This window comes from Zalophus californianus, chromosome 2 (genome assembly GCF_009762305.2).
Source record: "Zalophus californianus isolate mZalCal1 chromosome 2, mZalCal1.pri.v2, whole genome shotgun sequence".
NCBI classification, from domain to species: domain Eukaryota; kingdom Metazoa; phylum Chordata; class Mammalia; order Carnivora; family Otariidae; genus Zalophus; species Zalophus californianus.
In genome coordinates, this window is record NC_045596.1 from 79019079 (window position 1) to 79091167 (window position 72089).

Genomic DNA, 72089 nt, shown 5'->3' on the forward strand with positions numbered 1-72089 from the left:
CTGATGAAAGATAAGGGGAGAAGAGTGTAACAGGAGTAGGCTTCCTGAAATCATTCAGATAATTCTACAGGTCTGATACCTGTTGGGTAGGCAAAGTCTCAGCCTTCACTGCAGTCTGAAAAAGTCTCAGCAAGCCCCTGTGGGAGTTCAAGCACAAAGTCTGTTGGAAGAGAAGTCCCGCACAGGGCAGAATTGGTTGGGCTTAACATCACCATGCTCACCCTTTGGCTGAGAGCTGCCTGGGAAGATCATGGCCTCAGGCAAATGCTGTGTTGATCCAGAAGGCAGGTGGAGGGTGTCAGGAAATGAACTCTTTACAGCTGATCATCCAGTTCTGTGAAGGGAGATCCAGGCAGTGCTCTTTCACATTGTCTTTGACACACATTCGGCAGCCACAGTCTTATTCCACTGATTTTTAACCCCTTTCCCTTTATTTGATCCTAAGATAGTCTTCTGACTCTTTCTGACTCTACTCTTTTCTCCTAATTTCCATTATGGCTGATTTGAGTCTGAAACTACCACCCTTGTCTTGTAGCAACATCACTTGTTCCTATCTGTTCTGTATGGATTCCTGTTCAGCATGGAGAACTAAATCTTGACCCTATGTTCCTAATCCAGACACTGTGCTCTGCTTTTCTGCATAGTGGAACCTACCAAGTTCAAGTGTGATTTTGGCCCAGAACTCAGGATTGATGGTAATATCATTTGTCTTCTATTTAATGCTTTTAATTTAAAATAATGAATATGTCTTGAGTATCAATTCCATTCTAAAGTTGATTACTTAGGAACTTAACATATGAGTCACCTCAATTTTTGAAGGATTCTTAGTGAATAAATATAATGCATTTATATGAGCATGTAAACATGTGTAACTTGAATTCAGTCTTCTTTCTTTCCTTCCTTCTTTCCTTCCTTCCTTCCTTCCTTTTATTGGTTGAAAAGCTGCACATTTGAACAGAGATGCTTATACATGTCTACAAAAAGTACATATAAGGAGGAAGGGAAACCAAAGTACAGTAAGATAACTTCATACCCTTGAGGGCAGCAAAAATAAAAAAGGCAATTGTTACTGTGTTGTTGAAAGTGTAGAGAATAGGCAACTGTCATACACTGCCTGTGAGAGTGTAAAATGGGGCAACAACTTTGGAAATAACCTAGCAGTTCCTCAAAGTAGTATACTTAGAGTTATTACATGATTCAACAATCCCACTCCTAGGCATATAAAATGAAAACATATGCCCATCCATAGACGTTTTTTTGTATATGGATATTCATAGCAGTATTATTAAAAGTATCAAAAATGTGCAAACAATCCAAATGCCCAACAACCAATGAAGAACAAACAAAAGGTGTTATATTCTAAAAATGAAGTGCTTATTGATACTCTAACATTAATAAATCTTGAGATCATTATGCTAAGTGAAAGATACTAACCCCAAAAGCCACATATTGTGTAGTTCCATTTACATCAAATGATGGAAAATCTCCATCTATAAATAAAGAAAGTAGAATAGTAGTTTCCAGGAGCTGGAGGAAGGAAGGGATATGCAGTGATTGCTAACTGGTACAGAATTTCTTTTGGGGTGAAGAAAATGTCCCATAATTATATAGTGGTGATAGCTGCACAATCTTGTGAATATACAAACAACAACAACAACAAAACCCACACTGAACTGTGTGTTTTAAAAGGGTGAATTTTATAGTATGTGAATTATATCTCACTAAAACATGCACACACACAATCAAAAGTGTTTTTTTCCCTCTACAAGACAGAAAGTATTAAAGAAAAATCCAGTTATTATCTGAATATTTGGTTTTAATGCTGGCTATAGTAGCCAGCTTTCAAGATAACCATGAATTCTCTTCTCCCTACATACAGCTTATATGGTTCACTGACATATAATTTGGTCTATTTAACCAATAAAATACAGTAGAAATGATGATATGTGTCTTCCAAAATTAGATTATAAAGACACTGTGGCTTCCATTTGGTCACTTTCAACCTTGCACCAATCTTTCTGGGAAAGGCAGTCATGCCACACATGGCATGAAAGACAAAATGGCAAGGAACTGAAGCCCCCTCCAACAGCTATGTGAGCGGGCTGAGATGTGAGTGGGCTCATCTTCCAGGATGGGTCAAACCTTCAGAGAAATGCAGCCTAGGCTAACAGCTTGATTGTGACCTCAAGATGGACCCTGAGCCAGAACTATGTAGAACCTCAAAAACTGTGTGAGAGAGTTAATTTGTTGTTTCAAGCTGCTAAATTTTGAGGTAATTTGTTATGCAGCAATAGATAACATACATTGGCAAACTTCTAGACATAGAGATGATGGTGATAGGTATGTCTTTATATATACATATTTTTTCATATTTTATTGTTATTTATTTATATTTTTTATTTTATAAATATATGTTATTGAATATGTAAATATATAATATACAAAACATCAAATATATTTACATATTTAATTAAAATATATACTATGCATATTATATTATTATATATATATACTATGTATATTATATTATTATATTGATACTATCCTCATAGAAAAAAGATTTAAATAAAAGAGAATAGAGATTATAGGAGAAAAATGCACTAACTGAGAGAAATGAAATAAATACTGTGTGAGAGTTATGTGTTCTCTGAACTTAATACAAAGAAAAGGGTAATGAACGTGTTTCTTAACAAAAAGAGTAGAATAATGATGGATACAATAAAGACTACTCCCCATGAAAGCCCTAGAGCATTACATGCATTTTCAACAAGTGATTAAGTGCATTAACTAAATATAATAAGGTACAAGCAACCATAAACATCTAAACTGCTTGAGATACATACACTCAAAAGCAAAATCAACATCAGATGAAATTTTAATGTACTTTTTATGATTCTTACTGTGAGAGCTTTATAGAACAGTGCTGAATAGAGGGTTGAGGGTGGAACTGAAATAACTCTGAAAACTCAGATTATTGATTTGATGGTTTATAATCATCCCTCTGTGCCTTCACAAATGTTGGAAGTCCTTTAAATTCAGATCTAGACAAGAATAGAATTACAAACTAAGGAATATCAGAATTTTAAAGATTTTTTAAGATTTATTTATTTATTTGTCAGAGAGAGAGAGTGCACACAAGCATGGGGAGTGGCAGGCAAAGGGAGAAGCAGGCTCCCCACTGAGCAAGGAGCCCGATGCAGAACTCGATCCCAGGACCCTGGGATCATGACCTGAGCCGAAGGCAGAGGTTTAACCGACTGAGCCACCTAGGCATCCCGGAATATCAAAATTTTAATATATAGAATACAAAGAATTTTTAAAACAATGCAAAGATTATACTTTGTTCTGGGAACAAAGACTATTTCAATCGTCTTGTGTGTTTTGTAATAGTCATATAATATAAAGCATCTGAAATATGACTATATAAGCAAATGTGCATTAACTAACATCTGGTTGAAGCATTTTCCTAAAACATACATGTGGTAAGTGAAGGAGGAAGGAGCAGACAGAGTACCCTTAAATCAAAGATGCTACTAGTAGAGCAAATGGGTTTTGTTTGTTTTATTTGTTTTTCATTTTTGTTTTGTTTTAGTTTTCTTCCAGTATATATTTTCAAAGGCTATGTTGTCAATATCTTTCAGTATTACCAGTAATCATTTATGAATTGGTTTTCCTTGAGAAATAATCTTACAACTTTCTGAACAAAGTTAAGACTATGAGAATCAAAATAACAAAAAATAATATCTAATAATTATACAATTATTCTGGATTAATTGTATAATGATTTACAATGTTTTCTTCTCACAGTAACATGATTTAGGTACTGTTATTCTCATTTTACAGGTGTATAAATTGCAACAGAGACGTTAAGTAACTGGTCCAAGGGGACACAGATTAATTTAATGCTTCTATCCATTCATCTTTGTTTTTTCCTTCTAATTACATTCAGTAGCATCACGCTGAGTTTCCAATGTATCCTTGCACCTCTGGTGTGTCCCTCAACCTTTCAAAGACCAGCAGACAAGTCTGTTAGCTCTAGTATGCCCTCTATATCACACTTTCTGTGATATTTATGGTCAGTTACAGATCGCCATTAATCCTTATAGAGAAAATGAGGAACAAATATTGTTTTCTGCTTTTATATGGTCTTGGACAAACAAGACAAAACAATAATTAAGCAAAGAAAAGCAAAATAAGATACTAATCCCAAACTTCATCAGAATTTACAACCAAAATGATTGAAAATTTACCTTAACATTTCTGAGCAAATTTAATTAAAATCAATCTTCTCGTTGAATTTTTTAACACACAATGGGATAGGAAAAAAATGAATACCCATATTGACTTATAAAATCTTGCGATAATATACTGTTAGAGCCATAAGCAACCTTACTTTACACATGAGGACCATGAGACCCAGAAAGTCTGTTATTGCCCAAAGTCAAACCACTGGGATTAGGACATAGATAACTTTTTATCTTATTACACATTTTTTCCATTTGCTGTGATTTTTGTAAATGTTTATCTTCAAGGTTCTTGTTCACTGGTGCTTTCTTTGCCCAATACATTAAGTTACAAGTTCCTAGTCTCACTATTTTTCTTTCTTGTGTAAAATGATGAATACTTAGCTATGAAGTATACATTTGAAAAACATTTCAAATTACATTAAGCTTTAGTAGAGGTACAAGGGACTTTTTAGAAGTACTAGGTAGTAAACAGTACTAGGTTGGTTCCATAAGAATATAGTCATATATTACTTGTTCACAAACTAATTAATGAAATTTCTAGGTCATGGACACTCAATATCTGATTTTGTCAGAAAAGGTCATATATGTATATATATACTCTCTCTCTCTATATATATATATAGAGAGAGAGAGAGAGAGAGAGTCAGATTCCTATGTAGGCATATTTATATACACGCATGCACATACACAAAACCTGTTAAATAAATATCAGGGACTCATGGATTTCCTCAAAGTCAATCCATGACCTGAGCCCTGGGCCTCATTTTAGATCATTGTTGAATTCTTCATCTTTATTATTGCTTATAATGCCCATTTTCCTGCTCAATAGTGTAAAATAAACCTCTGAAAGTTGGTAGAAATCATAGCATCTTTGGTCAAGTTTATCAGTTTGATGGACGGCTGTTGAAAATGACTTATTTACATGATGTGTATTAGGTGCTTTATTTACCCATGCCACACTTATTTCCTATTTTCCTAGATGATTCACATTCAGCTGCATTCACCATGATAGAAAGAAAAATTTGAATTTAGGATAGTACCACTTTTTACAGTTATATTCTAAATAATTAATAAATTGAACCTTAATTTTGAGAATCTTCACATCACATGAGATATAAATGAAAGTCTTCAGAAAAAACTGATGACACTTTCTGAAGATTTTCCTAAAATAGGGAGAAAAGCAAAATGCTCCTGGGTTGAGGCTATTCATTCCAATTTTACCGTAAAGCAAATATTTTACTTTGAAATAGAAATCTTCAAAAATAAGGGTCTGTAATGGAACTGCTGACAAATCCTTGGCTATGCAGCTGCTATTGGGTACAACTATAATGACGTACATATTTCTTTGTGAAGGAATCGAAAGCGGCAATAATAAAGCTTAGTTTTATCATATTGAAATTCTCTTTCTCTCTCTCTCTCCTTTCTCTTTTTTTTTTTTTTTTTTTTTAACCTCCAGGGAGAAAAACAATTAGAGACAGACAATCTAGCTAAATAGACTGGGAAACAGCCTTGCTGTTTCTCTGCTTCATTACCCTTCCTCTTTCTTCTCTCACATTTTCCACAAATGGCTTGATTATGTTTACCTGACATCCCCATACTTCCCCGCCGACTGGCTGTGGGTGGTTTGAAGCCAAGATAGACAATGTTTGCTACAAACATTGAGAGTCTTTTGTAAAGAGGCCAGTCTTTGTGAATATGTAGTTGTAACTTCAATATGTCTGTGACTGTAGTTTCCCAGAATTCAAAAGCACTTTCTGAAACTAGCCTTACACAATAGTTGTAAGTGGAAGCAAGATTGCTCTGGGGTGCAAACGCTCCATGTTAGCTAAGCAAACGCAGAGTCAGAGGTTAGGAATTCATGCCATGAATAAGAAGCATGCCCCCTAAAAGGTTGATCAAATGTTGAACTCCTTTATACTTTCAGAAGTCAGTGCTTTTAGAAATATGGCTGCCATGTTTTGATGCCCTTTTACTCCCAAATCCAGCAGGATAATGGCCTCTAACTGTTGCACTGAAATAAAGTGCTTTTTCTAAGATGAAGCCCTTTGCAAGCACAGTCTGGGATGAGAGCTGCGGAGAAATAACAAGCAGCAGAGCTGATTTTCCTGAGCTCTTTATGGACTGAGCCATAAATCTATAACGATGTGAAGGCTTCAGAGATTTCCTAGTTGCCCTCATAAGAAATAGACATCATTCTATTTTCTGACAGTTCAGGTAGTAGAAGTAGGCACATTTTCCCCATTGTCACCAGGCTATGAATCTGAGTAACTAATCCACTGATAATTAGATGTGATGCCTCAAATTAGAAACCAATATTACACATGTGAATTAATGGCATTTCATTATGTATTACTGTCACCATTAATAAACTGTGACTAGATTAAGCTTTTCAGCCCTGAGGTAACTCAGGAGAGTTCTGTTCAAGTCCAGTTTCAATCAAGGGCAGTATGAAATGATGAATGTAGGAACCGAAATACACTGAATGTATCTTAGAGGCAAAACCATCTGGAGCTTCCCAGTGTGTGTGAGTCAAATTCCTCTCATGCTGGACGACAGCAGAGCATTACAGAATGAAAGGTAAATGGGGATTTAGAATCCTCAGTGACTCTCAGTCTACCCAACAGATGAAACAAGTCATACTCATTGATTTTAAGTTAGACTGGTCACAAAGTGACCCAGTTCACTGAGTAGAAGGAACTTGGTCTGGACTCATGAAACCTGAATCCCTGAAAATCAAGCTTCGTTTAGCCAGTGATAAAACTGAATCAAGAGCAGAAGCTGAATTTAATAGGGACCCCTGTGATTCTCCTTTCTCATTTGCAACCTCTAGGTTCACTGGCTTGTTACAGCTGAACAGGCAGCATTTATGCAGTGAATAAAAACCTGCCTTCCCTACATCTTCACCCCTCTTCTCAAATCATGCAGTGTTTCCAAGCTAAAATAGTCTGGTGTTTTAAATGAAAAGAAATGCTATAACCTTATCTCTGCATTAGTGGAGCATGGAGGACAATTTAGGTCAGCTCAAATGACTAACCAACAGAGAGGCCCTCCTTCTTAGCCTCTATCAAGGGTTGGCCTTGGCCTGTCACTTTGGAACAAAATCCCCACTTTTTTGTCTGTGTGTGTGTGTTGGAGGGGGGCACATATCACTGGTTTGCCACCTGTAAGGGTACTCCCCATGCTGTGTCTAAGATTGAGAAAGCAATTCATTTTTCAGATTTGGAAGATTCCCTCTTCTTTTCACCAAACACATTTACACATGTGTATGAATCTCTCATATTTAATACTACACACACACACACACACACACACACACACACACACACACATATACATATATATATATTTAAAGTGAGGTAATATAAAAGAAAATGTAATGTTTTTTCCTATATTCCAAATTTTTGTATTCTCTTTTCCCCCATATTATCCATCTGCCATCCTAACTTATTCCCCCCTCTCTATTCTCCTTAGATATAATAATCGTTTTAAAATTGGGATTTTCTTTTGGAACATATCATGATTCCAGGTACTACCCCATCCCCTGGCCATTTGACTGAACTTCATCATGGATGGTGTGTCTTTCTCTTAGCCAGACATGGCTTAGATGGTATAGGTTTTATTCTTTTAGTTTCCTCACACTAACATGTGTAGTCCTGAATGATGTGAAATCCTTCCAAAATCCAATGTAACTTTTGAGAAAGTCGGTGTACCTTTAACTTTGCCAATGCTGTTGTGAGCTCTATTCTTTCAGTTAGTTAAAAAAGCAGTATTCTCTCTCCCTTTTTTCTATCATTAAAAAAAAATGTAATTAGTTTGCTCCAGAGTATTTCTAAAACCTACTATTAATCTATGATTTTTTTTTGGTATTATAATCCCGAAATGCCATGCAGTTTGTCTCTGCAAGAACCAATGAGTTGATATACTCATGCCTTTGAAGTCTCTAACCTTCCATGCGGTTCTATTCACTCCAGTAAGAATCACCTTCATCAAGTATCAATTTCTCTTTCAGAGAAACATACATCATATGTTTACATGTTTACATGTAAACATGCTTACAACATATCCTTGTAATTGTATCTCAAATTAAATTTATAGTTAAGGGATCTTCTTGTGACTGTTAATGACTGGGTTCAACAAAATGAAAAAGGAGGAGGAGAATTAAATTTGTCTATTCTGTACTATGTATCTTATATGCATCCTCTCATTTTAGACTCAGAGCAAACCTGAGAAGGAAGGAGTATCATTTCCTTTACATAAATGAAGAAAGTGAGACTTATACATACCAAGAAATTTTCCTAAATTCCTAAAGCTGACGAAACTTTAGGCCCTTTTTAATTCCCTGTTCTAGAGAGGCAGGGAGATATGGAGGGTACGCAAAGGGTGGGGAGGGCTGTTTGCCACTGCCAAGAAACAAGGACACTATATTTAAGGTAGCAGGGGTCTGCTTGTTTTATTAATTCATACATGTATAGTCTCTAAATATTTTTATCAATATTTGCACAAGTAATGTGTGAGTGCCTGAGATATAAAAGAATATTATATAAGAAAATAGAAGGAAACACTGTGCAAATTAACCCATTTTGCAGATTATGTGCTAATTGTCCGTGTACATTTGTTGAAAAAAATATAAATGATAGAGGAATCATACTAACACTTAATAACATAAATAGACATGACTAAAAATCATTGAAATTATAAACTTCAGCATCATGATCAGGCATATCCTGCTGACAATTTAATTTCTGCAAATGTATTTGGCAATTTGAATTAAAGTGTACATTGCATGGAGTATGAGTGTTTCCTTTTAAGTACTTCGTTAGGCAATATGCAATAACAATATGAAACAATAAACAATTCATATAAATATTGGAAAAGGAGTATTTTGAGGAATAACATAAAGATAAAAGCAGTAAAACATGACAGGTTACTTTGAAGTTCACAGAATTACATGTTTCTTTTCCCATTTTCCCACAAAAAAAAAGTTAAACATTACCTGCTGTTATGTTCAAAGATGTTGAGTATATCCTGGAGGGCAATAAAAATTCCATTACTATAAATATTTAATTTGTATAGAGTCCCAAATACATATTCTTATTTATGAAAGATATAATGTAATAATGGAGAAAGACCAGTAAAACATATAAAAAGATAAAATGCTGAGATTTGGAGATTAAAAGAACACCTATAAAATGGGCTTTGGTACTATCCCTGGGAGGGGCATTTGCATTAAGATAGGTGGGGATGAATAGATTTGTCATACTAAGAGCAACCTCTATAGATCACTGTACACTGACTCATTTCCTTGTCCCCACACTCAGGTCGTCCTTAGGGCCCCTGGGGTAAGCTCATCAGTGTTGGGCAGTCACTTTGTACAGGTGGTGGAGCTGTTGCCATTAGAGGGCTCATGGGTCCAGCAGGGCCAGCAAGTGCTGGGGTTTACTTCCAAGGGTTTCCACCAGTCAATACCACTCAAGCAATAGCTTGTTTGGCTTGACAAATACAATAGCTATCAAATGGTTTGCTTTCCATATGTGTTTTATTAGCTGAGAACAATGATATTCTGTGAATTTCAACTCATGTGTCTCTACAGTATGGCGCTGATGGAACATACCAGAGGTAAAGAAACAACGCAGTCACCCATCCTCTTATGATGCCCAAACAAACAAAAACAAAACAACATTTTTTGCCTTGAGGTGGAAAGTAAAGACAAATATGCAGTTTTTTAACTTATTAGTATCAAAGAAAATTTAGTTGCTGATATAAGGGAAAAAAATAATGATAATGTGCTTTATTCTAATTTTTTACTAACATATAATATATTATTTGTTTCAGGGGTACAGGTCTGTGATTCATCAGTCTTACACAATTCACGTCACTTACCATAGCATATACTCTCCCCACTGACTAAATTTTATGTAAGAAGATAACTATGTAAGAAATTTCTTTGAAATTGGAAAAGTGCATAAAAGAAAGAAGAAGAGAAATTAAATGAAAATATTGACTCCTAATTCATTGGATTACAATCTTTTCATAGGAAAACAAAGAATTATGTTAACAAATACTTACTGTTTACCATATGCTACCCTTTTCTAAACACTTGACAGGTTTCATCTCATTCATTCTCAAGACACCAGAACAAGAAAGGTAGTATTATTAGCACTATTTTACAGGTAAGTAACTGAGGCTCAGAGAGGTCAAGTAATTTCAGTGCTGAGGGTTGACAATGACGTTATAACTTAATGGTTCAGTAAAGCCAACTGCCCATATTCATTCAGATTAATACTAAATGCTAATTATAAAAATAAGAGTTAACAAGGAGCAAATGTGAGGCACTTCCTATGGATCACCTTGCTCAATTCTGCTAACAACTTTATGGAACAGAAATTTCCATTTTTTATCATCTTATATTTGAAGAAAATAAGGCTTGGAGGGGTTAGATAACTTTTTCAGAATCACTCAAATAGTAAGTGTTCAAAGTGAGTTTCTTGGACAAACTACCCACTTTAACTCCAGAACTATTTCTCTTATCTCCTATTATATATAATTTTATATTCTCTAAGAAGTCATGTCGTACACAAGGTGAACCTACACATACTTAGATGTTATTTTGTCATTACTCTTACTATATCTATACAAAAAACAGGATTGCAAGTATATAGGAAAAAAGAAGTCTTTGTGCACACTCTAACAGATTACTCACCTTCTGCTTACTCCAGAGAAAGATTCCAAATTTTATGTTGCAATAAAAGGACTGGCACAAGTTTTAGACTGTTGACCTATGCTGCTTCAAGATTTTTAATGTGAAAAATAGAACATCGAAACTGGACTTCTAGTGAAACACATTGTCCTATAATTTGCCTCTAGATAAACACACAATTGGGTTTTATACAGTATAAATATATATCATTTAAATAATTCATAATGGTTAAAGGGATTGAAATAAATACAAAGTAAGGTTGCTAGCCTTTTGAAATAGTTGCTAGAGATTGTTTTTCTTAAAAGCCAATATTGCTTATATTAATTTCTCCTTTTTCCTATGTAATGTTCAAGGACGTCTAAAAGTGCATACTTTTTAGCCTTTTATTTATTTATACGAGATAATTCTGGCAAACATACAACCACTGGCTGTAACAAATGTGACAATGGAGCAAATAAAACTATACTTCATTTATTAAGTTGCAGGCTAGTGCTGTTCAGTTTGTAACCAATTTCTGGAAATAACATATTTTTGATGATTAGTTGCCTGGCTTTCTTCAGAGCTTGAAAAAAATGGAAATGTAGATGTGAACTACAAAATATTAATGCTATTGTCTGGTTTACAATGGTCTTGGCCACTCTATTGGACCAATGCTTAGGAGTCACATTATGTACTATTCCAATCCACCACACAGGCTAAGGAATTGTCTCCCCTAGGAAGCTGCAAAATAAACTGGCACATCTTCTTGGGACAGTAATTTTAATATTCTTTAAAATATTTTCATATGCAAACACAGATATGTCATGAAAAAGAGGGGAAAACCCCCAAATGTTCTTAAAAGACTTAAAATTCACATATATAAAAAGTCTCTTACGATTCCATGTCTCAGTCCCCCTTTTGCCATTATCGGTACACTTAGCTTGGGCTTCTTAAGAGCAAATGTTTGAAAACACAAGGGGATACCTTGGTAAAATACATGTAGGGAGAAATTATCCCCCCACTGGTAGGGATTAGGATGACAATCTTTATTTTCTTCCCTGGCAAGCCAGCACTGCACAGTTGCATTCAGGTCTTTCATTTTTATGATGAAACTAGTCCTCAGCAAAGGGTAATTTTTTGCAATAACCCTTGCCCACTCACAGGCTAGAATGCAAGCTTATAAAACAAACTCACAAATATGTCTTATAAGTCTTAAGACTACAAATATACACTGGTTGGAGTACATATTTGAATACTGCTCTCATTTATCAAAAAGAGAGGTGGGCAGTTAGAATCCCAAGAGTTTGGATCTGGTTTATAGATATGTTTTATTTTACCCACTACTTTTTCTTGCAAAAAGAGATTTGGGGCTCCCCCGCCCCCGCCGATAGTGCTCTCACAGACAAGGGGAGTTTTCCTAAAAGCCACCTGACTTTCTGCCAGAAGTGTGGCAAGCACCAATGCCACAAAGGGGCATGGTGCGGGAAAGGCAAAGATTCTCTTTATGCCCAGGAAGGCAGTGTTTTGACAGGAAGCAGAATGGTTATGGTGGGCAGAGTAAGCTGATTTTCTGGAAAATGGCTAAAGCGAAATAACACTATGCTGAGGCTTGAATGTGTTGAGCCCAACTGCAGATCTAAGAGAATGTTGGCTATTAAGAGATGCAAACATTTTGAATTGGAAGGAGATAGGGGCCAAGTGATCCAGTTCTAAGTTTCATATTTTGTTATACTAAGAAGACAATAAAATCTTGAGGCTCCAAACAAAAATCACGTATTATCAGTTTCTCTTGAAACAGAGAGACCTGGCAACAATTTGCCCACATTCTTGGATAGTGACAATCTGTACTACTCAAATAGTGGGTGGCACGTCATGCAGATTCTTTGTTCTTCAGTTGGCCACACTCCCCACCAATCCCCATTACTTACTGATTTCATTCACCCTCTCTCATTTATTTCACCTCTCTGGCCTTTGACTATCAAGACAATTAAAACAAGCACATACTAATTTACCATTTTGACTACTAAGTCATCCATTAAGTAAAGCTGTTTAGTCCAAATGACTGAACTACTTATGAATGGAAATGGCCTAACTATGACACATACATCTCACAGTAGCACTGATTCATTGCTTGCCAAATGTCAGTGCGGATACATTATTTTTTAATTAATAGTAAATTTCCAGGTCAAAATACTTAAAGGATGAAAGAAGAGAAAAATTGCTTAGAGAAATTGAAATTGATTATCTACCTTGCCCAAGCACAAAAGCATAAGAATATTTTGATTGGGGAAAGACAATGTCAACAATTTAACTACCTTATGAACACAAGTGATTCAATCTTCAATTTATAAGATGTCCAACAACAAGTAAGTTAAGTCATTATCTCTACCCATAATCTCCACAATATTGACTTACTTTCAAAATGACAAATATGCATGGTGTTGGTAATTTTACTGAATTGTGTTTTATATTACTTGGCTTTACAGAATTTGTGGTCCAAATGCAAATATATTTTTACTAGTAAGTAAAGCCTGATGTTATTTCTCTTACAAATCTTATTCTTGAAAAACAAGTTCAGAAATGTTAATCATCACTATTCATGACCTAATGCTCATTTTAGTGAGTCTAATGCATCCTTTGCAGAATGTGATAGAGATGAAAGAAAAACAAAAACAAAAATGCAATCATCAAAATGAGGCATTTATAATTAAATATACATCATCTCAGGGGCACCTGGGTGGCTGAGTTGGTTAAGCAACTGACTCTTGATTTCAGCTCTGGTCATGATCTCAGGGTCATGAGATGGAGCCCTGAGTCAGCTCAGCAGGGAGTTTGCTTCTCTCTCTTTCTCCCTCCCTGCCCCTGCTCATGAAAGCTCTCTCTCTCTTTCTCTCTCTCAAATCAATCAATCAATCTTTATAAATGAATAAATAAATAAACATCCTGAAAAGCAGTTTACCCATTTACTTACAGTTTTAGAGTTTTTTCTTTGTAAAGCTATTCAAAACTAGGGCTCAGAATAAGGAAAAGTTTACACTTTTGCATTCATAAATTTTCATATTTTTTCAATAGATATTCAAAGATAAGAAAATGAGATAGTTTTGTATATCTAATATTTCATTTGTTTTTGACTGATTGTTTTATGTGCACATTGGATGCTAAACCCTACTTTATTTTGGACAAAAAAAGAATCAGCAAAAATTATTTTAGAAGAAAGGCATTGTTTTAAAGATAATTAAATCTTACATTTTGTCAAAATGTCTGTATTTAATTCTTACTAAATTAATTACTCTTAGACTATGAAATGACTTTGTAATACACTTTTATCCATGTACTAGTTTAGGAGATAGGAAATCTGACCCTTACAGTGATTAATGATGAGATCTTGTGAAAGATCTCATCATTTTATTTGCAGGCCTCAGTTTCCCCCCATAGCAACACACTAACTCAGAAATTTTGATATAGATTAGTCTAGTTTTAATATGTGTTTCTAGAAAGAAAATAGCCAATTTTTAAACAATTCATTTTACTCCTTATAGCAAATGCTACAATTATTGTAATGGTTATAATCATTTCCCCTCTTCTTCACCACATAAAGCCAGAAGACCATAGAAAATGGACCTGTTAATTTTCAGTCTGACATCCTAGTCTCTATTCTTGTTTTTGGATTGATCCTGAACAAATCAAACTAGATTCCTAATCAAGGGTTTATAAAATATGTATCATTTTTTATAAGCAGAGTGGACAATGAAATAAGAAAAAAGAAATAAACAAGAAATTGGAAGTAGAAAGCTTGGATATAGAGAACGAAAACTGCCACCATTTTCAGATGATCAAACTGGATACTTAGATGTACAAGAAAAACAACTACAGAATGTTTTGTGCTAAAAAAGAATGTGCTTGTGTAGCTACTTACAAGGTTAATTTTTTAATGAAAAATAGCTTTTCCATATTTCAAGATGAAAAATACTATGAAATACCAATTAAAGGACCACAAGCTGATGGTTCCCAGAGGGGGAGAGGGTATAGGGATGAGCAAAATGGTTGAAGAGAAGTGGGAAATATGGGCTTCCAATTATAGAATAAGTAAGTCACTGGAATAAAAGGCACAGCATAGGAAATATAGTCGATGTAATAGCGTCGTATGATAATAGATGGTAGCAATGCTTGTGGTGAGCACAGCATATCATATAGACAAGTTGAATCACTATGTTGCATACCTGAAACTAAGCTAACATTGTGTATCAGCTTTATTGAAATTAAAAAATTTTAATAGATAAAAAAGTAAAGGAGCCATCTACTAAGGCAATACAAAAGATAAAATATTGGGCGCCTGGGTGGCCCAGTTGGTTAAGCGACTGCCTTCGGCTCAGGTCATGATCCTGGAGTCCCGGGATCGAGTCCCACATCGGGCTTCCTGCTCGGCAGGGAGTCTGCTTCTCCCTCTGGCCCTCCCCCCTCTCATGTGCTCTCTCTCTCTCAAATAAATAAATAAAATCTTTAAAAAAAAGATAAAAAATTAAGAAAGGAAATTAAGAATATAAAACCAAAAAATATGAACAAATGGTAATGCATATTCTATCATTAGCTAGGAAAACCCAATATTAATTCAATGAGGTCTATATTGAAAAATATAATCTCAGTAAAATACCAGTTTTTTAACCCTACTGGAAATGATCATGCTAATTCCAAATTTATTCTAAAGATAAAATGAATAAAATAATTTAGGATCTGTACATGCATAGTCTCAAAAATCAACAGAAAAGACAGAATTCAAAGGTAGGCATGGCTATAAAAATTATTTAGCAGGCAAATACTTTTTGCAATTTACTTAAATCTGAATTTACTCTTTAAAATGTTCATTGAAGTACAGCACACCCGTAGAGAAGTATGTGGACTATAAGTTGTGCCATGCGATATTTTACTAAGTGAACATAGAACTATAATCCAGATAAAGATATAGAATATTACCATTATCCCAGAAGTCTGCATTTCATTCTCTTCTACTTGTTAGCACCTCCCAAAGCAATTTGTTACTTTGGTTTGCCTATGGTTGAGCTTTATAGAAATGAAAGTAAATAGTACATATTGTTTTGTGTCTAGCTTCTTTCTCCAACATTAAGTGTGTGAAATTTATCACATTGTTGCTTATAGCTATAGTTTACTATTCTATTGTTGGTGGACATTTGAGTTGTTTGAAGTTTTTTGAAAAACTGACATGAATATCCTTGGTCTCGATCAGCGGGAGAGAGTGCTTAGATTTAATAAATATTGCAAATATTTTTTTCTAAAGCTGTGTGCCAATTTACATTCCAACCATTAGTAAATGAGCTTTTCATTTGCTCCATATTCTCACCAACTCTTGAAATTATCTTTTTTTAAGGTTTGTTTGTTTTTTGGCTTTTTTTTTTTGCCACTGTTGTGGTAGGTGCATGGTGGTGTTTAATTATATCTTTATTCTTTATTTTCCTCATGACTATTAATTAAAATTTTTTACATGGCTATTTGGTCATTTGGATATCATCTTTTGTAAAGAATAAGTTTAAACTTTATTTTGTAAAATTTAGATTGTCTTTTTTCTTCTTATTGATATTTAGGAATTCTTTGTTTATTCTGGATAAAAATCCTTTGTCAGATATATTTATATCTGACTCCTTGGCTTGCCTTCTCTCCCTCCCTGGTTGCTTTTCATGAACAAAATTTTCTAAGTTTAATAGAGTTAATTATCAATTTTTTTTAGGATTAGTGCTTCTTGCAACCAGTTTAGAAACTCTTTGCCTAATCCAAAGTCATAAATATATGTTTTATATGTTTTATTATAGAAATATTGCTCTATCATTCAAATAGGTCTCAATCCATCTGGAATTGATTTTTTTGTATGGTATGGTGTAGGTAAGTTTATGTTTTCCTATGCAGGTATATAATTACCTCAGCTTCACTTATTGAAAATAGCATCTTTCCTTAATATCGTATAGAGGCATCTTTGTCTTGTATCAGGCCAGTTTCTGTACTATTTATTCTATTCAATTAGCTATTTTTCCTTTTTTTTTTAAAGATTTTATTTATTTGACAGAGAGAGACATAGCGAGAGAGGGAACACAAGCAGAGGGAGTGGGAGAGGGAGAAGCAGGCTTCCCGCGGAGCAGGGAGCCCAATGCGGGGCTCGATCCCAGGACGCTGGGATCATGACCTGAGCCGAAGGCAGACGCTTAACAACTGAGCCACCCAGGTGCCCCTCAATTAGCTATTTTTCTATCCTTGAGTAAATATAGCACTATGTAAAGTATATGTATATGGTATACCATGTACACTAATAACTAACCTCACTGTAAGTCTTTTTTTTTTTTTTTTTTTGGAGAGAGAGAGAAAGCGCAAGTAGGGAGGGCAGAGGGAGAGAGAGAGTCTTAAGCAGACCTCACACTAAGGGTGGAGCCCCAGTCAGGGCTCCATCTCAGGACCCTGAGGTCAGAATCTGAGCCAAAACCAAGAGTCAAGCACTTAACCAACTGAGCCACCCAGGCACCCCAACTTTACTATTAAGTCTTAGTAACAATTATGTCCTTCAACAGCGTTCACTTCTTCAAGATTATCTTTACTATTCTTGATTATCTCATTTCTACATGAGTAGAAATCAACTTACATGCTGAGATTTTTATTGACAAGGCATTAAATCCACAGTTTTACTTAGGAAGAAGTGACAAACTGACATATAGGTAGACTTTTCTCCATTGATTAATCTTTATTTTATCTCAATATTTTTCTTAGTGTAGAAGTCTTACACAAGTTTCTTAGTGTATTTTTTAAATAAATAATATCTTCAAAATTGCATTTCTTAATTGTTTATAAGTAAAAAATACAACTTATTTTTATATGTCAATATTTAATCCAGTGACATTTTTAAAGTCACACGTTAACTCTCTTTCTAATATACTTATGGATTCCTATATACTATATCATGTTGTCTGTGAATAATAACAGTGTTACTTCTGGAAAAATCCCTATCTTTTCTTTTTCCTTTATCACGAAATTTCCTCCAATGAAATGTTTCATAAAGTGGTGTTAGAAACCTTTTCTATCATTCCTAGTTTTACAGTGAAATTTTATAACATATCACCATTAAATAGGCCATTTACTGTAGGATTTTTGGTAGATACTCTATTGTATTAAGTAATCTCCCTTCGATTCCTGGTCTGCTAGTTATTTTTTAAATTCTTGAATAGTTGGTGAATTTTGTTAAATATATTTTTGGCATCTATCATTATAGTCATGATTTTCCTCCCATACCTTCTTAATGTGGAGAATTACAGTGATTCATTTTTACATGTTAAACCTATTTTGAACTTGTAGAATAAATCAATTTTGTCATAATGTTTTTTTTAATATGCCTGCATTCAATTCTTAATTATGATTTTCCCCTCTGTTATGAATTGTCCCATTCTATCTCCATACATGGATTCCAACTATCTGAATATTAGATATTTCTTCCATATGCTTTATAACTCTTATGGCCTTTTCTTCATTTTTATTATTTTTTCCTTTCCAGACTTAAATTTGGTATTTTCTGATGAACTACATTTTACTTTACTACTTTTCTTTTCTGCTCTGTCTAGTGTGTTATTAATGCCTATTGAATTATAATTTCACTTATTTTATTTTCCAATTTCAGAGTATTCACTTGATTTTTTTGTAAATTTCAGGTTTGCTAAAATTCTCCATCTTTTCTATATTTTTGACCATATAAGTTAACATTATTTTAAAATCACTGTCTGTTACCCCAATGGTGTGGTTCCATTTTCTATGTTTTTTCTCTAGGTTGTTGGTTATTTTATTCTGTTACTTAATGTAACTGACTCAATAGTATTAAGAGGCTTTTAACATTAGCAAAGGCCCTGGATATTAAGTTTTTCCTGAAGAGATTTTCTGTTAGCAGATGATTAATACCACCTTTAATTAATGTGAAATTGAGATGATATTTGCTGATATCCTTCTCGACTGCCAAACCCAAGCAAAAGTGGAAATATTTAAAGATTTCCATTTCCAACATGATTTTTCAAAGATTCAGTTTCCTTTTAAAGTATAAGAATCTTGTGAGTCCAGAGCCTGACAGAGACTTGTTCAACTAGTTCAAGTAAAGAAACAATGACTGCTAATTAGGTTACTTTGGGCAGCCATCTATTACTTTGAAAGCATTCAACAAAATTTGGATTGTTTCTTTAAATGTGCTACTGAAATTCACCTTGCAGCTTAAGCATTTTGCTGAGAACTCTCTCTATAATGAATCCAGATGTCTGTATTAAAAGATTTATGTGCTCTTTGTCCCAGTTCTTCATATTTTTTAACATATTTAAGGGAACTGATGATCCTTTAATAAAGTCAATCATTTTGTAGCGTCATCCAGACATTTTGGTTTTCATTTCCTCCCCCAGATATTTTTGAAACCAGCATTTATCTGGGAACAAAGCAGTGTATTATAATACTGTCAAGATTTTATTTTTAACAAGAGGCAAAAACCTCTCACGGAACTAACCACTAATAGAGAATAACATTAGTAAAGAAGCCAACGCAGTTCCTCCTGGACAGAACCTTCTAGATATGAAGATAAAACATGACATATATCTTGGCTTTTTTTGTTTGTTTGTTTCAGACAGAACCTTGCAACAAGAAAACATTGTGAATTTCACCAACATTGACAATTTTTACAAATACTAAGGCTTGATATTTAATGATGAAACCTGTGAACTCGTCAATATGAAGAGATGTTTTTCTATTTATTTGGTCTCAAATATCTTCAGTTTCAGGTGATACGTCTTCAGTTTTTTCAACTTACTTTACCAGTAGAGAGTGGAGTCTTTAGTTCTTCTATCCTGGCATTTTATCACTGTTAATTTACATGTCTCCATCATTATGTTTTCACCGACCATGTGACTTTCCTTTTCTGGGGTAATAATTTCTGCCACTAAAAAATTAGATTCTCGAAACTCTTCATTGAGTACAACTATTTTTTTTAATAAACCTTTACTGAGTTTAAGTTTCCATGAACCATTTCTAGCACCTTTCCTTGTCAAGTGACTATGGTTTCTATTTGTGCCTTTTCACTGCTCTTGCTTCACTTATTGTTTGCAAGACCCTATGTACAATAGAATTAGATAACCGGGATTGTCAACTTGTGTAAAAATAATTGATAATAGTTTTCATGGTAAAGATGGGGTTTGTTGTTGTTGTTATTATCGTTGTTGCTATAGCTTTGTTGTTTTCCTTTGTTGCTTTGGTTCAGTTACTTTGAAATGACTTTGAAATCGCATTATTACCGAACTTTTTTTTTTTATTTTTTTATTGTTATGTTAATCACCATACATTACATCATTAGTTTTTGATGTAGTGTTCCATGATTCATTGTTTCTGCATAACACCCAGTGCTCCACGCAGAATGTGCCCTCTTTAATACCCATCACCAGGATAACCCATCCCCCCACCCCCTCCCCTCTAGAACCCTCAGTTTGTTTTTCAGAGTCCATCATCTCTCATGGTTCGTCTCCCCCTCCGATTTACTCCCCTTCATTCTTCCCCTCCTGCTATCTTCTTTTTTTTCTTAACATATATTGCATTATTTGTTTCAGAGGTACAGATCTGTGATTCAACAGTCTTGCACAATTCACAGCGCTCATGATAGCACATACCCTCCCCAATGTCTATCACCCAGCCACCCCATCCCTCCCACACCCCCACCACTCCAGCAACCCTCAGTTTGTTTCCTGAGATTAAGAATTCCTCATATCAGTGAGGTCATATGATACATGTGTTTCTCTGATTGACTTATTTCACTCAGCATGACACCCTCCAGTTCCATCCACATCGTTGCAAAAGGCAAGATCTCATTCCTTTTGATGGCTACATAATATTCCATTGTGTATATATACCACCTCTTCTTTATCCATTCATCTGTTGATTGACATCTTGGCTCTTTCCACAGTTTGGCTATTGTGGACATTGCTGCTATAAACATTGGAGTGCACGTACCCCTTCAGATCACTACATTTGTATCTTCGGGGTAAATACCCAGTAGTGCAATTGCTGGATCGTAGGGTAGCTCTATTTTCAACTGTTTGAGGAACCTCCATACTGTTTTCCAGATTGGTTGCACCAGCGTGCATTCCCACCAAGAGTGTAGGAGAGTTCCCCTTTCTCCGCATCCCCGCCAACATCTGTTGTTTCCTGACTTGTTAATTTTAGCCATTCTGACTGGTGTGAGGTAGTATCCCATTGAAGTTTTGATTTGGATTTCCCTGTTGCCGAGCAATGTTGAGAACTTTTTCATGTGTCTCTTGGCCATTTTGATGTCTTCTTTGGAAAAATGTCTGTTCACGTCTTCTACCCATTTCTTCATTGGATTATTTGTTCTTTGGGTGTTGAGTTTGATAAGTTCTTTAAAGATTTTGGATACTAACCCTTTATCTGACATGTCATTTGCAAATATTTTCTCCCATTCTGTCGGTTGTCTTTTGGTTTTGTGGACTGTTTCTTTTGCTGTGCAAAAGCTTTTTATCTTGATGAAATCCCAATAGTTCATTTTTGCTCTTGCTTCCCTTGCCTTTGGCGATATTTCTAGGAAGAAGCTACTGCGGCTGAGGTGGAACAAGTTGCTGCCTGTGTTCTCCTTTAGGATTTTGATAGACTCCTGTCTCACATTTAGGTCTTTCAACCATTTGGAGTCTATTTTTGTGTGTGGTGTAAGGAAATGGTCCAGTTTCATTCTTCTGCATGTGGCTGTCCAATTTTGCCAACACCATTTGTTGAAGAGACTGTCTTTTTTCCATGGGACATTCTTTCCTGCTTTGTCGAAGATTAGTTGACCATAGAGTTGAGGGTCCATTTCTGGGCTCTTTACTCTGTTCCATTGATCTATGTGTCTGTTTTTGTGCCAGTACCATACTGTCTTGATGATGACAGCTTTGTAATAGAGCTGGAAGTCTGGAATTGTGATGCCGCCAGCTTTGCTTTTCTTTTTCAACATTCCTTTGGCTATTCGGGGTCTCTTCTGGTTCCCTACAAATTTTAGGATTATTTGTTCCATTTCTTTGAAAAAAGTGGATGGTATTTTGATGGGGATTGCATTGAATGTGTAGATTGCTCTAGGTAGCATTGACATCTTCACAATGTTTGTTCTTCCAATCCATGAGCATGGAACGTTTTCCCATTTCTTTGTATCTTCCTCAATTTCTTTCATGAGTATTTTATAGTTTTCTGAGTACAGATCATTTGCATCTTTGGTTAAATTTATTCCTAGGTATCTTATGGTTTTGGGTGCAATTGTAAATGGGATCGAGTCCTTAATTTGTCTCTCTTCTGTCTTCTTGTTGGTGTATAGGCATGCCACTGATTTCTGTGCATTGATTTTATATCCTGCCACTTTACTGAATTCCTGTATGAGTTCTCACAGTTTTGGGGTGGAGTCTTTTGGGTTTTCCACATACAGTATCATATCATCTGCAAAGAGTGAGAGTTTGACTTCCTCTTTGCCGATTTGGATGCCTTTGATTTCTTTTTGTTGTCTGATTGCTGTGGCTAGGACTTCTAATACTATGTTGAATAGCAGCGGTGATAGTGGACATCCCTGCCACGTTCCTGACCTTAGGGGGAAAGCTCTCAGCTTTTCACCATTGAGAATGATATTTGCTGTAGGTTTTTCATAGATGGCTTTTATGATATTGAGGTATGTACCCTCTATCCCTATACTCTGAAGAGTTTTGATCAAGAAAGGATGCTGTACTTTGTCAAACGCTTTTTCTGCATCTATTGAGAGGATCATGATTCTTGTTCTTTCTTTTGTTAATGTATTGTATCACGTTGATTGATTTGTGGATGTTGAACCAGCCTTGCAGCCCAGGGATAAATCCCATTTGGTCATGGTGAATAATCCTTTTAATGTACTGTTGGATCCTATTGGCTAGTATTTTGGTGAGAATTTTTGCATCCATGTTCATCAAGGATATTGGTCTGTAATTCTCCTTTTTGATGGGGTCTTTGTCTGGTTTTGGGATCAAGGTAATGCTGGCCTCATAAAATGAGTTTGGAAGAGTTCCTTCCATTTCTATTTTTTGGAACAGTTTCAGGAGAATAGGTATTAATTCTTCTTTAAATGTCTGATAGAATTCCCCTGGGAAGCCATCTGGCCCTGGGCTTTTGTTTGTTGGGAGATTTTTGATGACTGCTTCAATTTCCTAACTGGTTATAGGTCTGTTCAGGTTTCTATTTCTTCCTGGTTCAATTTTGGTAGTTGATACATCTCTAGGAATGCACCCATTTCTTCCAGGTTATCCAATTTGCTGGCATAGAGTTGCTCATAATATGTTCTTATAATTGTTTGTATTTCTTTCGTGTTGGTTGTGATCTCTACTCTTTCATTCATGATTCTGTTGATTTGGGTCATTTCTCTTTTCTTTTTGATAAGTCTGGCCACGGGTTTATCAATCTTGTTAATTCTATCAAAGAACCAGCTCCTAGTTTCATTGATCTGTTCTACTGTACTTTTGGTTTCTATTTCATTGATTTCTGCTCTCATCTTTATTATTTATCTTCTCCTGCTGGGTTTAGGCTTTATTTGCTGTTTTTTCTCTAGCTCCTTTAGGTGTAGGGTTAGGTTGTGTATTTGAGACCTTTCTTGTTTCTTGAGAAAGCCTTGTATTGCTATATACTTTCCTCTTAGGACTGCCTTTGCTGTATCCCAAAGATTTTGAACAGTTGTGTTTTCATTTTTATTGGTTTCCATGAATTTTTTAAATTCTTCATTAATTTCCTGGTTGACCCATTCATTCTTTAGTAGGATGCTCTTTAGCTTCCATGTATTTGAGTTCCTTCTGACTTTCCTGTTGTGATTGAGTTCTAATTTCAAAGCATTGTGGTCTGAAAATATGCAGGGAATAATCCCAAACTTTTGGTACCAGTTGAGACCTGATTTGTGCCCTAGGATGTGATCTATTCTGGAGAATGTTCCATGGGCACTAGAGAAGAATGTGTATTCGGGTGCTTTGGGATGGAATGTTCCTAAAATGTCTGTGAAGTCCTTTTGGTCCAGTGTATCATTTAGGGTCTTTATTTCCTTGTTGGTCTTTTGCTTAGATGACCTGTCCATTTCAGTCAGAGGGTGTTAAAGTCCCCCAGTATTATTGTATTGTTGTCAATGTGTTCTTTGCTTTTGTTATTAATTGCCTTATATAATTGGCTGCTTCCATGTTATGGGCATAGATATTTACAATTGTTAGATCTTCTTGTTGGATAGACCCTTTAAGTAGGATATAGTGTCCTTCCTCATCTCTTATTACAGTCTTTGTTTTAAAATCTAATTTGTCTGATATAAGGATTGCCACCCCAGCTTTCTTTTGATGTCCATTAGCATGGTAAATGGCTTTCCACCCCTTCACTTTCAATGTGGGGGTGTCTTTGGTTCTAAAATGAGTCTCTTGCAGACAGCATATCGATGTGTCTTGTGTTTTAATCCAATTTGATAGCCCGTGTCTTTTGATTGGGGCATTTAGTCCATTTACATTCAGGGTAACTATTGAAAGATATGAATTTAGTGCCATTGTATTGCCTGTGAGGTGACTGTTACTGTATATTGTCTGTGTTCCTTTCTGGTCTATGCTGCTTTTAGGCTCTCTCTTTGCTTAGAGGACCCCTTTCAATATTTCTTGGAGGGCTGGTTTCGCGTTTGCAAATTCCTTTAGTTTTTGTTTGTCCTGGAAGCTTTTTGTCTCTCCTTCAATTTTCAATGAGAGCCTAGGGGGATATAGTATTCTTGGCTGCGTATTTTTCTCATTTAGTGCTCTGAAGATATCATGCCTGTCCTTTCTGGCCTGCCAGGTCTCTGTGGATAGGTCTGTTGCCAGTCTAAGATTTCTACCATTGTAGGTTACATATCTCTTCTCCCGAGCTGCTTTCAAGATTTTCTCTTTGTCCCTGAGATTCGTAAGTTTTACTATTAGATGTCGGGGTATTGACCTATTTTTATTGATTTTGAGAGGGATTCTCTGTGCCTCCTGGATTTTGATGCCCGTTTCTTTCCCCCCATTAGGGAAGTTCTCTGCTATAATTTGCTCCAATCTACCTTCTGCCCCTCTCTCTCTTTCTTCTTCTTCTGGGATCCCAATTATTCTAATGTTGTTTCGTCTTAGGGTATCGCTTTTCTCTCGAATTCTCCCCTCGTGATCCAGTAGTTGTTTATCTCTCTTTTTCTCAGCTTCTTTATTTTCTATCATTTGGTCTTCTATATCGCTAATTCTCTCTTCTGCCTCATTTATCCTAGCAGTTAGTGCCCCCATTTTTTATTGCACCTCATTAATAGCCTTTTTGATTTCGATTTGGTTAGATTTTGGTTCTTTTTTTTCCTCCAGGAAGGGTGTCTCTAATAACTTCCATGCTTTTTTCAAGTCCAGCCAGTATCTTTAAAATCATGATTCTGAACTCTAGGTCCGACATCGTACTAATGTCCGTATTGAGTAGGACCCTGGCAGACCGTATTACCTCTTGTCTTTTTGCTCAGGTAATTTCTTTCATCTTGTCATTTTGTCCAGAGGAGAATATATGAATGAGAGAACAAAATGCTAACAGGTTAACAACGTCCCCAGAAAATATACTCTAAACAAATCAGAAAAGACCTGAAACCAGGGGAAAAGAAAGGGAAAGAAAGAAAAAAGAAAGAGAAAAAAAAAGAGAAAAAAAGAAAAAAAGATAAAAACAAACAAAAACAGAACAAAACAAATAAAAAAAACAGAATATGATCAAATATGATCAGGCTGGTGCATAGATCAGTGCCAGAAACTAGATTTTGGGTGTATTTTGGTCTGTTAGAAGATAGTGCCTCCTAAAATTGTAAAGAAAGAAAGACTTATATATGTACAATATAAGGGTTGATACAATGAAGGGATGGAAGATGACTGTAAAGATGAAAATTATAAAAGATTTTATAAAAGGAATTGATAAGAAGTTGTTTCAAAAAAGAAAGAAGAAGATATATAAAAAAAAAGGGAGAGAATGTGATCAGGCAGGAGACTAGAACAAAGCCATACACTTTGTTCTAGAGACTAGAACAAAGCCATACACTAGAACAAAGCCATACACAGGCAGGAGACTAGAACAAAGCCATACACTAAATATCTCTAGGGTATATTTTGATCTGTTAGAAGAAAGTGTATCTCAAAATTTTAAAGAGAGAACGACTTATATATATATATATATATATGCCAAAAATAAGGGTAACTACTATGAAGGGATAGAATATGACTCTAAAAATGAAAAATAAAAATTTTTTTTTTTAAAAAAGGGATTGATAAGATGTTGGTTTAAAAAGGGAAAAAGAAAAATTCAAAAAAAAAAAAAAACAGTTAAAGAAAATTAACTTTGAAAAACTAATGAATCATGGTAAAAAAGCCATGAATTCTATGTGCAGTGTTCCCCTAGCACTGGAGTTCTCCCGTTCTCCTTGATCCCTAAACTTGGTCTTGGGTGGCTGTTCGTGCTGATCTTCTGGGGGAGGGGCCTGTTGCCGTGGTTCCCAAATGTCTTTGCCAGAGGCGGAATTGCCATGCCCTTGTCAGTCTAGGCTAAGTAATCTGCTTGGGTTTGCTCTCGGGAGCTTTTGTTCCCTGCAAGCTCTCGTACAGCTTTGGAGGATGAGAGTGATAATGGTGGCCTCCCAATCTCCACCCGGTGGAGCCGAGAACTTGGGGCCGCGCTCCTCAGTGTGCCCCCAGAGAAAAGCAGTCAATCACTCCTGTCTCCCTGGTCTCCGGCTCACCCAGCCTGTGACCTAGCGTTTCTATCTCTGGCATCCGATCCCGTGTGGATTCTCCAAACCCAGCAGATCCCTGTGATGTGCTTCTGCGCCACTCCTCCCGGGGGAGGAAGGGGAGTCTCCCCGGCTCTGCTGCTTGTTGGGTCCCTGCTGGAAAAACAGTGGCCCGACTGTTTCACCGATCACAGTTTATGGCCACCCCGAGCTGAGAGCCCGCACCTCGGGTCCGTCTCTGCGGCCGGCTTCCCCGCTCCGATACCTGGGAGCTCTGCCGGACTCAGGCACCCCTGGTCTTTCTGTGACCCCGAGGGTCCTGAGACCACACTGTCCCGTGAGGGTTCCACCCCCCACTTAGCCACTGGAGCGACGTCCCTCAGCGGAGCCGGCTTCTAAAAGTTCCGATTTCGGCTCCGCAGCTCTAGCACTTGCCAGAAGCGGCTGATGGAGGCCCCCTCCCCCGCCGTCTATCCTCCCGAATATCACCTCGGATTCACTTCTCCACACGTCCTACCTTCCAGTAAGTGGTCGCTTTTCTGTTCAGAGGGTTGTTGCTACTCTCTTCTTCGATCTCCTGTTGAGTTCGTAGTTGTTCAGAATGGTTTGATCCCTATTCAGCTGAATTTCTGAGACCAGAAGAAATCCAGGTCTCCTACTCCTCCCTATTACCGAACTTATTAGAAGTAATCATAGATCCAAGCCTAGAATCATCCTCCTCCATCTTACACCTCATGTTCAGAAAATATCATATTTGCTCCATATTTTCTGAACATATCATGTTCAGAAAATCCATATATGATATTTGATTTACAAACATGTTTGTAAACAGAAACATTAATAAAATATTTGAAAACGATGATAAACAATTTAAAAAGAACATGACAGAAAGTATGAAAACTTTACAACTCTTTCAACCTACAATACCCACATTTGCAACATTTACATTAACAGTCAAGTGAGAGGACTCCTGATCTGTGGTGAATAAAAATTCCATCTTTATAATAAAGCATTTTTTTCTGAATTTTCCATTATATTAGTAGAACTTGTTTACTCCTGTCATTGAATATGTGGTGCTTAAAAGAAGGTTTAGGGAGGAGGCAATTCAGTACCTAGAAGCTGGTTATGTATATAAGGCTTAAAACCTGCTAATGGAATTGATAAAGGTGCTGTCTACCACTCTGGACCTTATCATTGTACATCACACGAAGTTCAGAATCATTTATGTTTCAGCCATGAGAGAATTCCTAGGATTCTCTGAAGTGGTGTTTGAAAAACCCTGAATTCTGTAACACCAATCTTAACTTAAAATCATGAAGCCATAGCCTTTTTAACTAATGCAATTGTCTTTTGAAATGCAGGCAAGTGGCCCAGGAGGAAATAATCATTCTTTTGAGTACTGCTCTTGCAAAATCTAGGAGTGGCAAATATTATACAAATCTTCTCTGTATATACAAGAAAAAAATGGTAAATGTATTAGGAATAAAGATGAATAATTTTAGCATATATTTTCATATCCACAATGATGACTTATAAACAGAACACTAAACCCTAGCTAATACTTGTTTTTATTGCAACATATCTAAGAATAATATATAACATGTTCAATAAAAAGCTCACAGGGCAGTAATTTTCTTGGATACAGCGAAGGATGTTCCTCTAAGAGGGATCTATGAGATCCCTAAAGTTCAGGAGCAATTTGAAAAACAAAAAACAAAAAACAAAAACATGTAAATCTGTCATTCCCTCTACTACTTTATACCAAGTTGAGAATCACAATGTTGAGCCTCCAGATTTCATCTCTTTTACATGTTCGACTTAGAAAATATGCAGTTTTATGTGCTATGTCATCTCAGTATCAAACGCCAGACTCAGTGTTAGAGCCTTCTTGTAGGTGATCATACTTATAATATGAAAATTGGCTTTCCAAAAGTGGTGAAAAAATATAACTTCAAAAATTGTGAGCTGAATAGAAAGGACTGCACTTTTCACCCCTTTTAGGATCAAAGCAGTTATTTTTGTTCCTGTTATGAGAGGTTTCAATTTTCCGAGTCTTGACTGTGCCAGTCAAATTCTGTTATACTGTCATTCTTTCTGTTGTTGTTCTCTACTTCACAGGAAATACATAGGTAGGTACACAAGATCCTCTATACTTCTGTCACATTTTTCTACCCTCTAGCAGCACTTGGTAAGAGGCAAATAGAGTGTAAACAACACTAATAAAGACAGAGGAAAAGGTATTTATTTGGCTTTTTCACTTAGTTTTCTGTACCTACAAATAGCAGCTTTCTTTGAAAATGAAATTAGATTCAGTTAATGTATTAGCTTCCTCTGGCTACTATAACCAATCACCACAAACTGGGTGGCTGAAAACAACAGAAATTTATTCTCTTACACTTCTGGAGATGAGAAGTCTAAGATCAAAGTGTAGGTAGGGCTGTGTACCCTTGAATGCCCTAGAGAAAAATGCATTCCTTGTCCTTTCCAGCTGGTGTCTCCAGGTTTCCCTTGGCTTGTGGCCACATCACTCTAATCTCTAGAGTGGCCATGGGCATATTGCCTCCTCCTTTTCTCTATGTATGTCTTCCTTTGCGTTTCTTAGTCTAATTTCCCTCTATACTGTAAGAATACATGTGATCATATCTAGGGCCCAACTGTACAGTGTAGGATATGCTCTTCCTCTCAAGATCCTTAACTTAATCACATACGCCAACATCTTTTTCCAAACAAGATAATGATCATAGGTTTCAGAGATTAGGATACAAACATATCTTTTGGGGGAGCCACCATCTATCCCCCTACAATCTGTCTTACCACCCAAAATTTATGTTTCTTGCCCATGCCAAATATATTCACACTGGCCTAGCTTCCCCAAATACTCAACCCATTCTTTGTAATTTATTTTATTTTTATCCTCATTTTTGCATTTTTTTGCAATCCTGATAGGCTGAGAATTTACCAAATCAACAACTGCTAGTTCCTTTTTCCTTAACAGCTTAGAGAGGTTTGGGATTTGGGGGGCTTTTTTTTGTTGGTTTGGTTTGGTTTGGTTTGGTTTTTGGGTTTTGGTTTTTATTTCCCCCTCATGCCAATCAGTTGTCTGAGTCTCCCATACCAACTGCATGCCCTACTACACAATTCAACTCTGATACTAACTACCTGGAGTTAGGGCCAGACACCAAAGATTTAATGGCTCCACAAGTCCACAAGACTGTCCTCACTTCAGATGCCAGTGGCAAGTATCAGGCCTCCAGGTCACCCACACTTCTGCCCAAATTCACTCCCAGTTTGGAAGTTTCCACAATCTACCACCCAAGTTTGATAATTTGCTAGAATGAGTCTTGGAACTCAAGAAAATGCTATTCTTATTATTAAAGTTTATTATAAAGGATACAAATGAATATCCGGATGAAGAGATACACAGCACATGGTCCCAAAGAGTTCCAAATGCAGGCGTCTCTATCCCTGTGAAGTTGGGGTAAACCACCCTGCCACCACGTGAATGTGTCTGCCAACCCAGAAGTTCCTTGAACCCCATTGTTTAAGGTTTTTATTAAAGTTTCTTTCCATAAGCATGATTGTGCTATTGCTAATTCAGTCATTAGCCAGACCCTACACCTTCCCTAGAGGTTAGGGCATGAGGCTGAAAGTTCCAAGCTTCTAATCAAGACTTGGTTTTTCTGGCAAACAACCCCCATCCTGAAGCTAGCTAGGAGCCAGAGGGGAGTCACCTTATTAGAACAAGAGACACATCTATCATCCTTATCACTCAAGAAATTCCAAGGGCTTTAGGAGCTCTGTGCCAGGAACTGGAACAGAAACCAAATATCTTTCTTATTATACCCACAAGTTCTTTCCTCAATTTATCCCCTTCTTCTTGCATGTTCCTATAAGCAGCGATAGGAAACCAGATCACATAAAATGCTTTCCTTGGCAATTTCCTCAGCTAAATATCCCAATTCATTACAGATAAGTTCTGCTTTCCACACAGTTGTAGAACACAATTTAGAGAAGTTTTCTGGCACTTTATAACAACAGTGACCTTTCCTCCAGCTTCAATAACATGTTACTCATTACTTTCTGAGCCCTTTAATGTCCACATTCTTCCCAACATTCTGTTCATAACAACACAGGTACTCTCTAAAACAACAGAAACTTTCTCTACTGTGCTCCTCACTACTGAGAGGTCACCAGAAGCAGTTTCAATGTTCATATTGCTGCTAACATTCTGTTCAAGGACATTGAGGCTTTTTCTATCCTGTGCCTCAAATTTCTTCCATTCCCTATCATTCTTCGATTTCAAAGCCACTCCCACATATTTATAAGGGCAGGCTGGAAACTTTCAGGCAGGGGTCAATACTGAAGTCCACAGGAGGGACTTCTCCCCAAAGAAACCTCAGAACTGCTCATAAGGCCCTTTTACAGATTAGATCAGCCACATGCAGATTATCAAGCATCATCTCCTTTACATGAATGTATCTGATTATAGATGTTAGACACATCTACAAAATAGCTTCCGAGCAACACTTAGTGTTTCTTTGAATAACTGGGTCTTATAGCCTAGCTAAACCGACACATAAAACTGATCATCACAGTTAAGTTAAGCAGCATTAGAATTAATTTCAATATTAAAATAACACTATTAACTCCAGGTGCAGTACATTTTTTTCATTATGTCTAAAATGTTAAGAAGAAGGTTTTAAAAAAACAAAGAGGATCTTATACAGTTGCCTATTTCTATGCTACATAAACCCCTGCGTGTATGTTCAGTTTATACTGCACTGAGATAAATACACTTGATGACTCTGAGCACCTAATTAGTAGAATAGTGAATAATTCAGCCTAGGTGTGGTAGAAAGGTAACATGAACAATAATATGCCAGATGAACTGTGTCAGGAGTACTCTTGTCTTACTCAGATAGTTTTTCTTACAATTAATATATTTTTAAATAGATAACTTAATTACATTTGCCCTAAAATGTGAAAAGTCTTAGAAAGGAATTTATTGAAATTATACAAAGACTAAAATAAAATAAAATAAAAAAACTGATACTGGAAAATGAATTTGGAAAAGTTTATCATAGAAGAGAAAGTAGAGCAACCTGACCAAAAAAGTGTAAAAGGATAATTCAATGAAATATGTGAAAGGTATAAAAATAAATTTTTTACCCTAAACTATTTATCTAGATCTTGGTTATGATCTGATGCTGTGTCTATAGGCTGCAGATATGTAAACGCTTCTGGGATTACTACAGTTTTGTATGCCTACAATTTTGTATGCTTACTAATATTTTAAAGATATTATATTACAAGGAGCTTTGCTTATATTGGAGATCAGCAAGAATTAAATTTTACATTGACTTCTACTTCTAAATTTTGTTCATGTAAATATTATTTATATATTAAAATCCAAAAAAGTACTTACCAGTTTGATTTCAGAAATTATTCCATGTCCAACAAATACACACACAGAAACCAATTCATAACTTTTGTAATTATATTTACATGAATCATGGTATACTGTCTATTTCTGAAATTCCCACCGAACACATTATGTGTCTTAGATGTCTTTCTACAACAGTTAATATGCGTCTCACATGGGACATCTGGGTGGCTCAGTCATTAAGCATCTGCCTTCGGCTCAGGTCAAAATCCCAGGGCCCTGGCATCGAGCCCCGTGTTGGGCTCTCTGCTCAGCAGGAAGCCTGCTTCTCACTCTCCCACTCCCCCTGCTTGTGTTCCTGCTCTCACTATCTCTCTCTCTGTCAAATAAATAAATAAATAAAATCTTTAAAAATATATATATGTCTTACTTAGTTTTGTTAACCACTGCATAGTATTCCATAAGCAGATTCAGCCATATTTTATTTAGCTAGTTACTTCAAGATAAAAATTTTGGTTGTTTGCAACTTTTTGCCATTACATACAATATATTCTTCCTCATGCATATGTATAAATGATTTTCTAGAACATTTTCAGTTTAATAGATTCTGCCAAATTGACCCTGAAAGTGTCCATGTTGACTTATATCATAAGTTTTGTCTGAGAGTACATGATTCCCCACATTTTTACCAAAGCAGGCTATTGGGTAGAAGAACTATCCAGTCACCACTCTTAAGTAAATCTTTCTGAGATTTATGCATTCTCCAGATGCAAGTGTTTTAATTTCTACAATGCATAAGGAACAGAGAATTAAGTAGATCCTTTTGAAGTCTTCTGGAAAGCACCTGGAAGACTACCATCTTTATGTAAACACATCATGAAGTAGTGCATATTAAAATTCAGTAGTTCATAGTTTATGGTACATATTTAATATTTAAAGCATTTTATGAGGGGCATCTGGGTTGTGTAGCCGGTTAAGTGACCAACTTTTCATTTTGGCTTAGATTGTGATCTTAGGTTGTAAGATGGAGCCCCACATTGGGCACCACCCTCAGCACAGAGTCTGCTTAAGACTCTCCCTCCCTCTCTCTCTGCTCCTCCCTCCCCTGCTCTCTTTCTCTGCCTAAAATAAATAAATATTTTTTAAAAAAACATTTTATGAAATCGAAAAAAATTAGATAAAAAAACTCAAAATCTTATCATGACAACATGATTTTTTCTATAAATATTGGTTATTTCTACATTTGGCCTATTAAATCATAGTTTATCAAATACATGTAAGGTAATGGATTGATTTTCAGTAGAATTAAAGTAAAAAATATAACTTCATCTGCCCTGACTATATTAGTAATATATAATCAGTCACATGCTTTCCAGCTTCTTAGGCCCATCCCTAGATTTTCTGATTTAATATGCCTGGTGTAAATCCTGAGAATTTGTGTTTCTGACAAGTTCCCAGGTAATTCTGATGGTGAATGTGCTGATTTAAGTTCTGCACTTTGAAGACCACTGCACTAAGTAACTACCAAGTGTTAATCAAACTATGGTCCATGAATCACTACTGGCAGCATCACCTGGAGCTGGAAGAAATGCAAATGCTTGGGTCCTGCCCTACTCCTATCATATAAGAATCTCTGTACTTTAGTAAGTTCTCTATCTCCATTCTTACGTACTGTCAAGTTTGAGGAACACTGATGTAGCTCAGACTTACATAACTAAGATTTATGTTAACACTGGAACACATCATACTCCCTCGATCCTGTTATTTAATATGACATGAATTAAATACTGTAATTGGACACCCGAACCATATTCTAATCTGTTCTAACATGTATCAGCTAACTAATTAGAATTGTTGTTATTTTAAAAATAGGTTTATCTTAATAAATAAATCTTTAAAAAGGGGGGGGGTACCTGGGTGGCTCAGGCAGTTAAGTGTTCGACTCTTGGTTTCAGCTCAGGTCATGATCTCACAGTCCTGGGATCAAGCCCCAGGTCACACTCTGTGCTCAGTGGGGAGACTGCTAGATAATCTCTCTCCTAACCCTCTGCCCCTCCCCCTGTTTGTGCTTTCTCTCGCTCACACTCTCTCTCTCCGAAAAATGAATAAATAAATCTTTAAAAAACTAAGTCTATCCAAACAGATCATAATACCAACATTGTAGGAAAAAGCTCACCTATTTAATGCCTTTTAAATTCCATATTTACACTGTCAAATAGGGTAGCCACTAATTACCTATGTCTACATGTAAACTTAAATTAAGTGAAATCAAATTAAATTAACAACTCAGTTTTTCAGACATACGAGCCACATTTCAAATCCTCAATACCAACATGTGGTGAGTAGCTACCATATTTTCATCATCACAGAAAGTTCTAATGGACAGTGCTGTTTCATAGGAATACCAAGGCTACATATTTTCTTTCTTTTTCAAAACAAGGTTTAGTTCATTGTATTCAAAACACATTGACTATACCACTATGGCAACTGTGAGGCGTTTCTTGCAATTTTCCTTAGAATATCTACTAAATATTTCTAAATAACAGGACAGAAATAAAGCTACAACTGTGTTTTCTTTTAGAACACATACAAATATATAGCACATCCATAGATTTGTTCTCGAAGGTTATTAAAACGCAACTTGTAATTTACCCACTGCTTTGTCCAAAGGGCTCAGTCCTTAGAGAGATAATTTCAAACTAATTCCAACTTTCTAGCTTTTATCTATCCCTTTCTACTCTCAGTAGTGTGATAATCAATAGAAACATGTCTAACTTATTTGAACTTTCCAGGTTTCTTTTCACTCTGTACTGTAATAATGAACTTTGCTTCTCTGTGCTAGAGTCACTAGAGATGCAAGGGCAAGTCAAATGTTTCCTATGTAAAAAATAACTTTCACTTTAACAAAAAGAACCAGAATCCTAGGACAAAGGTAAATTGCTCATAAAATTATACAGAGGACATGGGATAAAGAGAATTAACTCCCTTGTGTTTAGGTGCAGTCCAATAAGTGCAACTATTTATAGAATTCAAGAAGCATCCAGGCTCCCCAGTGCCAAAGTTCCTCCTTGGAGGCATATTCATTATTCACGGATGACCCAGATTTATAGAATATTGGAATGCCACAACAATCCATTATTCATAGAATTAGAATTAAAAAATTCCCAAAAATCCAAAGTACTTTGGTAAGACTGTGGCAAACACAGTTGGTGGCAAAACATAAACTGCACTGATGAGAAGGGGTGTTATGTTTAGCCTATAATAATTCTGTACAGTCATGCAATTTGCTAAAGAAATGCAATTATGTTTTGGTTATGGGATGTTACTTCAGACCCTGCTGAGAGTATTTATGTGCCAACTTTTTCAGTGGAATATTGCTTTATTTGGTTCTCAAATAAAGATATAATTTTTAGAAGGCAGAGATAGTAGTATACATATAATCCATAAAGTTTACTATGTTGTAGTTGAGAATATCAAAAAACATTAGATTTGATGTATTTGAGAAGGAGCTATGTTAGGGGTTCAAAAACCCACCACTTACCAGTTTAATGACCAAAACAAAATTATGGAAAGCTTACATTCCTTAGAAAATCTGGTTATTTTTATAATTTTGGTTAGTATTTGCAATCATCTCCTTCAACGATTATATCACCAAGTCATACACATTCGATTAGAATGAAAGGCAAAATCCGTTATCACACCATTACTTGAAATGTGACCCAAATTACATGTGTTTTATTTTGTTACATGTGTTTTTTTTTTAATATAGAGGAATAAATAAAGCCTTGGATTTGACTTAGATAATACCTTTAGGGGTTCTATTTTCAATAGTAAGAAACAAATCTTACTAGCTAACACAGTACATAATGGCATGACTCAGATAATGTTTTCAGGAAAGAAACAGATGGAAGAGAAAAAGAAAAAAAACCTCTTTTAGGATTGATGATCCATCCTACTATTTTTCCACAGATTATGCAGCCATAGAATATTTTTATCTCCTATTGCATTTATAAACATTCAACTCTGAGTTTACAAAATAGTCTAAAGGCCTCTAACAGCTGCAATGGGTCAGGAGACCTAGCAATAATGGGTGGGAAGCACACAACTTTCAGAGTGGTTGACATTTCAGATAATGGAGGTCATTCTTTCAAATTATTCTCCCTTGGGATGAAAGAAATTACACAGGTGGTTAGGGAGAGAACTTTTAGTAGGAAATTTTCCCTGCTGAAAGGACACACAATTTGGAGTTGTGTTTACATGCAGTGCACATAATTCTGAATTGTGCAAGGACAGATAACCTATTAAATTGACTACTACTGATAAGCATTTTTTTCTGATTTGATTAATATTCAATTTTGCAAATACTTGCACTGACTAATATAAATTTATGTATCAGGGACAATACTGGATTTTGTAAGGTCAACAATGAAGCAGTTATTAATAACTTGTTGGAAATATGAATGATACTTGCTAAAATGAAGTTGAACCAAATAGAAAGTATAAATAAGTAAACAATATGTAGATATATAACATTATCATCTTGAGAATTCTTTTTTCCTGAAACAATATATATAGTATGGTTCAAATTCATCAAGTTTTATATTTTGAACATAAAGAAACACTGAAATGCTATGAAAATAAAATAACAACAGTGATAGTAATGGCATATACCGTTACTTATAAATAAAAACTTCTAAGATACTCAAAACGTGTACTGATAGCACATTAATAATCTTCTCCATATTCCTTCTTAGTTTCAACTTCTATGAGATAAAATATGTATCAAGAATACTTCATAATTTATCTGAGATACAGGAGATTTCTTGCTGACATCAAGGGGTAAATATCACATCTGATTATATTGAATAAATGTCTTAAGATATATTATATTTTGTATAGGTTAAAGAACAACTTATATCACAAAGCTGAATTCAACCAAAAAGCATTCACTAAATGTTAGCATCTCTCATTTCACTAGTAGTTAAATTCCTTTCCTTTCACACTATATGGATGACTTTAAATTCTGTTCTACATTTAGAAAGGATTCATGATTTTGTTCTTATAGTCCAATGACTTTCAGTGACTTTATAATGCATAACTATCTATACATACCTATTCCAAAATGATAATAAGCATTAATGTCTGCAATAAACACCCTGAGCTCAAAGTGCCACACTACCCTTATGTTTATATTCTTTTGCCACCATTATTGTAATTTCTGCTCTCAACTGCTTTGAGAGGGTATAAATTATAGAACACAATTGTTTGGCTCAATGGAACTATTAGAAATGCCTCCAAATTTCAATAGTTGCCTCTTGAGGTAGGAAATTGCTCTTCCTTGAAAGCTCTGAACTGGAGTCTGGATAGCAAACTATTAAATGAGAAACATAAATTTGGATCTGCAATAGTTTTCAGAGAAGTAATTCTTAAAAATTAGTCAGAATAAGATTGAATTAGTTAAAAATGTAGTTTCTAACCTTGCCTCCTGTAATTTTAATTCAGAATGTTTGCAAAGGAACTTAATTTTTTTACTAAGTAACTCAGATTATGCTGATTCAGGTGGTCAATAGACCACATCTTGAGATACCCTCCCTCAAAGATTATTTAGTTCAAATCTCAATTTGCAAATGAGGAAGTGGAATACAGTGGTTAAGTGAATTTGATGTAAGTCACATAGTTAATTACTTGTTCATCTGGGCTTTGAAGTAACATCTCCTGATTCCTGGTTCATTACTTCTAGTTTTAAATCAGACTCCAAATAAGTTGTGTGAAGTATCTCTCTAAAATTTCCTGGTGTGTAGATTGTTTTAAATGGGGAAAATTCTGACAGATTCTCAAATAAGAAAATTTTTTCTTATTTTTTAAAACTGTAAAAACAGAAACTAAACTCTTTATATTTTCTGTCTGCTTCAGAATCTAAACTCAATTTATAAATAGAATTTTATATTTACTTAACAAAAACTTCTATAGTCACTACATAAATCAGTCTCTATTTTAAGAATTTTAATAGTAATATTTGTAAATATTAATAAATAAAATTATTAAACCAACTGCCTTCCTATTAGCAATGTTAATTTAACATTGCAAATGGTATCACTTTGCTGAAACTAAATTAATGGCCACAGCATGGACATAGTGGTAGCTGTTCTGGTGATCTACAACCAGTAATAATATCTGACCTTTGGCCACAGGACTCAAGAAGTAAGTTGGTCCTGCAGGGAAGATGGCAAGGTAATAGGATTCTAGACTCACCTTGTCCCATGGATACACCTAGATAACAACTACATCATTGTAAATAACCCAGAAAATGACCTGAAGACTGGCAGAACAGATCCACTACAGTGAAATGTAGAGAAGAAGCCACACTGAAGAAGGTAGGAAGGGCAGAGAAGTGGTCCAGAGCTAAACAAACCCAAGGGACTGTGTGGGGGAGGGTGGGGTGTGGGTGCCGAGGAGGGAAAGGAAGACTCCACAATAGGTACCCCAGGCACAGGAGATCTGCACTGAGAAGATGAATCCCTGTAACATTTAGCTTTGAAATCCAGAGGGACCTAAAGTGGCAAGTTCTTACAACCACTGGGACTTAACACCTTTAAAAATCATTGGGCTTAGCTCTGAGAGAGTCAGAGGGCTATAGGAGACTGAGTCCCTGCTCTTAAAGAGACAGCACAACAAATGGCCCCACTGAGATACAACATAGAAGCAGATTGAAAAACACCTGAAGTATGAGGGAAGGAGACTTATATACCGATCTCAGAGCAAGTACTGGAAGGGAAGGAATCTTTGGGAGACTTCTCCAAGAACAAAGGAGCAGGCAGGTAAAGTTAAAAGAATTCATCACCAGTAAACCAGCCTTACAAGAAATGTTAGAGGGGATTTTTTTGAGTAGAAAGGTAAACCATAAGCAAGAGTAAGAAAAGTAGGAAGCACAAAAGCAGTAAAATTAAATATATCTATAAAAATCAGTAAAGTCATTCACAAAATAAAAGGATGTAAAGTATGACACCTAAACATATACCTAAAACATGGAGGGGGAGAGAAGTAAAAATTTAGTGCTTTTAGACTGGATTCAAACTTAACCAACCATCAACTTAATATAGACTGCTATATGTATAAGATGCTATATTTAACCTAATGGTAACCACAAATCAAAAATCAGTAATAGATATGCAAATAAGAAAGAGAAAGGAATCAGGAATCCAAGTATATCACTAAGGAATGCCAGCAAACTGTGAGAGAAGAAAGCAAAAGAAGAGAGAGAAACTACAAAAACAATCATAAAACAAGTAACAAAATGGAGGTAAGTACATACCTATCAGTAATTACTTCAAATGTAAATAGAATAAATGCTCCAATCAAAAGAGCGCCTGGGTGGCTCAGTTGGTTAAGACTCCACTCCTGGTTTCAGCTCAAGTAATGAACTTAAGGTGGTGAGACTGAGCCCTGCAGTGGGCTCAGAACTCAGCTTGAGTTGGCATGAGACTCTCTCCCTCTCCCCCCCAACTCAAGCACGTGTGCTCTCTCTCTTTCTAAAATAAATAAATAAATAAGTAAAATCTTTGAAAAAAAAAGACATAGGGAGACAGAATGGATGAAAAAACAAGATCCATCTACATGTTGCCTACAAGAGACTCATTTAAGACCTAAACCTACATGCAGATTGAGAGTGAAGGGTTGAAGAAGCATTTATCATGCACATGGACGTGAAAAGAAAGCCAGGGTAGCAGTACTTCTATTAAACAGAATAGACTTTAAAACTAAGACTGTAACAAAAGACAAGGAAGGTCACTCTAAAATTACAAAAGGAAAAATCCAAAAAGAAGATATAATTATTGTAAATATTCATGTACCCAAATTGGGAGCACTCAAATACATAAAGAGGCTAAGAAAATACATAAAAGAAGTCCTTGAGAGTAATACAATAATAGTAGAGAACTTTAAAATACCACTTACATCAATGGGTAGATCATCCAAACAGAAAACCAACAAGGAAAGGGTGGCTTTGAATGACACATTGGATCAAATGAATCCAACATATATATTCAGAACATTCCGTCTTAAAACAGCATAATACACATTCTTTTCAAGTGAACATGGGACATTCTCCAGAGTAGATAACATGATAGGCTACAAAACAAGTCTCAACAAATTAAAAAAGATGGAAGTCATACTATGCATCTTTTCTGACCACAACACTACAAAACTAGAAATCAACCACAAGAAAAAATCTGGAAAGAGCACAAATACGTAGAGGTTAAATAACATGCTACTAAACAATGAATGGTCAACTAAGAAATCAAATAAGAAATAAAAAATACATGAAGATGAATGAAAATGAAAACACAATGGTCCAAAATGTTTGAGATGTAGCAAAAGCTATTCTACAAGGGAAATTTATAGAAATAGAGGTCTTCCCCAAGAAGAAAGAAAAATCTCAAACAACCTAACCTAACACCTAAGGGAAATAGAGAAAGAAGAACAAACAAAAGCCAAAACCAGTAAGTGGAAGGAAACAATAAAGATAAGAGCAGAAATAAATGAAATAGAAACTAAAACAAAGTAACAAAAAACCCAGTAAAAGAATAATAGAACAAATCAATGAAACTAGGAGCTGGTTCTGTGAAAACATCAACAAAATTGATAAACCTTTAGCCAGATTCATCGAGAGAGAGAGAGAGGAGACTTAAATAAACAAAATTAGAAATAAAAAAGGAGAAATAACAACCAACTCCACAGAAATATGAACAATTATAAGGGAATATTATAAAAAATTATATGTCAATAAATTGGACAACCTAGAAGAAATGGATAAATTCCTAGAAACACATAACCTCCCAAAACTGAATGAGGAAGAAACAGAAGTATGAACAGACCAATTACCAGCAATGAAATTGAAACAGTAGTCAAAAAAACTCCCAACAAAAACAAAAAAAGCCCGGGACCAGATGGCATCACAGGCAAATTCTACCAAATACTTAAAGACAAGTTAATATCTATTCTCAAACTATTTCAAAAAATTGAAGAGAAAGGACAGCTTCCAAATTCATTCTATGAGGCCAGGATTACCCTGATAGCAAAACCAGATGAAAACATACAAAAAAAAAAAAAAAAAAAAGAACTACAGGCCAATATTTCTAATGAACATAGATGCAGAAATCCTCAACAAATTATTAGTAAACCAAATCCAACAATACATTAAAAAAATAATACAACATGATCAAGTGGGATTTATTCCTGGGATGCAAAGATATTCAATATTTGCAAATCAGTCAACATGATACATCACATCAACAAGAGAAAGGATAAAAAACTATGAGCATTTCAATTGATGCAAAAAAACTTTGACAAAGTACATCTAGTCATGATAAAAATCCTCAACAAAACAGGTTTAAAGGAAACACACCTCAACATAATAAAAGCCATATATGAAAACCCACAGTCATACTCAATGGTGTCAAAACCTGAGAGCTTTTCCCCTAATGTCAGGACCAAAACAAAGATATCCACTGTCACCACTTTTTTTTTTTTTCTTTTTAAAGATTCTACTTATTTATTTGACAGAGAGAGACACAGCGAGAGAGGGAACACAAAGAAGGCAGAGTGGGAGAGGGAGAAGCAGGCTTCCCGCTGAGCAGGGAGCCCGATGTGGGGCTCGATCCCAGGACCCTGGGATCACGACCTGAGCCGAAGGCAGACGCCCAATGACTGAGCCACCCAGGCGCCCCCAACTGTCACCACTTTTATTCAACATAGTACTGGAAATCCTAGCCACTGCAATCAGACATCAAAAAGAAATAAAAGACTTCCGAATTGGTAAGAAGTAAAACTTTCACTATTTCAAATGACATGATGCCATATACAGAAATCCCTAAAGACTCCACTAAGAAACTACTAGAACCAATAAATGAATTCAGTAAGGTTCCATGATACAAAGTTAACATAGAGAAATCCATTGCATTTCTATACACTAATTATGGAGTAGCAGAAAGAGAAATTAGGAAAACAGTCTCATTTACAATTTCATCAAAAATAATAAAATACCTAGGAATAAACTTACCCAAGGAGGTAAAAGACCTATACTCTGAAAACTATAAAACACTGATGAAAGAATTTGAAGATGAGACAAACAAATAGAAATTTGGATTTCTTGCTTGTGGATTGTGAGAACAAATATTGTTAAAATGTCCATATTACCCAAAGAAATCTACCTGATTTAATGCAATCCCTATCAAAATACCAACAGTGTTTTTCACAGAACTAAAACAACCCTAAAATTTGTATGGAACCACAAAAGACCCTAAATAACCAGAGCATTCTTGAAAAAAGGAACAAAACTGGAGGTATCACAATCCTAGATTTCAAGATATACTACAAAGTTGTAGTAATCAAAAGAGTATAGTACTTGCACAAAAATAAACACATATATTAATGGAACAGAACAGAGACACCAGAAATAAACCCACAACTATATGGTCAATTAATCTTTGACAAAGAAGCAAGAATGCACAATGGGAAAAATACAGTCTTTTCGAAAATTGGTGTTGGGAAAACTGGACAGCTATATGCCAAAGAATGATACTAGACCACTTTCATTCACCATACAAAAAAAATAAACTCAAAATGGATTAAGAACCTAAGTGTGAGGGGCTCCTGGGTAGCTCAGTCAGTTAGGCATCTGCCTTCAGCTCAGGTCATGATCTCAGGGTCCTGGGATCGAGCCCCATGTTGGGCTCCCTGCTCATCGGGGCATCTGCTTCTCCCTCTCCCTCTGCCTCTCCTCCCCACTCATTCTCTCCCTCTATCTCTTTCTCCGTCTCAAATAAATAAATAAAATCTTTAAAAAGTAACCTAAATATGAGACCTAAGACTATACAAATTCTAGAAGAAGACACAAATGGTAATTTCTCTGACATAAGTCATTCCAACATTTTTCCAGATATGTCTACTGAGGCAAGAGAAACAAAGCAAAGATGAACTATTGGGACTACATCAAAATAAAGCTTCTGCTAAGTGAAGGAAACAATAAACAAAACTAAAAGCCAACCTACAGAATGGGAGAAGATATTTGCAAGAGACATATCTGATAAAGGCTAGTATTCAAAATATGTAAAGAACTTATATAACTCAACACCCAAAAACCAAATAATCCAACTAAAAAATGGGCAGAAGACATAGACAGATGGCTAATAGACACATTAAAAGATGCTCAACATCACTCATCATCAGTGAAATGCAAATCAAAGCCACAATATCAGAAATATCACCTCACGCCTTTCAGAATGGCTAAAATCAATAACACAAGAAGCAACACATGTTGGCAAGGCTGTGGAGAAAAAAGAACCCTTGTGCCTTGTTGGTAGGAATGCAAACTGATGCAGCCACTGTGGAAAACAGTTGGAGGTTCCTCAAAAATTTAAAATAGAATTATCACTTGATCCAGGAATTCCACTACTGGGTATTTATCCAAGGAATACCAAAACACTAATTCAAAAAGATATATACACCCCTATGTTTATTGCAGTATTATTTACAATAGCCAAGTTATGGAAGCAACCCAAATGTCCACTGACAGATGAATGGATAAAGAAAATGTGGGGTGTGTGTGTGTGTGTGTGTGTGTGTGTGTGTATAATAGAATTTTACTCAGCCATAAAAAAGAATGAAATCTTGTCATTTGCAACAACATGGGTGGATTGATAGAGTATAAGGCTAAGTGAAATAAGTCAGTCAGAGAAAGACAAATCCATGTGCTTTCACTCATGTATGGAATTTAAGAAACAGAACAAAAAACAAAATAAAAATGAGACAAACCAAAGAATGGATTCTTAACTATACAAAACAAACTGATGGTTACCAGAGGGGAGGTGGGGGAGATGGTGAAATAGGTGGGGAGGATACAGAATACACTTACATGATGAGCGTCGAGTAATGTATAGAATTGTCAAATCACTCTATTGTACACTTGAAACTAAAGGATATGACATGTTAATTATACTGCAATTAAAATAAAAAAATAAAAAAAAAACTAACCTTGCTGTTTTTGATACCAGTATTTACTCCTAATTAAAAAGAAAAAGTTTTCATTCCTGCCCTTGTAAAGCCCCTTTGCCATCTTCCAATTTGATAAGCAAGGCATATGCCTATAATAAACATCTAATTAATATCTCTAATGTAGCTTAAAATCAATATTTTCAAACTAAATTCAAGATCTCCCTCCAAACCTTGTCCTCTACTGAAGTGAAGTTAGCACTACTACCTTGCTAGACAAACCATAAATTCAAGAATCATCCTAGATGCCTTTCCTCCAGTTGCCCTATGTATCAAATTCCTCACCACCCCTCCTGAATATGTCATGAAGCAGTTCACCTAATTTAATCTCCACTGCCAGCACTGCAGTCCAGGTTACTGTTGTCTGGACTGATACAGTTTTCTAACGGAGTATCCTACATTCATGGCACTTACCAACCAAGTATCCAAACTATGACCAGAATAATCATATGAAATGTAAATTTAATCACATAATCTCCCACTTAAAGTTTTTTCTTTTTGGATGAGAATTAAGTCCAACAATTCTACTCCCAACCATTTCCTGTCTTGCAGTGTCCTATCTTCTTTCTTGCTTTCTGTGACCAGGCCTCACTGAACTTACGTCTATGAAACTCACCATAATCCCTTCCCCTTCCTTAAATCATCTTTCCTTCTCTACCCTCTCCCATCTACACCATGTTAATTTTTATTTTTCTTCCAAATCCTAGATTCATCCTTACTTGTTTTGTAATGTGCTTCCCTGATTTCCTAAATAAGGTTAGTTGATCAATACCTCCTGGCATTGTGTGGATCTCTTCTGGGTAGCAATGTCCACAGTGACAATTTTATATTTATGTAATGTGGCTCTCTGATTAATTCCTCATTTTTCCATTAGATGGTCAAGTCCATGAACTCTCCTTTATTACTCCACTCTTACATCCCAAGTACTTTCAGTAGTAGATTTAATAACATTTGCTATATATAGATTACTGAATGAACAGCATTAAATTCTGAATGCTGCAGAACAGCACAAGAAAGTGTTACCTACAGAAATCCTACTCAACATTTCCTAACTTTCCAATATTACCTATATTTGGAAGATGCCCTCTGCCTTTGGGCTCCTAATCAATTCCCTATGTGAGCAATTCATTCAAGGCTTTTCATACACTTCCTTATCTAGATGTTATTTGTGAACATACTTAAAGGATCTCACTAGAAAAAATAACTTTTTAGAAAGCAAAGACTGTTGTAGATCTTCATTCCTTCCTACTTCTCAACCCTGCATTTCACACACAGTAATTTGAACATAATACACACAAATATACACACATGTATACACACACACACACACACACATGCCAGCTCACTCTATAAATAAAAAAAAAGAAACCATTGGATTGTTTTAAATATATCAAGTCCCTTTTATAAATTTTAAATTTCTCTGGAGAATTTTTAATATCACAGTTGAATCAAGTGTGTAGCTTTCCCTCTTCTACCTCATTCCCTTCACCCCTCTCTGTTGCCCATAACAATCCAAGCTCAATCTAGTTGTGCATTCATGAAGATAAGTCATTGCGCTTCAGTGACATGAGAAATTAGTGGACATTGTTTATTCATTTCTCAAATAAGTTTGTTTGTCCAAGTTTTTCAAAAAGCAGCAATTTTAATAGGTATTTTTCAACATTTTAAATATAAAATTAAATAACATCAACATTACTCCTGATGTTAATTGTATGTGATATAAGGCAAGACGTGGCAACAATGAGAAATAAAAGAACAAAATTAAGAAATATAGGTTTAAAAAAGGAAATTTATATACTAATAGTTTAGAAGTTAACATTAAATTGGCTTTCAGAATTGTGCTATTGAGGATTCCTATAAGTCATGCATTGTTATAAGTTCGAATTTGTGTTGGATTCTCACATTAAAGCAGAACTCAAATCATTTTTATATCTCATTCCTCTAGAAAAAATCTTAACAAAAAAACGAACTATGCTACAAGATTTTTATTCTTACATCCAAACTTGTATATTTTCTTGCTGAACATTTATAAATCAAGATAGATTTCTCCAGATGACCTTTAGTGACACTCTTTTAACTGGTCTCCTCCTGTTATTTTGCTTTTTCCTTCTCAGAGCTGAAGCCAACATAATTCTTTCTCTGTTAAAGAATGCTGACACCAAATAAAAATATCCCAAGTGCTTGCTCCAAGAAACTAACTGTCCCTAGAAGACCGTCAACCAACCAACAGTTCAATTATCTAACAGCTTGCTCATCAATACTTGTTTCAGGACATGCCCTCACCATGATGATCAACTCAAAAATGTTAGGTTATATACTCTACCCAGTGCTAACCAGTTGCTACTTGTCAAGATCCATCTTAAAATCATCCAGCCTAGGCACTAAAGTCCTTTAATATCTTCCCCTAAAATACTCCTCCTCACAGTGGAGTTCTACCTTATTGCACAAGTCTAATAAAATTAGTTTTGTTTAATAAACAATTTTGTGGTTTTTTGGTGAGCTTTCGGGAGGTCAACAGTCAACATTTGTTTATATTATTTTCCTATATTTCCTCTTTAAATATGTCTCTGGTTTCTAAGGCTGCCCTTGCCTCTTGCTTGTTAACTGAATGACCTTGACTAAGTCACATCTTTAAGCTTATGTCTCAATGGGCAACAAGAATAGAGTTCTTCTGAGAGTAAATAAGGAAATATGCGAGGAACATTAACCAACACAGTGCCAAGTGTACTGACACATTTGATTCTTAAAATAACTCCATAAGTAATTACCTACATTTTATAGATAAATAAATTGAGGCAGAGAAATGTCAAGTAACTTGCTGACAGTCACAGATCTTGTCATCAGTGATGCTGCCTTGCCGTATCGGTTTGGTTCCATTCTATCTTGATTGTGGAAGAGGTTGCTTCACATGCTCCCTTTCCTATTTGAGTTATCCTAGATATGTATAAGAAGTGTCAAATGCTCTTCGTGAACAGTTCTTGGTTCCAGTGATTAGAGATCAGTTGAGGCTATACCATCTCACTCTTGTCCCCAGTCCTGATTCTACCTCATTTTGGGGAGGGAAAAATAGCCCAACAGATATGTCTGGAGAATTATTGTAGTATGACATTTACGTCCATCCTGAAACTGGTTATTTTCTTCCACAAAGATATAGACTTATATCTTTGAGGAAAAATGGCTCTCTACGTGCAAGTAAAAAAAATAAATAAATAAAAAGAGAGAGAAAGAAGGAAATATAGACAGAAAAACGAAATACTTGAGATTTGAATGGAATAGACTGGTAGTGATAATAGTAGAGGAGGAAAAATGGCTCTCTACGTGCAAGTAAAAAAAATAAATAAATAAAAAGAGAGAGAAAGAAGGAAATATAGACAGAAAAACGAAATACTTGAGATTTGAATGGAATAGACTGGTAGTGATAATAGTAGAAGAAGCAATAAGGTAAGGAAGACTATTAGCTGCAACAACAATAGTAGTAGCAATAGCAATATAAGGTGGTCCTACCACTCATTCAATTAACAAATGTATATTGACCATTTGCTCTGTGTGTGACGTTGTGCTTCATTCTGGTGCTCCATGCTAGGAACGCTATTTCCTCCCTGGCCCTTTTTTTTTCTCCATTCTTTTCCTATTTCTATGATTTAAGTATTACCTTTCTGATAGAGGCCCAAATTATAACAAATCCCCATTTCTCCTCTCTGCAGCAAAGCCCAATGCCTACTGACTAAAGTATTTATTTCCAATAAGTTAGAGACTCAAAATTCACAGAAGTGAAAATCATATATTGTCTTGCCCAAAATCCAGTCCTCCTTTGTTGTCTGTCTAAAAGAATTATATCATCTCCCATTTAGTTGCTCATTTTAAGTCTAAACATGAATCTATGAATGAATAGTCCAGGCCCTCAAGCCACCATTTATGCTGTCTGATGTGCCCACTTCCACAGCTGGCCTGCTAATATCTTACTGTCTAGCACGTCACCACATGCACCACACATGTTTTTTTCCATGTGTCTTTTTTTTCAATTAATTAATTTATTTATTTGACACATGAAGAAAGAGAGAGAGAGAGAGAACACAAATGGGGGGGGAACAGCAGAGGGAGAGAGAGAAGCAGATTCCCCACTGAGCTTGGAGCCCAACGTGGGGCTGGATTCCAGGACCCTGAGATCATGACCGGAGCCAAAGGCAGATGCTTAACTGACTGAGCCACCCAGGTATCCCTCCAGGTGTCTTTAATCTCCATTCTCACAGAAGAACTGTTGAAAACCCGGATCCACTTTTACTTTTCTGTTGATGTGTTTATAAACACTGTTAAATTGACTGAAATAAAAAAAATACTTACATTGTTATTAGAGAGAGTTGGAAGAACAGAGCCTAATTTCTTCATTTTCATAAGCTAAAAGAGTTGCTAAGGCAAAGTTGCTCACTTAATTTCTCAATTGTTTTATCTGAAAAATATCTGTATTTTATAAGAACCTCACAATAATTAAGTAATTAAGTAAGTATTATAAAGCATGTTGTACTTTAAAGAAAGGGTGTTAATTGAATGTTTAACATATACTGCGTGTTTTTACATGTTCTGCCTCATTCCACTAATATAAGAATGCCAGGATGTGTTATTATTTTATTAAACTACTTTTTCCAGAGTGAAATTCTAAAAACTTAAAAAAAAAAAAAGGTGTGGACATTTGAACTCGAGGTCTGATTGCAAACTCTAGTTTTCTCTTTTCCTTGCCTTCTTTGTAACACAGTTCTTCCTTCTAATGTATATCACCTGTATAATTCTTTTATCTCCAGCCAATGCAAGCAGAAAAAAAGTCCACCGAACATATGCCGTATTTCAGAAGCACAGTATTGTTGCTCTTCTTCAAATTAGATGGGTATATAATCGGAGGAGGACCTACTGTTTTGTGTTAAAAAAGAGAAACAATGTCACATGCATTTCTACTGAGTTAAGCAGTATATTGCTGAGTGTCCCTGAGAAGACTCATCACCTAAAAGCCACACATTTTCACTCAACCATGGGACACTTTTTGTATACCTGTTTTAGTAAAATGTATGCCTTCTGCAAAAAGCACAAAGTGGATCATATTTTTCTATGCCACTGAGGAATCTATGACTTCATTTGTTACATAAATATTATTTGTGACACTTGTTAAAGAACAGTTAAGATAGACTTTTTCAGAAACATTGCTATAGGTGTAGGAACCACTGAAATGGGGTTTTGTAGTCAGGGAGAGAGATTGCACTCAACTCTGAATACAACAAAGAAAGGGGAATTTATAGCCATGGAGCAGGGTGGGAGATAGTGGATGAAAAATTACTGAAAGGAGACATCAGGGGTAAGAAGGGACTCTGGTTATACACAACTAATGGATTCTTGCTGTAGGCAAGCCAAGGTGACTGGGCATCACCTGGGGGATGGTGGCAAAATGAGGAACCCCATCAGACAGTAAGGGTGATTGGATATTGAGGTTGGCGAATTCTGGCTAAACCCATGTAAGAGGCATCTTGTTAAAATTGAATAATGTGGAGACAAACAAGGAAGCTCAAATTTAGGGCCTACTTGAAAACAGAGTTCAGAGGAGCCTAAGTATTTGGATCAAGGAAAGAATCTTTGTCACATTTTAAAAGTAACAGTCTATTTTAGTAAGGAGAGAAGACATTTAGGCTCTTTATTTTTTTCCTTGTCAATACAAAACTATGTTTCAGAGTTGAATAATCCCTACTCATAAACAGGATAAGTAATAACAAACAAAATTAAGAATTATAATGATTTCTCACAGTCACTCTTACTATGAAATTTCTATACCTGAAAAGCATAAGCATCCTTCTTCAAAATTTTAAAGGTAGTGGTCGAAGGTGTGCACATTTACTTTGAGCCTGAACAAAGAGAAGCCATCTATCTGGGACACCTTAGAATGTGCTTAAATTTGGAAGATCGCCATTCAGAGTATAGCAATTCTCACCATTTTTCTAAGTGCAGCAAATTGAAGAAGAAGATGACATGTGGATTCATGACCAATTCAAAGAAAAGAGTATATCAGAGGAATTTGATAGCACAGGATTTGTGCTGCTACCAAAAAATCCAGGAAAGAACTTACTTATCTTAATATGTGTGAATTATTGAAATAATTCAGAATGGCATAAGTGAAACTATATAAAAGACAAAAATCAAACAGAAGGTCCTTAGTTTAGATACCTCCCATTCCTACTATGTGAAATCCCTTGAATAAATCTTTTCCTGTCCTCTGGCCAGTCTGCTAAATGAAGCATACAAGGTAATTGCTAAGTTTTCCCTTCCTATATGAAGACAGAAATACCAGCTCTGGGCTTTTGTTATTTTATAATCACTCCCATTAGCATTACTAGTTGCACCTAATAAATAGGCTGACGAATGGGATATTGCTTCTGTGAGTGACTAAATAGCATTTAATGTTTTATTATAAAATTTAAGAAATCAGGAAATGATAGAGCAGTGTTTGGCATGCACTTATTTGTGAACACAAGGCTATAACAAGGGAAGAATTAATTAAGAACACCTACAAGTTTTTGTAATAATAGTTTTAAGAGTATTTGCCTGTGTAGATTACCACCATTATATTTTTAAGTAGAAAAGCATTAGTTTGACTCATAGACTCCTAAAGTGGGCACGTGCCTGTTCAGTAACCATTCAGGATGTCTCAGAATTTAATAAACTAAATTCATTTAGCAGTGTTTAGTGGAATGATTACTCATTTCAGAATTCAAATTCCTACCTTCAAGTCCTAGCTCTCTGTAACCTTGGGAAAGTAGTGATTTTTTCTAAATTTTAAATCCTGCCTTTTTGAAACTTTATGTTGGGTATGTAATTTAATCCTTCTAGACTTAAGTAACCTTGTCTGCAAGATGGAGATGGCAGTGAAAATTCAATGAAATCTAGCATTTAAAAGTATAACAGAACCTAGAAGAGTGTTTAAAATAGGAAAGAAGTTGGAAACATGGACTCTGGAACCTGACACCTTCAGGCCAAATCCTGCCTTTGCTGAACGTGGGTTTACTGTTTCGTCCTTCTAAGTTTCACTTTACACATTCAGAAAATGGAGATGATGATAATAATAGTATATACCTCATTGGATCAGTGACATAATGCCTATAAAATATTTAACATGATGACTGGTACAACAGTCAGCACTGAAAAAGTTCTATTCCTATTATCCAAGGAAGGTTCTAGAGTATAGCTCATACTCAAGAAGCACTTTCAAAAGGGAAGTAGGGTTACTAATTCTTTTGAAGGGCTGTTTATAGCCATTCTTAAATATTTCAAGTGCTTGCTCCCTCAAATATCACCAATACAACTTGTTGAAAAGATGAAGCTGGGTTTATTGTCTACTGCATAAAGGAAGAACACCATGGCAGTAGATCCTTTGTAACAACCAAAAAGAGAAGGACAAAGCTAGGATATATATTAAGATTTTTAAGGGCAGTTCAGGGCAGATCATTCAATAAATGGGGCTTGGTTAGGGTTGAAAAAGAATCATCGTATAATAATTTAAAGATTGATAGACACAGTGAAGATGTGATTTTGAGGTAAGGGTTTCAGAGTCTTCGGGTAATAATTGTAATTTGATGCTTTATTGTGAAGAGAGAGTGGGTGTTTCAGGAAGTTCCTAGACTGTACAATAATTTTATTCACAACTTTTACCTTTATGGGACAATAGTAATGCTATGTGGATAAAACAGTGTAATAGTAAAGCCATGATATATAACGTCTATAATGTAGACAGTGATCTGTGTAGATGATTTCAATTCTCAAAAAATTTGTATCTTGCAATAAAGCAATCTTAATTTCCTGAATTATACACTCCACAACAGCATCTATTAGGAAAACACTAATTTTTCAAATCTTAATCACACCCTCAATTTTCTCTATATTATTATAAAGGACTTGTCTTCCTAAATAAATGAACACAGAGGTGCTTTTATCCACCAGGAAATAAAAAAAAAATTTAAGCAAATCAATGTAATTTTTTAGGACAAACTGAATCAAAATGGTCATTTCACCATTCATGACATTGAAAAAGTTGATTCAATCTTACATCCTTTTTCATCTGCGCCTTCATAATTATACCTTCCCTTGTGATAACTCCCTGCTTACAAATAATCTTTAAGTACCATTGTGCCTTTTCTTGATTTCCTAAACTTCAAAACTAAATGTCATGTAGACATCCACAGAAGCAGTATTCTGCTCATCAGTTTATTGGATATAGTTAGTAATGTTAACAGGGGTGATTATAAAATAATAAAATCCTAGGACTGGTACTTCTTTTTCCATGTTGATATATATAGGCCATGTACTCATTAAGTCTAAATAAGAACTGGTATTTTGGTGTTGAATTCCTATAAATTTCTTGTGATCCATTGACATATATTAAATTCCAGTGAAGTGCAGATATTTTGCTGGAATTAAAATAATGTGGGAACCTAGACATAATCATGTACACTCATTTCTCTCTGCTGCTCCCAAGTAGATACAACTAGAAACCTTAAAGATAATGCAAAAGACAATCAAAGAAGACCTCTGAAAGGTGGTCAGAGGAAGATAAATTGGTTCAGAACCCTAGGACTACAGAAGAAACACAGCATTAGAGTGCCCTGCATTTCCTTTTCAACAGAAGAAGGTGATTCAAACGTAGTGTTTCTAAAACCCAAACCTAACAACAGAAGGAAGCTCAGGTAAGCTCATTCCTTCCTGGATTGAATTGGAGTCCCTCCATCAACCTCAGATGAACCTAGAACTATGAAAAGGTAGTTGTTAACAAAAATCCTTCTAAAAAGTAAATGGCCAGGAATAGTGTTCTTTATCCTCTGAAGGCCTGAAGTCCCTTCTTATACTGAGAGATACCAGGGTAGCCAGGTGGAATCAGCAAGAGGAACCACACTATAATAAGTAGCCTGGCCCTGAAAGTCTCTTTGTTCCTGTGGGCCTGAGAACTCCATCTGGTTCTCCTTTGGTGCCTCCATCCAGATGCCCCAACCGGTGTTACTGGGTGATGAAAGGGGCTGAAAGGAGCCATTCTGCCACAATAAACTCCTAGCCCAACAAAAAACTCCTACCACAAAAGCATAAACTTCTACTTGTTGAAATGACCACATGAGAAGCAGCAATAGCAGGCTGGACTATTGGAACCCCACAGAAACCAGATAAACCTAGCTGACCAAACTAACAACACGGAGGCTCTGAAAATAAGGTGCATTTAGAAGCATAGCCCATATATGCAGTTAGAGCCTATATGCTGAACATAAACAGGATGACTGCCCACTAAAGTCAAAGATTTAACTAGGACTCAGAAAATCCCAACATAATATAAAAAATATACAGAATACAATTAAAAAAAAAGAAAAGAAAAAGAAAAAAAAAAACACCTGGAACATCAGGAATCAGGAAAATCACAATTTGAATGAGAAGAGATGATTAACCCTTATAAGTATGTTTCAATCATCAATTACAAATTCCTTTGAAATACGTGGAAAAAAAAAAGAAAAAGAAAACTGGCCGCCTCCGTGGCTCAGTCTGTTAAGCATCTGCTTCAGCTCAGGTCATGATCCAGAGTCCTATGATTGAGTCCTGCGTTGGTCTCCTTGCTCAGCAGGGAACCTGCCGCTCGCTCTCCCTGCTTGAGCACTCTCTCTCTCTCTCTCTGTCTCTCTCAGACTAATAAATAAATAAAATCTTAAAAAAAAGAAAAAGAAAAAATCAATAAAGAACAGACATTTTAAACAAGCCAAATGAAAATCGCAGAATTAAAAGATACAATGATAAATTAAAACCTGCTGGATGGACTCAGTTGTAAAGTGGAGATGACAGAGGCTAGAGATCTTAGTGGTGATGACAGAATGAGTGAAATTAAGGACGAACATAGTATTGACCCAATGTAAACAACAGAGAGAAAGTATTGAAAAAAATAAATTAAGAGTCTCAGGGAACTATGGAATAGTTGGAACTATGGATAAAAATCCAACATTCATAAGGTCAGTTCCAAGAGAGGAAAAAGAAAGCAGAGCTGAAAGAATTGTAGAAGAAATAATTTCAGAAAATGTCCCCATAGAGAAACACTAATTTATATTTCTCATCTGAAACCATAAAGGCCAGAGGAAGTGACATAACATTTTTCAGGTGATGGGGTGGGGGAGAAGTGTCAATCATCAATCCCATTTGCATTAAAATTATCCTTCAGGAATGAACGGAAATAAAGCCATTCTCAAATAAAGGAAAACTAATAGAACTTTTTGCTAGCAGATAATACTCTTAAAGATTGCCAAAAAAGAAATTCTTCAAGCAGAAAGGAAATGATAAAAAAAAGATTCTTAGAGTACCCAGAAGGAAGAAAGAACAACAGAAAAAAAAAAAAAGATATATTGGTACATAGCATAGATGATTCCTAGCCTCATGAGATTCACAAAAATATTGATGGTTGAGACAAAAAAACAATGCTATCTGATACACAATACATCCATATTTAAATCAAATAAAGAACAAGGATCAAAATGGAGGAAAATCTCCAAACTTCACTCAAAATGGCAAAATATTGATACCAGTAGATGGCAATAAGCTATTTATGTATACCAAAATACTCAGAACAACAACTACAAAAACCATACAAAAAGATATACTCAAAAGTACTATAAATAAATCAGATAGAATTTTTACAAGAGGTGCAAGTAGTCTACCAAAAGACAAGAAAAAAGGAACAACATAATGAGGACCAGAGAAAACAAACAGAAAATATAGTAGGAAAATGGCAGACTTAAACTCTAATGTGTCCACAATTAACTTAAATATAAATAGTCTAAATATACCAATCCAAAGTGAGACATTGGCAGTGGATTTTTCTTTTAATTACTAAACTATATGCTGCTTAGAACAAATTCACTTCAAATTCAGTGATGAGCAGTCTGAAAGTAAAAGCATAGAAAAAATATATAAGACATAGGCATTAATCTGAAAAAAATGCAGAAAGAGGTATATTAATATCTGATGTTAGATTTCAGAGCAAAAGAAATTACTAAATACAAAGAACAGTGGATAATGATAAAAGAATCAAGCCACCAGGAAGACAAAATGATCTTTTATTTTTAAGTTTTATTTATTTATTTGACAGAGAAAGAGCACAAGAAGGGGGAGCAGCAGGCTCCTCACTGACTGGGGAGCCCAATATGGGGCTCGATCCTAGGACCCTGGGATCATGACCGGAGCCGGAAGCAGACACTTAATGACTGAGCCACCCAGGTGCCCCGACAAAAATGATCCTTTATGTGCAGGCATCATACAAAAGAATCATAAAATATATGAGGCAAAAAATGATAAAATAAAAAGAGAAAAAACATCCACAGTGAATGTGGCAATTTCCATACACCTTTCTCAGCAATGGATAAAATGGCTCAGTGGAGAATCAGCAAAATGAAAGATCCAAACAATCAAATCAATCAATAGAATCTAATTCAGATACATAGAACACTTCACCTGACAACAGCAAAATGCATATAAATTCAAGTTCTCGTTGAACATTCATCAAGAAAACTCAGAGTGCAATGTCTGATGATAGCAGAAACAAATTAGAGATCAATAACAGAAACACAACAGGAAAATCTCTAAACACATGAAACTTCAATAACACACCTCTAAATAATCCATGAGTCAAATGGAAAGTCAGAGAACAAATTTTTTAAAATAAAAATTTAATTAAATTTTTAATTTTAATAAAAATCAAATAAAATAGTGATGAGAGGGAAATTTCAAAATGAGGTAAGATCTCAAATAAATAAACTGTCTGTACCTCAAGAAACTCTAAAGAGAAGAAAAATAAATCCAAAGCAAACAGAGCAAAGAAAAAAAAATAAAGATAACATCAGAAACAAATGAAATTAAAAAAGGAGAAAACCAGAAAATCAGTAAAACTAAAATCTATGTCTTCAAAACACTCAGTACAAATGATAAACATTCAGCAAAACTGACAAAAATTTAAAAAGAGAAGAAATAAGGCAGCAGTATTGGGAATGAAATAGGATACCACTATAGATCTTACAGTCATTAAGAGGATATTAAAAGAATACCATAAACAATTTTACACAGATAAATTTGGCAATGTACTTGACATGGACTAATTATTCAAAAACCAAAATACACTGAAAATGAATCAAGATGAAATAGACAATAAATAGTTTTATAACCATTAAATAATTTATATTTATATTAAAATCTCCAGAGAAAATTTCTCTGGGCTCAGATCATTTCAGCTGCAGAACTCTACCAAACATTAAAAAAACAAAAACAAAAACAAAAACAAAAAAACCTAACAAAATTCTGTGCAGTCCTTTCCAGAAAATAGGAGAGAGAACATATCTCAACTTTATGAGATTATTATTATACTGATACCCAAATCAGAAAAATATAGTATTGAGAAAGAAGAAAAAAGAAAACTACAGCCCAATATCTCTCATGAACTTAGAAAATAAAAGCAAATCAAGTCCAATAATTTAAAAAAAGAATTACACACCATGGCCTAATGAGATTTTTTCTAGGTAAGCATATCTGATTCATCATTCAAAAATCAATCAATAAACCCACAATATCAATGAGCTAAAAAGGAAAAATCACATGATCATTTCAATTGATGCAGAAAAAGCATTTGGCAACATCCAAAACACAGTCATAAAACAAACAAACAAAAAAAGAACAGAACAAAAAAAATACCTTTCTACAAGTTAGGGGCAGAGGGGAATTTTCTTTACTTGATGAAGGACAGCTACAAACACCTACAGCTGACATCTTACATAATGAAGACAGACTAGTATCTTAAGATAAGTATGTCTGCTTTGACCACTCTTATTCAACTACAGTACTGGAAATTTTGCCACTCCAAAAGGAAAAAGAGAGAGACAGACAGAGAGAGAAGGAGGGAAGTAGGGAGGGAGGGTGGGATATGAAGAGAGAGAGAGAGAGAGAGAGATGCAAACTAGAAAAAGGAAAACTTTCCTGTTTGCAGATGACATGATTATCTACATGGAAGATTCCAAGGATTCCACCCAAAAAGAATAAACCCTTATGAAATTAAAAATGGGTTTAATAAAGTCTCAAGATATAAGATCAATAAAATCACAAAAATCATTTATATTTCTATATGCCAATAATGAACATGCAGAAACTGAAATTTAAAACAAAATTCCAGTTATAGTGACTCCCCAAAAAAGGAAATCCTTAGATATACACTTAAGAACACACATACTGTGTCTATATGCTAAAATTTATAAAGCACAGATTAAATCAAAGATGATCTGAACTAACTGAAAGATATATTGTGTTCATATATAAACAATTATCATAGAAAAGGTATTAGTTCTTCCTGAATCAATCTATGGGTTTAATGCAATTCCTGTCAAGTCACAGCAAGAGTTTTTGTTACATAGAAAAGTTTATTCTAAAAATGATATGGAAAGGCAAAGCCCTTAGTAGCTAAAATAATTTTGGCAAAGATGCATAAAGTGAAAGCAATGACTACTTGATATTAAGTTTTATCATATGGCTATAGTAGTTAATACAGTGTTGTGTTAGAGGAAGAATGGATAGATTAACAGAACTAAATAGAAAATCTAGAATTTAGACTCCACAAAAATAATCTCAACTGATTATTGATGATGTCAAAAAAATTCAATTAAAATGATTCAATTCACTTCAACATTTCACAAATGGTGTTGGTGCAATTGGATATCCATGAATAAAAAAAAATAGTAAGCTCAATAGAAACTTTACACCCTTATATAAAAAGTAATTAAAAATGAATAAACATTAGAGAAAATATTTGGGATCCAGAGCTAGATAGTTGTTGATCTTAAAGTATAACAAATATAAAGAAAAATTGATAATTGGAAGTTCATCCAAATTCAAAAACCTATTCTCTGTGACAGATCATATTAAACCTTATTAAGTAGATGAAGTAACAAACCACAGACTGGAAGAAAATATTTGCAAACCATGTATCTGACAAAGGACAGCTATCTAGAATATAAAAAGAACTTTCAAATCTCAAAAAGAGTGAAAGAAAAGAAAAAAGGAAAAAAGAAGGAAGGAAGGAAGGAAGGAAGGAAGGAAGGAAGGAAGGGAGAGAAATGAACCCGAAATAGTCCATTTGGAAAATGGGCAAAAAATAGCAATATAAAAAGATAAAAAGAACTCTCAAACCTCAAAAAGAGTGAAAGAAAAGCAAAAAGGAAGAAGGAAGGGAGGGAGGGAGGGAGGAAGGAAGGAAGGGAGGGAAGAAGGAACCCCAAATAATCCAATTGGAAAATGGACAAAAGACAGCAATAAACATTTCACTGAAGAGGATGGCAAATAAATACAAGAACATAGATTCAACATCATTAGCCATTAGGGAAATGCAAATTAAAATCACAATTAGAAATCATTAGGTATCTATTAGATTGTTATAATTAAAAAATAGTAGTGACGATAGCAAATGGGGGTGAGGATACCCATCACTCAGACATTGCTAGTGGGAAAGGAAAATGTTACAGCCTCTACAGAAACAATTTTGTAGTCTATTATGTAACTAAAGTACACATACCTTCAGACCCAGCTATTGCACTCTTGGGTATTTGTCTCAGAGAAATGAAAATATGTTGACACAAAAACATGTACATGACTGTTCATAGTAGCTTTATTTGTAATAATAAAAAAAAAACAGAAACAAATATTCTTCAGAGGTTAATGGTTAAACAAACTATGTCAAAACATACCATGGAATAAAAAAAAAAAGAAAAAGGAAAAAACATACCAAAGAATACCATTCAGCAATAAAAAGAAACAGGTTATTGATAGATGACTAGCCAGGGAATAATGCTAAGCTAATAATACTGAGTACACAAGTTCCAAAACGTTTCATGTTTTATAAGTCTATGTAACATTTAGAAATTACAAAATTTTATAAATGGAGAACAAATTACTGGTTGGTAAGGGTTAAGAAGGATGGGTTAGGTGGGAGGTTGATGTGGTTATAAAGGGCAGCCTGAGGGATCTCAGATTGTGGAACTGTTTCGTATCTGAATTCTAGTAGTAGATACAGAAACCTACCCATGTGATAAAATTGTATAGAACTAAGAACACTAACACATACACACACACAAATGAGCACAAATTAAACTGGGGAAATGTGAATAAAATCAGTACTTTGTATGAATGTCAATATCCTGTCCTGAAATTGTACTAGGGTTTTGTAAGTTGTTATTGAGTGAAACTGAGTAAACTGGATCTCTGTATATTTTTTACAACTGCATGTGAATCTGCAAGGATCTCAATAAAAGTTTTAATTTAAAAAATAACTTGGACCTTGAGCTTTTTCTCAAGAATGCAATATAATATTTCAAGATATAGACAAAACTCTTTGCTTCCAGGGAACTGTGCTTCATTCAGAACCCAGAATTTCTTCTACGTATTTTCTCTTTATTTCTCTACCTTCCCCCAAACTCACAAACTCCCTATTCTCCAGTCCTTACCAGCTTTAATTCATCCTGTACATCCCATATTGCTATATGGCAAATGTCCTAATCACAGGATGTGGTGGTGTGGGAAGGAATTGGTTGTCATCCTGAAAAGCTTTTTAAATGAGACATAAAGGGGAAAAACCCTAAGATTCTGACAGTTAGAACCATGGGAAATGGATAATACAGGGAAAGATACAAGCATGAACATTGACACCGAATTTTGAAAGTGCACATTCATTAAATGACAAATATTTCTAGTGGATAGAGTATAAGGGTATTAATTATCCACCGTCGGGGTTAAAGTAGATGTGACAAGTTAGAATAGAAGAAGATAGTAAAAAACTGAGAGTATTACTAAGGATATGGACTTAATTATATAGGCCACTAGAAATTGTCCTTGGACTTTCAACTGAGATGAATTTGAAAGATATCTAGGAGGTAGACTGTGAATAACTTGTTGAAAGGAGAGGTTAATCAATGAAAGGAGTCATAGAAGATTCTAAACATTTTAGCTTTAGGACTAGAAATCTCATATTGACATTATCTGAGAATAGAAAATGTAGGCAGAGGATTCAGTTTATGGGAATCGAACATTAAAGAGATATTTAAATCCTTTCAATAAAATAATTTGTATTTTCAATTAAATTTCTGAACAAAATTTATCATTTAATTAAATACTCTTTAGAAATATTAGTAATTGGAATTTCTAGGAAATTGTGGACAAAGCATTTTTATTCAATTTAACCCCTTTGAATATCAAGGTATTTGTGTTTGTATAATTATATTATAATGAAAATAATGTTATGTATATCGGATATTACAGTGATATACAAAAACATTTTTCAAACAAAATCTACTCGCAAATGAATGTGTAAATGTATTTATTTAAAATTTAATGTACATAAAACAATTTTCAAAAATTTTCAAAATCGTAATAGCAATTAGCTGTTTACCTTATCAGATACATATATTCCTATCTATCTATCTATCTATCTATCTATCTATCTATCTACATATCTATCTATGGTCAAACTTTCAATAAGCTGACCACCAATCATTTCCACTATTGGTAGTTTCAAAATAGTTTTTCCTTTTGATATACTGTGTATAGTAATCTCATTCCCCACTGGCCTTTAACATTATTTCTCTTGTCCCATGGGGAATATTTTCTCTAGTTACCGCTACTTCACTGAAAGAATAATTTTTCCCCTGGTAGGCTATTGTGGCTCTGCCAAACAGACTAAAACTTTAGGAGTTTTGAGTATATAGGACAGATCGAGATATAAACTATGGTTAATCAGGTAATTAGATAAGAATTAATACTCATAAAACCATATGCTAAGGGGGCAGTGGGATATGACTAAATATACTAATGTTTTGGATTATACTGTGTGTTACTCTATGGCAACCTTTCTATTTTAGTCACCATTATTTTCTCCTCAGTCCATACAGCAATTTCTGTTTCTTACAAAGCACTAAATATATCTTCATGAAAATTAAGTGCAAATGTTTCATTCTTAATGATTTTTTTTGTTGACCACTTCCCCTTTATTTCTTTGTCATTCTTTCTCTCCTTTTCTGGCCTTTGAGCTCGGACTTTATTTTTCTGTGTTGTTATCACCAATTTAGTGAACAATTCTTCTTTTCGCACCTTATTTCACAAGTTCCTGAATTATCTCATAAAGGACATACAAACCCCAAAACATCAGCTACTTAACACCTTAGCCCAAAAGAGAGGTATTAAACATATTAAAAAGAATCAGATAAAAAGAAAGATGATGAAGAAAAGCAGAGGAAAATAAATCACAGGATAAATAAAAAAGGAAAAATTAAAAAGAAGCAAGGAAAAGAGGGGAAGGATGGAAGAGAAAAGAAGGGAGAGGAGCGGCATGAAGAGACGTGCATGGAAGAGCATGACAGATGAATTGATGGAGACACTGAACCAAGAAACTAATAGCCACCAACAATGAACTTGCAGGTCAACTTTGTGATAGCCATACAGCAAATAGCCTACACCTGAGATGTACTAAGAATTAATAATAATAAGTCAGAAAAGTACTAAAGGAATGCCATCTATTTTTAATCTTTTAAACTCTATTTATAGAGAGGATTCTAAAATTTGAGTCACAAGCTTACCGTGAATGACAGATGGTTTCTATCTAGAGATATAAAATATAAATGGGAAGTATTAGATACAATAAATATTCTCTAGATCTAAAATAAATGGACTGTGACACATTACAATCATATTAACATTGTCTTCATGCGTTTTGGAGTTGATCTAGTAAATACACGGGTCCGCTGTGCCAAAACTAACGGTGAAGTCCACAAAGCAGTCTTCCAAAATCCTCTGACATTATCATCAACTTTTGCTTTTGCTTCTTCTGAATCCTCTCAACCATACAGGCAGGGAAGACTCTGCTCCAGTATCACAGCACCCAGACTGTTATTGGCAGGGACCACTATCTAAGCCAGTGACCCTTCATGCCTTGACAGCAACCCTCCAGTCAATAGGGTTTATATGATGCACCCTTGAACATAACTTTATCAACCACAGCTCATAGCCCTATTATCTTTGGTCACCACCACTCAAGATACAGCCCCAGAAAGAGTGGCTCTTTGAGCTGTCTTTCCTAGTACCCTCATTCTGATACTAAAATCCAGTTTTGTCTTCCCTTCTAATCCTTCCTACTATACCCTCCAGAACAAAACAAAAACGAAACAAAACTCTCCTCTGTGATTAATACTTCTGTTTCCTCAGAAGCCCTCAAAGATGGAAGCTACTCATTTCTCCATTCTTCAGTTCCTAAGATTAATGTTTTCCCTTGTGACCACTGCTACATTCAAAGCTTTCCATATTTGCCCTCACAAGTAAGGCTTCCTATTTTGAAGCTTATGCAGCCTCCTATCCCATTTTATCATGACAGCTTACTGCCCACCTGGTTATGATCCCTCCTGCTTTGAAGATTTGTCATCTTTTTCATGATAGTTCTTTCTACTCTGAATCTTCCTACCATCTTAGATGTCTTCAAAAGGCCTAGAGATTATCCAAACAACCACAGAAAAGCTTCTTGTTTTCTCAACTTTTACTTTAGATGCCCATTATCATTGCCATCCCCTGAACCATCTTGATTGTTCCACCACAAAATTACACTTTTAATTACCCATATTTTTAATTACCCATATGGTAACCATAAAATCTTAACTTGAATGCCCTCACTCATTTTCCCACTACCCATATATGAAACTCACAAGGACCTCTTACCCTTTGTTTCATTTATCCTTGTCAAAATTCCTTAACTGCCCAGTTAGAATCATAAGTGAATCATGAGCCAACTCTATAATAAGCCTCTCTCCCCTCCCCCACCCCCACATATACACACTCTGTTTCTCTAGAGAACCCTGATTAATTCTCTTAACAGAGCAGCTCACATTCACTAACTGAATAAGGCAAAAATATAAAGACCAGGTCTTTTCAGGGGCGCCTGGGTGGTGCAACCAGTTAAAGCATCCAACTCTTGGTTATGACATAGGTCGTGATCTCAGTGTCCTGATCTCAGGATCATGAGATCCTGAGCACAGAAGCAGCTTAAAATTCTTTCTCCCTCTCCCTCTGGCCCCCTTCAAATAAATAAATAAAAACCTTAAAAAAAAAAAAAAAAGACCAGATCTTTTCAACCTGACAAGGGGCACTCTAATGTTCAGTGCTTGCTGCAGTGTCCTCCCTAGGTTCACTAAGACTTTGGTATTTATCAGAGTTCTAATGCTTCCTCTCTTCAATTCTGTTTTCTTTCCCTTCCCTCCGTATATCTTGATTTCTAAAACCTATTTCACATTCTAAAGTTTATTTTGGCATATGCTTCTAAGGAACTTAACCTATCACAGCTGGTCCTGGAAGTGGTCCAAAAAACAGGTAATAAGATCACTCATAAGCTGGTTGTTAATATACAGTCACTAATGATAGGTGAAGCACAAACCCCCTGTAACACAAGGAATTGGCCCAGGTTAAAATATTCACGGTGGAGAGTTGGTAGGGTACACAGAAAAGTACTAGCTTGCAAGGGAATGAATTAGCAGGTTCATTGTATCAGACTTTGAGATGTATGGAGAAAATAGCTATGTGGATAAAACTATCGTTTAGTAGCACTGATGCTCAGTAGGAATACAATGAACAGTTCAGAATAAATTATAGGCAATTAAAAGCCAAGTGTGAAATTCAAAGAGCCTCTTTAGTTACATACAAAGGAACTCTCCAGCTGGTGGGTGAAAGCCAAAGGCCAACTTGTCCAACTCATGCAAGGCTGTAATGCCAAGTGAGGGACCCGATTTCCATGACACATGGGACAAAGACATCTGCGTCGACAGCATGAAGATTTTGACTCCTTAGACTCCTCTGAAACTTCTGACACTGCACAGACTCATGAAGAGCCATCACTTGTGACCCTTGCTAGAAGACAGAACAAAGGTCTGTCTTTTGTAAAACAATATGTGATCCTCCCTCCTAAGACCTATCTCCTCTCTGTCTGCCAAGCCTAAACTCGGGCTCACCATGCTGGGATATGCTGGAATTGCTAAGGGAAGAAAGAGGCTATACTCTAAAATGTCGACCTATACAACATTACTGGAAGAAACTGCAGGTATCAGATTCTAAGGGTGCCTATTTGAGGGGCCTGGAACATAACTTGGATAGGGAGAATTTATTGACTTACAAATATTTTCATGAGATAAAGGACACCAAGACAGTGCCAGCTCACCACTAGGATGGTTTCTAAACTACTGGAAAAATAAAGTACTCTGAGCAAAGCTGAATTTGCCTCATTAGATGTTGGTGAAATAGAGATAAGATGTATGGCTGAAACACCTACTGGATGATTATGTTCCACATAATACCCAGAGCATGCATCACTTACTAAGACCACAGAAGTATGCAGATGAAAGTGTCGCCAGTGTCACTAAAATGTGCAGTGGTGGGTCTCTTCTTAACGCCAAGGCTGATGATTGGACAGGCTATTATAGAACTTCGCTCTCTCATGGAAAAGGATATTTTGAAACCATAGGGTTTCAAGGGTTTAATCATCAGAAGTCAAGGGTTCGCAAATACTGCAAGTAACCATCAAGACTGAAGTCACTACCAAAGATGCCCCACATGCAGAAAACTGCAAATGGTTGATAGACCATGATGCCTCTTGGGAAAAAAATGGATGCGCAGCCAACAAAGATACTACTCATGTTGTATAAGCAGAGAAAATCAAGAATGCATATGAAGATGAAGTCAAGTGATGAACTCAGTTTCTGGATCTGAGGCAGTTTGCAAACCCAAAGCCTATTGATGGGAAAGGTGGCCAGTTTTCTACAAGGAAGAACCCTGCAACACCGTGGCATATGTTGTCATTTGTAGAAAAGATTTTCCTAATATCTTGGTTATCTGTGTACAGGAGAAAGTGGAACATCTAGATGATTTTAGGACTTTTAGACATAGAATTGATATTGCTATCTAAAGGAGAGAACAGTCATCATGGCCCCCTGCTAAGGTGGGTAAATTGGTAATAATTCAAGTAATGAACAATGTCCAGTTTACATTGTGTCTCCTACATTCAGTGAACTACCTGGTGGTTATTTTCCCAGTACCTGAATGTTTAATTGGGATTGGCATATTTAGCAATTGTCTCAATCCCCATGTTAGGACCTTGGTGTGTATGTGGGTGAAGAATTATAATAATTGGAAAGGCCACATGAAGTCTCTAAAATTGCACTCTTTTATCTCCATGAGAAGAAATTCTAAATAATGTGGTGGCAGGCAGTAGGAAGGGGAATGAATGCCACTCTGAAGGACTGAAAGGAAGAAAAGGTGGTACTCGCTTTTACATCTCCATTTAGTTGGCTTGCCATGCCCTTACAGAAACTGAATGGCTCCTGGTGGATTACTTATAGATGACCACAAGTTCAATTAAGTAGTAGCTTCAATTGCATTGCCATGCCAGATATAAGAGCAGATTAATATACATAATATACATGACACAGTCATTAATTTGGAGAATTCACTCCCAACTATCTCCATCAGAAAAACAAAAACAAACAAAGCATCATAACCATTCATATTCAGATAGAATAGAAAAGAATATATATTATAGTTTGTCTCAGGGCTGTTAATTCTCTTGTCCTCTATTATTCCACAAAACATCACATAGATCTATTATTTTAATGAACCAGATAAACAAGAAACCTTGGTAAGACTGTACCTTACAAAAGAGTGGGAGTCGTACTCAAGATACAGAGGACTATCATATTTGTAGAATTTTTAGGATCCAAGACCTCAGGGAAAAAGTTAGGACATCCCCTCAAAAGTAAAACAGAAATTACTGCATCTTGTGCATTGTACCATGAGGGAGGAAATACAATGCCTGAAACAGTATATTCCAGCAAAAGGGATAATGCTCTCACCAATATATCTGGTGATGTAAATGGCTTCTAGCTTTAAATAAGACCAAAGAAGGAAATACACTTCCCATTCATATACCTTCTTTTGCGGCATGCTTATTTGAGAATTGTGTCTAATTTTTATTGTGCTTTTTTATTTAAAAAATAAATAAATAAATAAAATTTTTTATTAAATAAATAAAAATAAAATTAAAAAATAAAAAAAGAATTGTAGGATTCTTCATGTATTCTGGACACAATTCTCAAAAAATATTTGCAAATATTTTTCCAGTCTGTGGCTTTCTTATTCGTTTTCTTAATGATGTCTTTTGTCAAGCAGATGTTTTTGTTGTCTAATTTATTAGGATTTGCTTTTGGATTTTTTGTTTTTGTTGTTATTGCTTTCTGTATTGAGATATTTTGGCTACCCCCAGTGTGTGATAATATTCTCCTATTTTTTTCTATAAGTTTTATTATTTTAACTTTTATATTATAAATCTATGATGGATAAATTAATTTTGTGTATTCTATGAAGTAGGAAATAAACATGGTGTTCTTTCTCATATGAGTATACAGTTGTTTTAGCACCACTTCTAGAAAAGACTCTCCATTCTCTATTGATTGTTATGTCTCCAATGAATTTGCCATTCTTTGGAAATATTCTTTGTCCTTTTTTTTTTTTTTTTTTGACAGAGAGACAGCGAGAGAGGGAACAGAAGCAGGGGGAGTGATAGAGGGAGAAGCAGGCTTCCCGCTGAGCAGAGAGCCCGATGCGGGGCACAATCCCAGGACCCTGGGATCATGACCTGAGCTGAAGGCAGACGCTTAACAACTGAGCCACCCAGGAGCCCTAGGAAATATTCTTTGTCTTGAAGTCAATTTGGTCTGATATTCTTATAGAAACTCTAGTTTCCCTATGCTATTTATTTTCAATTTACCACACCTGAGTTTTACACATTTTTTACTCCTTCCTTTCTTGGGTTTATCAATTTCTTATTAATATTCTATTTTAATCTGTAATAGGATTTTATTATACTGCCTTGAAACATTGGTAATATTTTCTCTGGGGATTACAGTATGCAAACTTAATTTACTGGTCTACTTGGAATTATTAACATACCACCTTATGTACAGTGCAAGAAGCTTGCAACTTTGTATTTCTATTTACTCCTGCCTTAAGTTCTACTATAGTCATATATAATGAATTTGCCCATATTCTAAAATACCATAATTCATCAATAGAATATTGCTTTAAAGTAATCTATTTAAGAATTAAAAGATGTAAAAAGTATATAGTCATATGTTTATCCACATATTTACAATGTCTAGTGTTCTTTTCTTCCTATAGATCATAGTTTCCATATGTTGACATTTCCTTAAGTGTAAAGATCATTTTTAGCATTTCTTAAAGTGCAGAGCCTGTTGAAACTAATTGTCTCAATTTTTTTTTATCTGAAATTGTTATTTGGCCTTTGGATCTTGCTTTTTTTTTTAGATATCAAATTCTTGATTGATAGAGTTTTCTTTTTTTGTTTTAATGTGTTTAGACATTTTAAAGGTGTAAATTCCTTATTGTCTCCTTCATTGCTTCTAATGAGAAATCAAGCACCATGTGTATGGTTCTTCTCACATTTAATATGCTTTTGATTTTTTTCTATCTACTTCCAAGTTTTTCATTCTTTTTTTCATTTTCTGCAATTTTACCATGCTGTTCTTGTATGCTTGATATTACATTTGGTGTGTTGTAGAGAATTTAGATTTATCTTCCTGAAGGGTATTGATTTCTCTTCACACAGATGGTTAATTTAGCTAGACTAAAACTCCAAACTTATATCTCTTGTGTGGTTCTTTCAGCTCCTGTTTTTGATTTGCCATGGTTGTTGGCATGACCACATACATCCTTTTCTGGGGCCAGTCAAGCAATTGGGTAGAGTTAAAATGGAGATTTTGTGCATTCCCTCTTTGGTAGCTTCTCCTCTATGGGATGTCCCCTCCCCACCAGCACATTCCAGATACTGCAGTGCTACACTTCATCCTCTGATTTCTCAAGTCAGTAAAGCTGTGCGTTCCTTTCTGAGTTGTAGCCACTTCACACCTAAGGGATTGAGAATGATTCTAATGAAAAGTTACAGAAATATCAATTTCACCCAGCACAGATGTCTTCTTTCCAGAGTGAACTCTTCTCTAGTTTTGGCCTGATACTGTTTTTTCTCCAGTGCTTTCAGATAGTTGCTTTGAAAAATATTTTTCCATATTTAAAAATTACTATCTGCAGGAAGGTTAGTTTGATATAAACTAATCTGTCATTTCTGGAAACCAAATTGTGACATTTAGCTTTAGATCCTCTGTCCTCTATATCCACCATCTTTTTTGTCACATCCCTTATTTCATTGTCTTTTCATTTACATTATGGAGACTATGTTCTCCACTATGCTTCTTGTTTCTGTAGAATTATTTCTACTTTGTAGGCATCCAAACAAGTCTTAATGTTATAATTTATTCCATCCCCTGCTTTATTAAATTCCAGATTAACTCATAAAAATGGCAAGATTTATTTTGTAAACTGGTATAACCTAATATCCATTCCAAGAATTACTTTGATTGACACCAAAGTAAGCAAGGATGATCTCATGATACTCCCATAGGATAGATAACATCTTCTCATACTTAGCAGATGAGGGAGAGTAGCCTTGTAGTCATGTTAGCAAACATTAAAACTGGTCTTTGAAATTAGTACTGATAATATAAATTTGAAAGTTGTGTAAGTATTAAATATCTGGGATATATAGTTGAAGTTTGCCACATTTTTTCAGGAAAGTAAAGCATTGAGAATATTTTTTTAGTTGAGACTTCACATTTTCAAGTATGTAAAGTAAAAATGTGGTAATTATGAAGGCTGCTTTCCTTTTTAAAATGAGAACCAATGATATACTTTTCATCTTAGCCATATGGATGATCCATAATCCATTGCCATAATGTTTGAATTTATTTTCATAGTTCCTATATTGTTGTTTTTGATTTTTTAACTTAAATCATTCTCAATCAAAACAAGATTCCTCAACTGGCTACTTATTTTGAAATATGACATTTGTCCCTACTTGGTGTCCTTTGGGTGATACTAGGTTTCCATTCAGACAAAATATTGAAGCATAGGTTAAAGTACATCACTCACACATTTGCCTACAAATATTCATTTAGTTTAGCTTTCTAGGTTTAAGAAATACGTTATACTTTCATTGTCTGCTTTTTTATTCATTTAACATGATGTACTATATGAGTAACTATGATAACAAAGCATTACCAGGAGTACTCTTTCCCAACCCTGGTCTTGACAATTATCATAAGGTTTCATTTATATGTGGAACATAAGGAATATCATGGAGGACATTAAGAGAAGGAAGGGAAAAATGAAGAGGGGGAATCAGAGAGGGAGATGAACCATGAGAGACTATGGACAGCGGGAAACAAACTGAGGGTTTTAGGGGAGAGGGGTGGGGGGATGGGTTAGCCCAGTGATGTGTATTAAGGAGGGCACGTACTGCATGGAGCACTGGGTATTATAAGCAAACAATGAATCATGGAACACTACATCAAAAACTAATGATGTACTGTATGGTGACTAACATAACATAATAAAAAAAAAGTGTAAAACTTCCAAAATCCACGACCTAAACCACTATTTCCATTTCCTAATTCCTTATCCATATTCTGTGGTCACTGCAGACTGCAAATAGATGTAGAGATGTGCTGGTAGAGGATAAAATGCAGAAAGAAATGGTACCTGGACCAGTGTCCTCAGAAACCAGTGCTTTAGAGTAGAGGCTTTCTTCCTCATAATTCTGAATTTAGAGGAATATGATAAATGAGAAATGAAATGTGTTGTGGACCTCCTCCATTTTAAGCATCAGTTTTTATACTGAACAATCATTGCTTTCTCCTTCTTTTGCTCATACATGTTTAAAATATCTGCATGTGCTAGCACCACATAATACATTAGTTTTATCTTGTGCTGTTTTTTAAGAATTTGAATTGTGGGTTGGGAATAACTATAACTGGGATAATAAGCCTAAAATATTGGATGCACTTATGATAAAATCTAGGCATTTAAAGTATCATCTTATACATAGGCACAATAGATATGTTCAGTTTTAGAATTGAACTATAAACCAGAAACCAGATTCCCAAATACATGTTATTTCCTCAATAAGAAGCATCTTATCCAAGTATCAGCCTACTATTGAAAGAAGTCAGTCAAAACTAAAAAAGTATAAGAAAAGTTGGATTTTTCATGCCAAATAAAGATTTTAAAGTATAGTATTGTGAAATCTAGAAAAGGTGTTGGGAATAAAAAAAAATTTCCTGAGAATAGAAGATTTCCTAGTGTATTCTTTGTATTACCACTTTTCACATTAGCTATATCTTATACTAATTTATATATGAATGAGAACTTCCTAACAGAAATCACAATATTTGGTTTAAAAACCACACTTCATCTTTAATTGAAATACATGTGTGACAGGAATCAATGGTATCAGACAAATTCATGACAATCTAGATAATTTAAAATGTCTCTTTTTAGATAAAAGTCATTAAGAATACACTTATCTTGATAAGCACTGAAACTGTATAGACTTGTTGAATCATTATATGGTACACCTAAAATTGACATAACACTGTACGTTAATTACATTTTAAAAACTCAGAGAGAAAGAAAGAAAGAAAGAAAGAAAGAAAGAAAGAAAGAAAGAAAGAAAGAAAGAAAGAAAGAAAGAAAGAAAGAAAGAAAGAAAGAAAGAAAAAGAAAGAAAGAAAGAAAGAAAGAAAGAAAGAAAGAAAGAAAGAAAGAAAGAAAGAAAGAAAGAAAGAAAGAAAGAAAGAAAGAAAGAAAGAAAGAAAAGGAAAGAAAGGGAAAGAGAGAGAGAAAGAAAATAAAGTGCCCCATTTTGGGATGGGGGGCTGAGCTGCTTGGTCCTAGAAGCACACACCACACTAAAATTTCATTTGATGGAGGGATATACAAGTGAAAGAATTTTACAAAAGAGAATTGGGCTTGGAAAACCTACAGAAACATGCAAATAAATTATCTGGTAAATCACTTTTTAAGGAGTGGAAGTTGAGAAATTAGAAATTTACTTCTTTTAAACTACATCCTTACTTACCCCTGAGAACATCTTCTAGATGGGTAACTGTTCTCCAATATGAAAACCACAATTTTAGAAACTAAAGTTTAAGCTATTGTCTAATGCTCACTTGTTCTCTGAAAGTGAAAGGGAAGTCATTGAGAAAAAGATAAACTTGTTTTGTTTTGTTGTGTTTTCCCCTTTTAACCAAGATAGAGTTTATGTTTCTTTGGATGTTTTGATGTCTTCAATTCAGTAAAATTGCTTATTCTTGGTTTTCATTTGAAGACTGAAATGAAACAAATTGAAAGTACAAAAATGGAAACACCTCTTCTTCAAGATGTAATGATGAATCCAATAACACTTACCTAACTTTTTACACTTCATTACTATTGGAACTTAACACATTTTGTTGTTTCCTCTATCCCTGCTCTCTTTATTCTATGTTCTTTTCAAGTTTTTCTTTAATGCTACTTGTTTTCTTTAGTTGCAGTTCTTGCCTGGTTATCTTGTTTTCAGACCATTTCCTGCAATCTCTATATTATTCTGGTCAACAACAAAATGACTGTTCTTTTCATCTCTAAACCTTTCAGGCCTGCACTTGAGACTGTTTATTTCCCCTTTCTTGATAAGGAACATCTAGATAGATTAGAACAAACAAAAGGAGACACTCTCTAAGCACATTTTTTTCTCTTCCCGATTCTGGCTACCAGTCTCATTCCATATATTTTTGGTAATTAACACATTTGTGCTGACATTTATAATATGCTTTTTTTTTTTACTACCTTCAAATATATAAATATCTAGTGCTTTTAATAACTTTGGAATTTATCGAAGGTTAAAGATAAATTTCAAGTAAGAACTGTGACTCTAATATATTTATAAAATGAACACATAGCAAT